Raw genomic sequence first — 63,101 nt, forward strand, 5'->3', positions numbered from 1 at the left:
TTGTTGTCCAGCTTTCTTACTGAGACTCAAGGTGGATTACAGAGCTATAACAGACAATGTAATAAAGACAATATAATCCATGCCATGAACAATGCCATAAAATTACACAAATCAAAGAACCATTTAAAAAGTATGATACATCACATGAACTAGATTTCACAGTTAGAGAACCAAACTCCAATAACCTTGGATTTCACAATTGCAGGATGCTGAACTATATACAGTGTAGTACATTGAGTAAGCAATGCAGTAAAGACTTCTGATAACTGGAGCACACTTTGGTTTTGTTTTTTCCTTAAGTATCAGAAATACTGTTCTAGAAGCTGCGCTGCATAGATGGGAGGACAGGGGCAGAAGTTCTATGAGAGGAATGTGTGAGATCCCGACTCCTATAACGCTGGAGAACAAGCCTCTAGCACCTGCCACTGTTCATGCAGTTATTGTTGTTGTTGCACATGATGTAATAGGATACAGGTTGCCTTTATGGCAGAACTTCTGAACATGACTGGGGGCGGGCATACACTACAGATACCAAAGGCAAAAAAACCTGCAGAAACCCCAGCCGAAGACTGGTATCAGAGTCTAAAAATTGCAAAATCTATTTACATTGAAACCAGATAGCATTCTAAAAAATTTTTTTAAAATTCCTTCAATACAATGGTGTATCAGACTAGCAGCTTGATAAAGAAGAAAATCCCTTCAAGGTAGAAGCAGATACACTTTGATGTGTGTAATGTGCCAATTAAGAAGGACCATGTTGTCAGTTGCGATCTGCTGCATGATACTCCATTGTGTATTAGCAATTTAGTTCTGGTATTGAAAAAAGATGGATCTATGGAAAATAGCATATCTCTGCAATAAAAATATTAATAATAATAACAGGGTGCTTCTATGTCACCCTTTTGGACAGATTAATACCACTCGCAGAGCAGTGAATAAAGTCAGTATTGTTATTATCTGCACAATACAGCTAGGGAGCTGGGACTGAGAGGTGCGGCTTACCCAAAAAAGAAAGCTGAGAATCAAGAGAGCCTAATGTATATTTTAGTATAGCAGTATATCGATTTAATGCTATTACTATGCTGATTTTTAAAAAAAGGTCTACCATGGAAACCTTCAGTATGGAAACCCACAGCAGCCACAGGGAAAACTACACAAGCCTGTCTTGTATAAAAACACTAGTAACTCAATCCATACCCCTAGAATACTGCAAAGATTTTTTTCTCCCCTTGTCTGAACATGGAAATGAGCGCATGAAGATATCCAGCCACAGGACTAAGCAAACACTCTCCTGCTTTTTTTTAAAAAAGCATTGTCCTCAAATGTCAGCCTACTTTTTGGCAGGTTGTTCAACCAGTACTTTGCCCTGGCAAACGTTCCTTGAGCTAAACCGTAGCTTGCGATACTTCTAACATGGTAACTGTTACTTGATCAAAATTCGAGGCACAGTCGCACCTGGGGTTTATCTTTCATATGTTCTGCCAATTTTCATTTCATTTATTGGATTTCTAACCCGCTCCCCCCATAACCAGTCTCAGGGCGGAGTACAACATATTAATACAATTCAGTCATCATAATCAAATTTACATAATCAAGCGTAAAAATAGGTATAAATTAGATCAAATAATCAGGATTAAAACCATAAAAAACAGTCCACTGGTGATGTTAAGCAGTACATATTCTACACCCTATGGGTGCCAAATACAGTGGTAGGCAGCCCTGTCTTCAGCTGTAAGCCTGGCAGAACATCTGTTTTACATGCCCTGTGGAACTGTTAGGTCCCACAGGATGTAGATGTCACCAGGCAGGGAGTTCCACCTGCCAGACGCCAGGGCCAGGAATATTACTAAGTATATGACACTGTGTGTGTGTGTGTGTTGGCAATATTTCTAAGCATTGAAATTTGCATCTAAGTAAATGAGGTTGCAAGTCCCATTTATTTCAATGGAATTTACTTATTCATAAGTGTTCTTGGAGAAATTATCTTTGATTACAATTGTTAACTAGTGTTCAGAAAGAGTGCTATAAAAGCTGCATTCTATGTCAGTGCAAGGTACTTCACTGAAAAAACACCTGTGATTGAATGTTCAGCTTTTGTAAATAAAATTCTAGCTAATGTGAACTGTTAGTGAAATAGTGTGTGGTTTCCCATGAGAATTTTTTTGTACAATATTGGGATATGGTTTTTCTTGAAGATCTTTCCTGTAAAAATTGGAGTGCACATGTTGCTAGACCCACAAGTGCTGCCGAGGGGAGGTTGGGAAAATCAAAATGGCAGACTGCCTTTTCCCCAGTAAATTACAGAATGGTTGTACAGCAACCATTCACAGCTCAAAGTAAAAGGAATTTTGTGCTTTTCACACCTCAAAGTAAAGCTAATTTTATGCTCTTCAATGTTTATATATGGTAGGAAATGATTGTATAATTAGTTAATAGCCCATTAAAATATTTTAATGCACATGGTTACAGTTTAATATTTTAGATGAAGGGACAAGGGTTTTTATAAATTAAAGGACTGTTTTGAGTATACATTTATTGAATCTTTCTGAAATATTGCTGACATGAATTGTTTTCACTTTATTTCAGATACTGACCTATGAGTCACTCTGGAAGTGTGAACCCCCCAAGAATGGATATCAGCTACTTACTATGTATAATATGGCAAAGGGGAAATTTTGTAGAGTGCAACCGCATTGTGAGACCTGGTACAAGAGCATCGGCTGCTCTGGTAACAGTTGTACAGCAATTACAGTACAAGAAGACCGCCATGATCCCAATATGTTCCATATAGTAATAATGGTTTATTTTGCAACCGTTTTCACACACAACCAAAAACTTTAAGTCAGGATCACAGAGAAATATCTCAGTGAAGCTGTAAAGAAGAATTTTTAAAATGTGTAGTTTAGATTCAACACAGCAGTTTGGAAGATGGACATGTCATCAATAGTGTGTACCTCCTGTTATGCTCGGAAAGAACGTCACACATGGGCTTACAAAATCTACAGCCTCTGAAGCATCGGCAGAGGCTGTAGTTATCAATTTAATGAGTGACCAGACTCTTTAGGTATGGATATCATGCAAACGATTTATGAAAACATCTATGCCATGAATAATATGAATAGCTGTAAGCAAACTGCTGAAAAATGATACCCTTGGATGTTGATTTCCACCGACCTCCATGAAGACATGATCAAGAAGCTGGCAGTATAAAAGAAAGCATGAGTTCACATCATAGAGGTGTGACAGTTGAAAATGATGAACACAGTATTAAATGTACATGTAGACTTTGCGCAGGGTACCAATGGGCTTTGGAAGTCTCTTACTGCTTAGCAATAGGAAATCACCGAATGTAACAGAGGGTCATGTTCCACTAGTATATTCATTCTTCAGGTGGTTTGTTTTTGGTAGGGTAGAATATATCTTAAGAAAGAAAGTCTGAACAAGGCAGTTGTGAATATCTCACAATCTGTTATAGTCGTGCTCTACAATGAGGAGGATAGGTCAAGGGTGTTGCATCAGGCAGGATGTGAGGTCTACACATGCGCTTGCCTCAGCAGGTTGCTGTGGGGCTGCCAATTCAACAAGCAGCAGAAGCCAGTTACACCAATACTAATCTGGAGAGTTGGGAGATAAACAACAGTCATGTACCCCAGATCTGGTTTGGCCAGCATCCCAGGCTATTCCACAGTTAGAGAAATGGCAAGAGAGAGATTTTTTTTTTTAAAAGGTGTCACAACTGTTGCTACAATCCGTAGATTTCAATGCTCTGACATGTAGCTGATGGGAAGTGAAGGGTAGTGATTCCCAGAATTGCATGAATAAGGTGTTTGGAGACTCGTATACTTCAGATGATAAGGCAAGCAACTAACCGTGCGTCAAACCAGGAACAATGTAAAAATTGTTCTTGAAACTCTTTTTTTCTTGAACATTACTTAGATTCAGCTGGATTGTATTTACCTCTGTATTTTAGCTACTTTTCATTCCCAATTTTTTGATCTTGCTTCTCCCTGCTCATGTAAAATGACATGCTACAGGCCAAGAGAAGTGGCAGAACCCGGCTGATGTTCACAGTGGGAAGAAACATTTTATCTTGCAGAAGCTGAGAGAACTATATCTCCTAATGGCGCATCAGAGCTGCTGCTTCACGGCACTGGTTGTAATTTTAGATCAGTCACATCCAGTGCAGTGATCCAGATGTATGTAACAGCTGTGCTGTGAGTGGGTACTTGTGAATTCCTAACTAAACAATTAGTTTCCTACTAATACCTTTACTTCCCTCTATTTGGGAAACCTCAACTTAGAACTTCAAAAATCAACACCTTAACAGCTATTTAGACCAGTATAGGTGTACGCATTTGAAAGCAATTTGGCATTTCCCCCCAGTTCCACGTCATATCTATAGCATTAACTGGTGAACATACTGTCAAAGTTTTAACATTAGCACCAAAACAACTACCCAAATTAGTGTCACACTCAACTTTCACCTATTAACAAGATCATACATGTCGATCAGAAGTACATCAGGATTAGAGTCCAAAGGCACCTTAGAGACCAACAAGATTTTTCAAGGTACAAACTTTCACAAGCCAAAGCCCTCTTCTTCAGAACCTTGACTCTTGAAAGCTTGTACTCAGAAAAATCTTGTTAATCACTGGACCCAAATCCTGCTGTGCTACTGCTGTCCAACATGGCTACTTAAAAGTGGATCAAATGTGTAACAGTTTAAAAAGTCAACTAAGCTTTAGCAACTCCTAAATTCCAGAAGGCTGCATACAAAGTCACAGATTTTTCTTAAAACTTCCAAATATTATTGTCTTTCCCTTACACCAAAAATAAGACTTCATAGGTATAACCAACGAAAGGACACACTTAATCACGCATGAAAAATTTCGACAGGATGTCATGTTTCAGTGTAAACAGAGGGGTTTTCTAATCCTCTGAGACCACATATGTACCATGAAGCTTCGCATAACAGCTGTGGTGCAGCATGTCCTTCCTATACGGAGGAGTTTGTTTTTGCTGTCAAGTCTCAGCCAACACAGCGACCCCCCCCCCCATAGGGTTTTCAAGGCAAGAGATGAACACAGGTGGTTTGTCATTGTCTGCCTCTGTGTAGCCACCATAGACTTCCTTGGGGGGGTCTCCCTCCCAAGAACTAACCAGGACTAACCCAGTTTAGTTTACAAGATCTGGCTAGCTTAGGATATCCAGGCCAGAATACTGAAGATTATTCTCCGTTCTTCTAGAATAGTTGCTTTCAAACCTTATCAGGCCTAGGACCCCACTATTTACTCCCAACTTTGCAGCTTGGGTCCCCAAATGAAAGTAATTTCTGCTCATGTCAATTTATTTCTATCTCCTTGTGGGATGGCGGTGTAACTTTAACCCTTCCTGTGCTGCTGCATTACGCAACTAGTGTTTAATAGAGCTCAGTTGACCTGCAAACACAAAAGGGAACACTGGCGTCTGCTGCCCTGTTTTATGTGGAAACCTGTTGCATTACTAGTTTTATTACTGGGGGGGTGTATCATTTTTATAACAATTTGGAAGTTTGCGAAAGTCAACGTAAGTATTTCCTAATATTTCTCACTTTGGAATATTTTTTTGCCTGCCTTTTTATAACAGTCTTCAAAATGGGTACTGCCACATTTTAAAAATGCAGCTAATCAAAAACAACGTTGGTTTTATCTTCAGGCTATTAAGAGGAATATATTTCTGTTAATATATGTTGGTATTTAATATAAGCTAATATTTAATAACCTATATATTGTTTCTAAAATATTAATATCTGCTACTTGGTTCCTATTGCTGTTTCAAAACTACGTCTTCAGATGCTGGTTTTCAACCAGGTTCAGTTTATAACATGCTAAATCAATGCTTTAGCCTGTTTTCAGCTGAGCAGAGTGCTACTTGCCTTCTAATCTGTATTTATCCCCAAATGTTGGGGGTTCCAGGTTTGAATTTCTTTGTGGAGAAGCCGTAGTCCATCAGTTACTGACTGTGTTTTCTTCTGCATGGGACCATATCTGTTCACTGAGTAAATTGCAGGGCAAAAATTGTATGAGATTGCATACAGTTTGAAAAACTGCAATTAAAGCTGCTACTGAAAGGCCCTTCTGGACAAGAGTAAGTTTTTACTTTGAGGCCCTGGGAGTTTGTGATGCATAGGCTGTTCCTGTCTCTATTTTCTTGGAGGTTCATCCTACTAACTTTAGTAGGGCATTGCAGCCTTGAAAGTATGGGTCAGTAAATTGATTTATCTGTCTCATTACTGGGACAGATAGATTAATCTGTTACTGAGTTACTGAGAGCCAGATTGGTGTAGTGGTTAAGAGTGCGGGGCTCTCTTGGGGGAGCGCGGGGGTTTGATTCCCCACTCCTCCACTTGAAGCCCGCTGGGTGACCTTGGGTCAGTCACAGCTCTCTCAGAGCTCTCTCAGCCCCACCCACCTCACAGGGTGTTTGTTGTGGGGATAATAATAGCATACTTTGTAAACCACTCTGAGTGAGCATTAAGTTGTCCTGAAGGTATATAAATCGAAGGTATATAAATCGAATGTTATTTTTGTTTTGAGCTTTTATTTGCGTATTAGATAACATTTATGAGGCTCACCACTTTTGATGGGGTACAGTTGTCTCTTGCTTATTACATTAAGAGCCTAGGAATGATTCTGGGTGCCTGTAATCCACAGTGAGAAAGGGAACCTATACATTAAACTGAATTTTCTGAGGCAAACCCCAGCTACCTGCTGGCTCCTTGATGTGTCAAGTCTGATTAGGGTAGAAATTATCTTTCTGTTGCAGGCTGTTTCATGGTGGGATTGGTCCTAATCTACTGCATGCAAGTAGAAACTTATGGTTGCAGCCAGCTTGTCGGGCCTCTGAATATAAGAGGAAATGTCAGTATGCCCAGATCACTGTCCTGTTTTACTGCAATCCAGCATTTTCCCCCTCTGTAAACCAGCATATGTATTACGCGCATTTCCCATATAGTACATGGTCCCTGTTCCTTTCAAAGGTTTTCTTCATCTGTAGCTCCTTTCTTCTGTCAATTTATTAACCAGTTTTTAACTTAATACTTAATAGGAAGCAGTTAATATTTTCCCCCTTCCTTCAGCCTGCCTACCTTTGACACAACAACTCATCCCGAAAGCTATAATTACTACAAACCAGGAAGCAAAAGGATTCTGTGAAGAAGCAGAAAGGGGAGTGATCAGCTACAGAGTGTTCCCAACTACAGCTTGGCCATTTGAACGAAGCCTTTTCATAGGGTTTGATTACTGTTTTATATCCAGGTCTTGTAGTATTAAACCTGGACCATCTATTTCAAGGATCTAAAGGATGGAACATAACACCATAAAGTGCTGTTGGCGGGAATATACTCTAAAGCTGTTCATCACGTTCTGTCCATTCTGCCCTAAAAAAGAACATAGCTTAGATCAGTACGTTAAAACTAATCAAATAAGGCGCAGTTGAGTCTGCTCTGCTCTGCTTGTAATCCTCCTCCCCTGAAGTTTGTAGATACCTTGCGCTAACGTAGCAGCACATTATGGTTTGTGGATTTTGAAAGGTACGGGCCATATTGTGCTGCCTCAAAAATTCAAGGATTTCTTCCTCCTGAACAGAAGCGTCACCCATTGGACAGTTTTGTGTAGGTTGCTGGTGTCAGCTGTGCTGTAGCAGCACAAAAATATTGGAGTTATGATTAGTCAAGTACCTCCAATATTGACTGTGCTGCTGAAGTAAAGCTGATGATTCTTCCACAAGTTTCTTGGAGTACGTGGATATCTAGTGCCAGTGGCATTTTGATTCTGTAGCTTCCATCCATCAACGATGCTGATGTAATTCTGTTGACTGCAATAAACGTTCCAGTATTGTGTTGTCTGATAGTAAACCTCTACTATCCTTTGAGTTCTTAAATCTGCATGAATGTGTTCTCAGGTCACTGTGTAGCAGCTCCGCTGACTCACTGCAGCATACAGCGCGCTGTCGTGTGACCATTTTTCTCACTTTTAATGGATTATTAAGTCCATCTTTTTTTCCCGCCCTTCCTGTAAGGAGCTCAGGGCAACACACATCATTCTTCCCCTTCCTATTTTATCGTCATAAAAACCAGGGCTTTTTTCTGGGGAAAGAGGTGGTGGAACTCAGTGGGTTGCCCTCAGAGAAAATGGTCACATGGCTGGTGGCCCCGCCCCCTGATCTCTAGACAGAGGAGTTTAGATTGCCCTCCACACCGCAGCACGGAGGGCAATCTAAACTCCCCTCTGTCTGGAGATCAGGGGGCGGGACCACCAGCCATGTGACCATTTTCAAGAGGTTCCGGAACTCCGTTCCACCACGTTCCAGCTGAAAAAAAAGCCCTGATAAAAAACCCTCTGAGGTAGGGCAATTGCTGTATTATAATGATTAAGGGGTTGGGTTGCAATTCAGCACTTTGTTGGTTCCACTCCCACTACTGACTGCTATAAGCTCAGCAGGTGGCCTTGGGTAAGCCACTTCTCTCAGCCCCAGCTGTATTGTGGGGATAATAATAACACTTGACTTTTTTCACCACTCTGAGTGGGGCACTGTATTGCTCCTGTAGCAGTAAAATCTCTGATACTGGCCCTTGATGGGCCTGAAATGTGAATGGTTCTAAGTACCAAGGACTAAAATTTGCGTAATATGATGGCTGCTTATACTGTCATCTTCTTCCTTGTAGAAGCAGAGGTGGCTGGAGCCCAGAGGGGATCAGAGGGCAGAAAATGGCAAGAACCAGAGCGATTATCTCTGATTTTTGTCTCCATCCTTGCCTTTTGCAACACTAAGAACGCTCAAGCACAGTAATACGTTTCTTAACAGATAACATAGTTTCAGGTAGGTAGCCATGTTGGTCTTCAGTTGAACAGCAGGATCTGAGTCCAGTGGCACCTTAGAGACCGGCAGGATTTTCAGGATATAAGCTTTTGAGAGTCAAAGCTCTCTTTCTCAGATGCCTTGTTGGTCTCTAAGGTGCCACGGGATTCAAATCCTGCTGTTTAACGGATAACGTGTAAATGAACTTAAAGAGGTTTTTTTCACCTTGATTCACTAGTCTCGTGTGTTGTCATAGTTGATTCTCTTAAGAGGAAAGTGGTGTGGCCTCCACTTCCCCTTCCAGTCGCCTGATCCTCAATTAAGATTCATTCCAGATAAAAAACAGACCTGTGGATAGACTAGTACCGTGGACACGTATCTTGATCTCACATTCTCCACCCTCTCCCATATGTTAGCACAGAAAGGTGGATGCCTCCAAAATAGTTTTCTGAAAATGAGTATGTTTTTATTTTTGTAATGTATTAAAATACTTCACATTAAAATTATGCAACTTAGGTGGGTTACAAACAACTATACAAACATTTAAACATCAGTATAAGAAACATCAAACAAAAGGACCAAGTGGATGAATAATGTTGATGGACTGCTCTCTCTCCATTGTTTTGGGATGTGGACTGACGGCTTCTCCTGTCTTCTTTTTTCCTCCTTGACTCCCTTATGTAGTGAAGTTAGCCCAGTGTTCTTTCTGGTTTGCAAACAATCTGATTGTCTTATGATTAAAATCTGAATTGCTTTAATCAGCCATTTTTCTATGGACGGCACTGCTGACACAGTGAACATATCTTTGGACATAGTATTTCTCAGGATGGTCTTTATTGTTTTCAGAGCAGAGAATACAAACTGCTTCTGCAGTAGTCATTGGAGTGGTGACTCTCAATAACTTCAGTTTCTGCAGAGCGTGTCTCCAGGTTCTTGTCCAGAAGTGCATTCAGTAGTGTTGAAGCATCCTTGAGTTGGTGGGGCTCTTGCATCTTGTACAAGATGGAAAGGTATGTCTTCAACTTGTCTTTCTGTAGCATTGTATCAGCCTCTACTGCTTCTTGCACGGCTTGTGCTGGGAACTTCCAATTAACGTGCTTCGAACCAATTACTCTGTACCAGTGTTGCACTTAGTAGATGTTTAATGAATTCAAATTGGCCTGTGAAATTATGATACCGCGATCTGCTTCAAGTTGATCTAGGGTTTCCTCATTTTTGCTTCTAGGCAGCTGCGATTGCTCAGGTGGTTCAGCGAACAAGCCTTGAATAGAATCTCTGACTGCACTGATACTCCTAATTGCTACAGAATTCATGGCTCTTCCCTGGAGTTCACAGTAGACAATATTCACATTAGGCATTATTTTGTGGATCAAGGACAATTGATTGAATCCTCGGGCCTCACAGGCTCTTATTTCCTTAAAGCATTCCATGAGTTCTTGTCTCCTCAATGACCACGTTCACTGGGTCGGATATTAAAGTTCCAGCATGTCTGAGATGACCTCGGGAGTTGTCTTTTTGCAACTGTTTCCAGAACTTTGGTTCTTGTTGCTGAACATGCTGGAAAACCCGAAATGTCTGCAAAGAACACCCTCACCTCCTTTATTTGGGATGCTGCTTGTTGCATTATCAAGTTCAACTGGCAGAACAATAGATATAGTGGGCAATTTGGGTATACATTCTGGATCTTCTTTTGGACTCCTTCCTGCTGTTGACGCATCACACTTGCCCCGTCATAACTATGAGCAATAAGTTTTTGCTTGTCAGCCTCTGCAGAGGACATTTCTTTCAGATGCTGACATAAAAGGGCAATTGATTCAGCACAAGAATCCGTCAGCTGTGTGAACACACAGAACTATCCCCCTGATGAGACTTCACCACTGATGTAGCAGAAAATCAGTACAGATTGACAGTGCAGTGACGCACCTGTGGTGTCATCAGCCTCACTGGCCACAAATTGAGTGTTTTTCTCAACTGCCTAATGCAATCCCTGGCCACTCTGAGCAAGCAGTCAAGCAGCTCAATTCTGAATTGTCTTTGAAAGACCTCTAAATACAGCGGCACAGTGCAGGCGAAGCTCCATGGCAGAGCTGATGGAAGCAATCAGGTTCATGGCCTTTGAACACTCCTGGGTTTACTGAATTCTCAGTCTTATGGCCACGAAGCTCCAGTTCAAATGCAACACCAAATCTTACGCAATATTTTTATTTTTGAAAGTATGTTTTTGTTATTCTCCACTTCCAAGTAATGATTTCTGACATGTATGCAGTAGCCTGTGTCGCATTTGTTCAGCAATGTTGGCGCTGCCTAACACTGGCAGATAACTGTCCATATGTCTGTCTGTCTTTTTTCAGTGAGGTGGTTTGTGTCATTCATTCCAGTCTTGCTCCATGTCTTCTTCCCCCACCCCCAAGAGAAAACAGGGAAAGTGGAACAGATTTTTGGGGTGCACCCACACAGACACTTCTTTTTCCTCGTTCCAAGCTCTATTGAATCTCCCCATCAAATTCTTTCTTTTCACTCTCACAGTTTGTTCAATGTGTAGATCTGGACAGTCACGCCCAAGTTCTTTAACACAGCATTTCTCAGTTGCACTATCTTGAAAAAGGATTCCAGAGCAATGCATCTATAGTATTTGTCTTCCCAATTCACTCAGAATAAGCATCCAAAAACAAGATAGAAGGGAAGTAAAAAAACCAGTTCCAAACAACAAGCCCCACTGTGTTCAATAGGATCTAATAATAGAAAGCACTGCTACGCACAGTGAGATTTCTATGGAAACCTGTATAGAATTGTGTTGTAAGGGCCGTTCAGTGTGACTTTAATTCTATGTTTCTTAATTTTAATAAAAAAATATTTGCATACCCACAGCTGGTCAAGTTTGCAAAGGAATCTTAACAACCCCCTGCCTCTTTTTGCTAATGACAGTGGCGTACAGTTTGAGCAGTGTGCACTTTTGTTGAAAAGAAGCATGTTTTAAAAGAACACTTGTTTTCAGCAAAAAGGGATAATTATATTCCTTTGTCATCCTTGCATTGGCCTGTGGTATTTTGATCAGGTGTAAGTGCACAAATAGCATTTTATTGCTATTGAGAGACATGGAATTAAACGTCACATCTAGAAAGGCACTCAGAAAACATTCATGTATTAGGATTCTGTAATTATTCCAACAGTATGAGATGAAATGAGGTTCAAAATACATAAAAGAAGTTTCAGAAGAGACGTTTAAAGAACAGACATTTCCAATAACAATAATAAATAATGGCATTGCAATCTGCACAGTAAGGATCTTCTGGCCAAGTCCCAGCCAAAGAAATACATTTTGTAAAAAATAAAAATCCAGGTTGTATATTTTTGTGTACACTTTGCCTGCTTTTATAATTTTTTTAAATGAAGCCTACTATCTCATGGGTGGATGATAAATATTACTACTGCACCATAACTGCACGTGGTGCTTAGCAGTGTATACAATTCAGCAACATTACTTAAAAATTCAGGCTTCTGCCCCACAAAACAAAAAGAGTACATGAGAGAGTTCAGAATTGTGTGTGCACAAGAGAAATTTTAAAAACTAGTTTTTAAAATGAGATTTTTGTATTTTAAAAATGATTCAAAATGAGATGGCTTGACTCAAAGAAGCCATGGCCTTCAGTTTGCAAGATCTGAGCAAGGCTAAAAGACAGGACATTGTGGAGGTTGTTAATTCATAGGGTTGCCAAAGGTCAGAAGCAACTTGATGACACACAACACACTTTTTAAAAAATTTAAAACCAAAGCCATGCAATATTTTGTATTGCTACCAACAAAAATAATCCAGTACAGTATGCAAGCTTTCAACAGTTTCAGACTTTAACAGGCTGGATGATAAAAAGCAAATAGTTGGGTGGGAGGAGAGGCAGTGGACAGTCTTTTAGTTCTGCGACTTCTGCAGCTATCCAGGCCCAGCTTTCAATTCCTCATTCCATTTCTTCTCGCACAATACGGTGCCATTCCAGTAAGAGACTTTTCCAATTCAGTGTCGTTTAAACATCACAGGAGCTAGACCCACATCAGCTGGTCAAAGGGCAGTGGGCTGGAGACAAGTAGGTTTTGAGGTGGTCCAAAATCTCTTCCTGTCTGTGGGGTGTATCAGAGGACTCATCCTCTTCCAGATCACCCAGTGTGTCGGGGGGGGGGGGCGGTATCTGTTTCACTCTTTCACAAGCACGTATACAAGAGGGTAGTTCTGTACAGCAAATATGACAGATCACATAAAAAAAATACAGCAAGTATGAGGCCAAGGAGTACTTTGGTGCAATCATGTGTTAGAGCATCACATCTATCTTGGAGGAGGAGCTTTCTCTAGCTAAGCATGGATGTAGTCCAAGAATTAGTAATGTGACCCCCTCCCTGAAGGGAGAGTTTTGCCTTTCTGTACAAATGGTTCTCCTTAGAAGGGGCAAAGTCCTTGTTTCAGTGCAATGATCACAAGAACTGACTGATGTCTGCCTTGCTTGATGTTTATCAACTCTGTAGGCATCACACTTCATCTGAAAGGGTTGTGGGGAAGAGTGTCGCCCCATGTGCTGTGGATCAATCTTCCCCTTTGGTCTCTGCTACTGAGGTACTGCAACCTTGGATATGTAAATGTCTAAGCTGACCTTTTAGTCATACAACAAAGTTGAACCATTTGGAGGCTGAGGTTCTGTTATCAATAAGCCCCTCCTCTCAGAGCTAAACTGCAAGAGATGAATTACACGTGAATTACATGTGATGCTCACTTGAAGGGAATTGCAATGTTAGCTGGGAAGCTGAATTTTAAGGCAGTATGAAAGCTGAATTTTAAGGCTCTGTCAATTTCCCCTCTCTACAGAGCAAGCAAAGATAGCTCCTCAGAGAGTTTGTTTATTTCCCCTTTCCCTCATAAAGGCTCTGTCAGTTTCACTTCCCCTTCTGGGAGGCGAAGAGGAAATAAACCCTCTGGGGAACAATCTTGGCTGCCCTGAAGAGAGGGGAAATTGACAAAGCCTTCCCATCAGTCTTTTAAAACTTTGCTTCTCAGCTAACATTGCAACTCCCTTCTCGTGAGCGCCCTTATATAATTCATCTCTTGTAGTTTAGCTCTCAGAGGCAGGGCCCCTGCTGGTGACTCTGATCAATGATGCTCCATTGTTTACTTCAGTTGCCCAGATTTCTAAAGAGCCAGAACTGTAGAGGTTTCAATCCCTTTTTATATACACACACCGTTATGTTATAATCTGGCCCTCTCATCTTTGTACGCCTCTACATTTCCTAGCCCCCTCCCCTACAATCACTGAGAGAACTCACTCCAGCACAGGATAAAGGGCATAAAAGATACTGGTGTTATCCAACCACCCACAAACTTTGTGGAGTGATATTTTCCCACTTCTGTTCTGCTGTCGCTGAATCCCCTGAAATATTCCCAGGACAACAACCTCTCAGGAACAGCAAACGGAGGATAGGCAGTAGGAGAAAGAATTGGTGAAAATGTTCCCCTCACACACACACCGCAAGTGGAAAAATTCCATTCCATTGGAGTAAATCCATGCTAATGTAGGCATGAGAGCCAAGGCCTATCAGACTATGTAGTATATGGTACTGAAAGAAGGGAATTCTACTACTAGGTATATATTCTGCCCTGTGGTTTGGTTTGATGGTGGCCATTGGATCTGATACTCCTAGGGCTGGGAGAATTATTTTTCAAAGTCATGTGGCCTACCAGACAAGATATGAACTGATTTGTCTAAAGACCCATGGTGAAGTTACCACTCGTTTCAACATATCTCAACCAGCTGCACCTATAAGACAAACAATTTGTGGTAGGGTATGAGCTTTCATGAGCTGTGACAAAAGCTTATACCCTACCAGAGCCAGTTTGGTGTAGTGGTTAAGAGTGGCAGGATTCTAATCAAGAGAACTGGGTTTGATTCCCCACTCCTCCGCTTGAAGCTAGCTGGGTGACCTGGGGTCAGTTACAGCTCTTCCAGAGCTCCCAGCCACCTCACAGGGTGATTGTTCTTGTGGGGATAATAATGTACTTTGTAAACCACTCGAAGTGGGTGTTAAGTAGTCCTTAAGGGCGGTATGTAAATCGAATGTTATTATAAAATTTTATATTAGGCTTATTGGTCCTACTGGATTCTTGCTCTTTTCCACTGCTGCAGACAAACATGGCTACCCATCTTGATCTATCAACCAGCTGATATAAGTACTGGCTAGGACAATTTCTATATATAAAGACTTTGGCAATTTTCTAGGCCAATTTAATCTCCTGTGTCTCTTCGCTGTGCTGCACTAAGGAGTATTCCTGCATCTCTTGTAGCTCTAGATGCTTGCCTTCCCCTTTCAGCATGTTCATTCTTGACACTAGTATGGGCACCAGCCTTGGTACTAGCTGGCTCGAAGTATTCCCAAACATACAAAGCGCTATCCGTTGCTGGAAGACCAAGGAGACAACTTGTGAGGTATAAATAAATTAGTGTAAATAGAACTGAAAGGAGCCCAAGGGAATAACAGTAAACAACTGGATGTCCCAGGGTGGTGTATGTCATTGTTGCCAACCCCAGGGGAGAGTGCAGAGAGCAGAACATTCTAACAGAATAGAAGGCAGCCCCTGTCATAATGGGAACAGGGTGCTAGACATGTGTAGGGAGAGAATGAGTCCTACGCTCAATCCACAAGGATGCTGTTTAATTGAGCGCCTCCAGCAAAAAAATTACCCTGCAATGTAAATTAAGCAAATCAGAAAAGGAAATTTCTATACTCAGGACTTAGGTTCATTTCTGCATATTTCATGTAAGAAAACTGCTTTCCAACTATCCTCTTGGGTCAAATGGGCAGACTGCAACTCCCATACATGAATTTGTATATCAGTTTGTTTGCTCACAGAATCTTTCACTGGTCTCCCACATCAGTTGAGTGTGAGAGGGAGAACTGTGTATCACAACATTCCTGACACTGCCTTCCAAATCTCCCAATGATTTTGTCTCATGTAGATGTTAAATAGCATAAGTGACAAAATGGAACCCTGTGGCTGGTTAGGCCCACCACGCGCTCCCTGGACCCCTGCCCATCGTGGCTGGTGAAAACCAGCGTCGATAGGTTGGGGGCCCAACTGGAGGATATTATTAATACATCATTAAGCTCTGGGGTTTTTCCTGGGGCATTGAAGGAAGCCATGGTGAGGCCTCTTTTTAAAAAGCCATCTTTGGACCCTGCCGACCCATCCAGTTACCGTCCAGTATTTAACCTCCCGTTCCTGGGAAAGGTGATTGAGCGGGTGGTGGTCGAGCAGCTGCAGGTTTTCCTGGAAGAGACTTCTGTCCTGGACCCATACCAGTCCAGCTTCCGTCCAGGCCACAAGAAGGAGACAGTGTTGGTCACCCTCATGGATGATCTCTGCAAACACTTGGATCAAGGCAGGTCTGCACTGCTGATATTGCTAGATCTCTCAGCAGCATTCAACACAGTCGACCATGAGATGTTGGCCCACCGCCTTGCCGAAGTGGGGATTCAAGGGACGGCCTTGCAGTGGCTTGTCTCCTTTCTCCACAGTTGGGGACAGAGGGTAGCGCTGGGGGAGAGAGTGTCCATGCGCCAGCCATTGATGTGCGGCATCCCGCAGGGGACAATACTCTCTCCCCTGTTGTTCAACCTTTATATGTGCCCCCTTGCCCAGTTGGTGCAGAGTTTTGGACTGGGTTGTCACCAGTATGCGGATGACACCCAGTTAGATCTGTTGATGGGCGGCCAACCTGAATCAGCCCTGGACGTCCTGTTGAGAGCCTTGGAGGCGGTATCTGGTTGGGTGAAGCAGAGCAGACTGAAGCTGAAACCTGCGGAGACAGAGGTCCTGTATTTGGGCCGTGGGCTGCAGGATATGGGGATTTGTCTTCTGGCCTTTGAGGGGGCCCTGTTGGTACCTGTCTCATCAGTCAGGAGTCTTGGCCTGGTCCTGGATTCCTCCTTATCTATGGAGGTTCAGGTCACGTTTGCGGCCCGGACTGCTTTTTTCCAACTCCGGCAGGCTAGGCAACTTGCCCCCTATCTTTCAGTCCAGGACCTAACCACAGTGATCCACGCAATGGTCACCTCTGGGCTAGATTACTGTAACTCCCTCTACGCAGGGCTACCCTTGGGTCTGACCCAGAAACTACAGCGGGTCCAGAATGTTGCTGCTCAGGTCACGGTGGACGTTCTATTCAGGTCAGATATTACACCAGTTTTGCAGCAGCTTCACTGGCTTCCTGTGGAGTTCTGGGTCCGTTTCAAGGTGTTGGTGTTGACCTTTAAAGCCCTAAACAGACTGGGACCAGCATACCTGAGGGATTGTCTCTCCCCGTATGTACCCCGGAGAGTGCTTTGTTCAGCAGATAAGAACTTGCTGGTGATTCTTGGCCCCAGCGAGGCTCGTTTGGCCTCAACCAGGGCTTTTTTGGTCCTGGCCCCAACCTGGTAGAACTTTCTAAGTGAAAACACTCAGGCTCACCAAGATCTGGTATCATTTTGGTAGGCGTGCAAGACGGAGATGTTCCACCGGGCATATGGTTGAGGTCAGTATTAGGATCATCACTGAGCCTCCCGTCGCCTTCTCCTATCCAATGACATCCCGTCCGTCCGGGTGTCGTCCTCTTTGTATTTGAGGGCAGGAATGTACAATAGGTCATCTGAGTTATGATTTTATGATATGATTTTAATTGTTTATATAATTATGTATTTTATTAATGTTGTACCCCGTCCTGAGCCCGCTTGCGGGGAGGGCAGGCTAAATACCAAATAAAGTAAGTAAAGTATAGGCCATGGACTATGAATAGCAGTCTCAAGTACCATTTCCCAAACCTCACCCTTTAGGCCTCAGTAGAGCCACTAAAGAACAGTAACCCCCTCCCTAATCATACCTTGATGATATAGAAAGCTAATAAGTGTTCCAGGGTGACCAACAGAGGTGTATTTCCCTTAATCCAGCAGCAGTCCAAAGCAGAATCCAACCTAAAATCAGAATGGAATCCTAAGGCACAGAAGAGATAAAAATGAGGAAATAAGCAAAATTACCTGTCCTTTCCTCCTTGCCCAGAGGTAGGGAAACAAGTCTCTGAAGCACATCTGCAATCATAAAAAGCAGCAGAAGCTGCCATACCTTGAAACACTTGGAGCTTCAATGAAGCAATATGTTTCTTCTTGGTTAGCATTGTGTCTCCCCAACTTCTGTTCTCCATTTCATTGGCTAAGGATATTGAATCTTCCCAGTGGTTAGAAGAGATGGAAGGGAACATCTGGCACAAGAACAGGCACTGTTCCTATTTGGGCACTTGTAGGAACTGCCCTTGAATGTGATTGATGGTTGAGTGCACTTTTTGTGGCATGTGTACTGGGGGTTGTGCTCACACTTTGCAGGGATGGGGGAGTGTTTGGCCTGCCTTTTTGTTTTTGTTTTTTGCTTTAAGACATTTTAAACAGTAAGAAGATGAGCACCAAAAATACTTTTATCATCTGCACAATAGAAAAAATAATGTATAATAATAACATTCAATTTATATACTACCCAGGACAACTTAATGCCCACTCAGAGCAGTTTACAAAGTGTGTTGTTATTATGACAATCACCCTGTGAGGTGGGTGGGCTGAGAGAGCTGTGACTGACCCAAGGTCACCCGGCTGGCTTCAAGCAGAGGTGTAGGAAATCAAACCCGGTTCTCCAGATTAAGAGTTCTGCTGCTTAACTACTACATCAACTGCCCTTATATACCATTCTTCTAGACAGATTAGTGTTCCACTCAGTGGTGAACAAAGTCAGTGTCATTATTATCCCCACAATACAGCTGGGGAGCTGGGTTGACAGGAGTGGCTTAACTCAAGGCCACCTGCTGAACTCATGGTAGTAGCAGGATTTGAACCAACAGAGTGCTGATTTGCCACCCAACCACTTAACCACTATAAGAGTATTATACAACAGAAAGATTATGTCAGAAAGCAGTGAGAGGACCTTATCCAGGCCATGAGACAAAATAAGTACCCAGTTCTGGAGACTCATTAATGTGGGGAAGGGTAAAACCTCTTCCCCCCTAGATACACATATTGCTCCTGATAGATGGGCTTCTTTCTTTCAGAGTTTATATGACGATCATGTATAGATTAATTACCCTAAAATAACAGAGGATCTCCCATTATGGCCACCAGTTAGTTCCCAGGAAATAAAAGCTCATATAGCTCGCTTAAAAAACAGGAAGGCTCCGGGATCAGACGGTATCCCCCCTGAAGCCATAAAAGAAAACTCAGTATGGTGGGCACAATTTCTTGCAGCCCTGTTCACATGTATTGACCAATCTGACCATATTCCCAAGCAATGGGGGACAGCCATTGTAGTTCCAGTCTTTACAAAGGGCAACAAAAACGATCTAGCAAATTATAGACCTATTAGCCTTTTAAACATTAGCAAATTATATATGAGGCATCTACTCGATAAATTAGAAATCTGGATAGAAGGATGAGAGATTATTTCAATAGAGCAGGCAGGTTTTAGGGCAGAAAGATCTGCAATAGAGCACTGTTTAGTACTGCAACAACTAATAGAAAAATATTCGGCCAAAGGACCAACTTCTCTATATGCTGCCTTCATTGACTTGAAGGCAGCTTTTGATTCACTATCACAACAGGGACTATGGCAAAAATTGGAGTGGTCCACTATAGATAAACGATTATTGGCTCTTATTTGTGCCCTTCATGACGAATCTTTTCTTAGAGTGAGATATAACAGATGATGTAATGATTTCAAGTAAATGTGTTCACGTATCTTTAAATGCTTGGTGTGAGATAGGTGAAGAGTGGGGGTGAAGGAGAGGGATGAGTGAGTGATATGACTGGTTGATGACTGAGAGTGTGGGAGGAGTGAAGGCAGTTTAGACTGAGGGTGGAGAAAAAAAATAGTCAGAAGAAAGCAGGCTAGCTGTGTGCTGCCTGAGGAGTTTTAAGCATTTCTGTGAGAGAAATATTGAGTCAAGAAAAAGCAGGCAAGCTGTGTGCTGCCTGAGGAGTTTTAAGCATTTCTGTGAGAAAAATATCGAGTTAGAGAAGAAAGCAGGCTAGCTGTGTGCTGCCTGAGTACGTTGAAGTATTTATGAGAGAAATATAACCTGTGTGGAACCTGAACTGAGCATGTTTGTGAAAGGACACTTGGACAGGGCAAGAGAGGCCAGCTGTGTGCTGCCTGAGCAGGTTTCATATTTCTGTGAATAGGAGTCAGGGATAGGGAGGCTAGCTGCGTGCTGCCTGAGTAACTTTAAGCACGTCTGAGAGAAATATATTCAGTCAGAGAAAGAAGCTAACTGTGTGTGAAGCCTTAGAAGAGTTCTGTATGAATTAGTTTAAATGAAGTAACTTTAAGAACCGAGACCTACTTTTATGAAACCGATACGCTTCTTGAAAAAAATAAAAGTTTATTTTGTTTTTTTATATCCCAGAGTAGCTGTCATTGCTATATCCCATTCCTATCCTCAGGGCCACATAGAACCATGAAGGAGCCTGACACTTAGGCACGTTACCAAAGGGAAAATTTAAATAAAATATCTTGGAATATAATATTCCTGGTGGCAGCAATCTACCCAGAAGGTGTAAGGAAGAGATTAAAGGCAAAATCTACCCAAGAGAAGAAAGGGGTCATAACACAAGGGCATCTCAGTGACCCGATAAGAACCTATAAGGGAGTCAGACAAGGCTGTCTTTTGGCTCCCACTTTATTTAACTACTATATTAGTGACGTAGTTAAACATACATGAGATCTTAAATTTCATCCACCAAAACTCACCTCATGCCATCTACCAATTTTGTTGTATGCAGCTGATATAGTACTCTTATCAAGGACCCCTTTGGGGCTTCAGAGAGCATTGGACAGTTTTACCATCTACTGCCATAAAGAACACCTGACAATTAACTTCAAAAAGACCAAAGTGATGGCATTTGGCAGGCGCCCGAAAAAGAAGACTTGGTCAATGAGAGGGAATAATATTGAACAGGTTAACAGCTTTGTATATTTTGGGGTAGTCTTCCAGGAGAATGGATCCAAGACAGCCCATTGTAATTTGAGGGCAGAGTGGGCCAAGAAAGCTTTACTTGCAGTTTTGAGATTCTCCCGAACTAAAAGGTAGTTCTTATGTATCAGCAGCACTGAAACTTTTCCAAGCTAAAGTCATTAACCAACTCCTTTATAGCACCTTTTTGGGCATCTCAGATTGTGGTTTACATTCTCTGAAAAAATTCAATCTAAATTTCTCCGATCCATCTTACAAGTTCCATCTGGGGTGCCCAATTCCCTACTCCGATGAGAAACGGGACAAATGAGGTTCGCCTATGGCTTAGGACACATAAGAATCCAAAAGACCTTTTCCATTTAATAATCCAGGATGGCTATCAGCCAAAGTGGCTACATCTGAGAGTAAGTTAAAAAAGATGGGTTTCTCTCTTGAAGTTCTGTTGTCCCAAAGTTTTGATGCTGCAAAATCGCAAATAAAACAAAGGGTATGTGACACTGAGCATCAGCAAGACATAATTTAAAAAAAACTAAATTTAGGGCATCAGAGAAATTCAGATACCATATGAAGATGGCCCAATATCTAAAAAATTTAGAATTCCCTCCCTATAGGAGGGCTTTCACTCTAGCGAGATGTGATACCATGCCATCCAAGGTAATGGAAGGGAGATATAAGAAGATACCTTGTGCTCAAAGGATTTGCGGGTGTCCCCTTGGAGAGGTGGAAACACTGGAACATATGTTTTTTCACTGCCCCCTCCATAAAAGGATTAGAGACTTGACAATTCTTCCCTTGTTATCTGGATCGGAGGGGATAGCAGATAACATATCCTTGGCAAAGCTATTGGCTGACAAAAAGTCCAGCTGTCACTAGGATGTCAGCTAAGTTTTGCGCCCAGGTGATTGCGCAACGAAACAGACCATCAAATACTGGAATGGCCACGAGGGATTCCTCTCACCCTGATTAAGTTTTAAAGACTTCTGCCTAATACCGTTTTTATATCAGAGGAATACAGTGAAATAAAATTCAGTCAGGATTTCATTAAGCTTACCTCTATATTGGTGTATTAGGATATGTGTTTGGATATTTTATCTGAAATAGATGAATTCTAAACCATGTGTTTTATCTTGCTCTATGTTCTGATTGTATTATGTATAGCTGGTCTAATGACCGTTACAATAAATACTACTACTACTATGCTACATAGTGGTTAAGTGGTTGGGTGGCAAATAGTGGTACAAGTTCATAGTACCACGGGTCCTTTAGAGGTTGTCTGATGCTTACAACGCTACCTCTCCTTTTCTCTCCCACCCAGCTCCTACATGCACAGGCATTGTCATTTTTTGTATCTTCTAATGATTCGTTTCCACATTTCCAATCTTTCTTGGAGGCTCACGTGCTACAAACTCAGGCCCTGTGGAAAGGCTCCAAGTAGAAAGAGCGGATATTAAAAGAACTGGATCAAATAATTGAGGGACGGGTGTCACAGCGATCATCTACAGCTATCTCAGAAGGTTAGGGGGACATTGAAAAGAGGCAGAACAATGGCAAAACACCAAAACAAATACCTTAGTAAGATTCACATGAAAGGATTATTAGAGACTTAAGAATAAGAACAGAATTGGCAGTTAACATCAGTGGAGGAAAAAATAACACCAGGGCCCTTGATTCAATTCAGCAGAGGCTAAGTTGATAGCCAACCCAAGACAAATAAAGACAGAGTATTTCCAATTTATTTTACAGTTTTCCTTCTAAAACACTGGGATAAATCCCACCATCCTTTGTCCAGCCTAAAGAGCCTTCCTCCAATTAAAGCCGCTGTTCTGTTGGAAGAAGAGGCATATAAGTTGGAGAAAGGCTTCAAACTTGGCTCAGTGGAGTGGTAGGATAGGGGTAGGATCCACCCCAGTTGCACCACAACAAGTTACTTTTAATTTCCTCATAGTAGTAGAATAATTTAAGTTTTGGACCAGAGTTACTCAATTGGAGCAAAGTGGCTACCATACATGTCAATTGTCGGAGCAATTTCCTCAGTCACTCATATCATAAACTTGCTGATGTTTTCAGAAGACTACACAAGCACAATAAATGCCTTCCAAAGAGGTCAAAATTCAGTCCCGTTGCTAGCCATAAAGTTCATAGTACCACGGGTCCTTTAGAGATACCACAATTGCAGAGGTTGCCGGATGCTCTCCTCTCCTCTTTATAAGGGCGAGCATCACTGGACTGATTTCGTCCTAGGAGGTATAGCATCTCATAAGAACAATTTGATACAGTTGGTAGAAAACTAGATTTCCTGTGGATGCAGTATCAAATCGTATATTTGACATTTTAAATAATCGCAGATAAGCTTTAAATTGCAGCAACTGAGCCTAAATTTATTTCACTAAAAGGAACTTAACAAAAACATGGTAGCAAACAACTTGCCATTGCACCATATGAGCTACTTTTATACACCCATTACAATTTTGAGTACTGTGATTTCTACCATTTCTACAGTCTCACTGAAGACTTATGTTTTGTGTATCTGGACTGGTTTTCTTTGGGGCACAGCAGCATCCTGCGTGGCTTGGTTGATGGGGAGGGCATCCGGCTGCCTTGTTCTTTCAAAACAATAGCATTCAATTTTCTCTTCTGCGGAGATTGTCCTTGTGCTCACTAAACGGAATCCTTCTTTCAGTAGGACGTCAACCAGCAGGCCAAGAACATTAGTCCCATTGATCAGTTTCCTGTGATCAGGTTTAATAGAAACATACCTGGAAAATATGAGGAAATGTTTTTAATTAGTACTGATAAAGTTTATTTTACTGTATTTGCTTTGGGGTTGGGTTTTTAACTGTCCTGTTTCTGGAGCCTGAAAACAGCATTTAATGGCAAATAAAGACAAGGAAATATTTAAAAGTCAGCAACTAATTGTTTGATCCAGGGCTCATTTTGAGGGGTGATGCAGTTCCGGCAGTTCCCCAAAGAGATCACATGACAGGTGGCCCTGCCCACCTGACTCTCAGCCATTTGGGGCCCGTTTCAGCCTGGATTGGGGCCAAAACGGCCCAGATAGTGCCTCTGATGGGTGGTGGATCACTCTCCCGCTCAGCAACGGCCCAATCCTGACCATTTTGGGGCCCTTTTTGGCCATTTTCAGTCCCTTTTTTGCCATTTTGGGCCCAATTTTGGCCCTGAATGGCCAGGATTGGGTCCAAAACAGCCAGGATAGGTGATGTCAGGGGTGTGTGGCAAATGCAAATCACTTATGCTAATGACACACTTCTGGTGATGTCAAGGAGCATGGCATATGCTAATGAGTTGTGCTAATGAGGTATGCTAACGAGTTCCTCCGGCTCTTTTTCTACAAAATGACCCCTGGCTTGATCTAACAAAAAAGGTAGATGGATGCTCAGATATTCTGTTTCTGAAGGAAGCAGATTCCAATTCTGAGAAATGGCCGGTGAGAACAACTCTCTATGCCTTAGACACTTAAGCGAAGTTAGAGGAGATGCTGATGCGCTACTATTACACAAAGCCAGTAACTCATCTTTTGAATACTTCATAATATCAAAACTATTGTGATTGTATTTAGTGACTTATTCATAAGAGCCATTAAAGAGAGCAACTCCAGAAGAGCTAAGAGTCCAGAAGCACCTTTAAGACTAACCAACTTTATTATAGCATAAGCTTTCAAGAACCACAGTTCTCTTCGTCAGATGCAACTGTGGTTCTCAAAAGCTTATGCTACAATAAAGTTGGTTAGTCTTAAAGGTGCTACTGGACTGTTTACTGTTTTGCGACTACAAACTAACACAGCTAACTCCTCTGGATCCAGAAGAGCAAGAGAGTCATGTTAAAGCTAACTCTTCAGTCAGAATTATTCCTCACCGGCCGTTTTGTTAAATCATACAAGTCCATCATTAGCAGCCAGATTGCATTGTATATGTCCACTACAAATGCATCGTGTTAAACATACGTCATTATCACCTGAAGTAGAAATGCTGTCCCCAATGATGTGAGAACATATGTGGTTCCCAACCATAATTACACATGACTTCAGTAGGTATGTACTTGCACTGAGAAAGCAGGCCTGGAATTATTCTTTATTTATACCAAGTGCCACATGACAAAGGGTGGCTCCCAAGCCGAAAGCTTTGTTATACAAAAAAGTGCAGCCTGTGACGAATGATGCTGTGTAGGCATGACAATTTCTGTACCAAGATAACCTTTCCTCTTTACAGCTGTAGTGATACTCTGCCTCATCCAGCAGTAGTTTGTTTACACACTGCATTAGATGTGGAATGTTGCTATACGAGAGAGCGAGAGAAATTTTTTTTAACATTGAATAGCAGCTGCTGCTTCATGTCCCCTATACAAATTAGAATTGCTAAAATTGACTAGACTGGATTTTGTAAGCTCCCTGTAAGCTTTCCAATTTTATTCCTAAAGGAAACTTCAAACCATAAAAGATGTTCTTGAAAGTGCTGGTGATTGGAAAGCCTTCAAAGAAAAGTGGATTCAAAACTTTGTATATAACTCATGTTCTTTGTTATGAATATGACATGTAATATATTTAAGTTTTGTGCCTTTTTTAAATCCAAAACATTCTCCAATGAGGATAGATCAAGATGAGTAGCTGTGTTTGTCAGAAGAAGTGAGCCGTGGCTCACGAAAGCTCATACCCTACCACTAATTTTGTTAGTCTTATAGGTGCTACTGGACTCTTGCGCTTTTCCAATGAGAATGTTGTCCACTGTTTGTAAAGAGTACATGTTACTATAGAAACCTTCAGAAACGGATTCATATATAGGAGGGGAAGGGAGAGGCATTAGGTATCACTGTTGATGCCCCATGCTGCTCCCCATAGGTTCCTGTGACAGTTACATACAAGTTTATCGCAGTAGGGTGAAGAACACAGTTGGGAGCTTGTTTCTGAAATGCTCCAGAACTCTTTAAAATGAGTTTGCCCAGATCCCCTGGCTGAATAAAGAGAATGTGTATGGACGATGTGGGCAAGCATTGATAACTCTTTGATTCTACCCCCAAATCTCTGAAGTTAGCATCTGCACACAGTATTACAACCTGCTTCCAGGGAGAAAAACTGAGGACAGTTCATTCAGAAATTGGAAGGTGCAGGGATACTCTGAACTCCCAGCGGGGGGTGGGGTGGGGAGGGAATTATTTACAGTTCCATTTGTGCTTGGTGGTGGTGGTGAGTGCCCTCAAGTCATAGTTGACTTACAGCGGCCCCTGGTGGGGTTTTCATGGCAAGAGACTAACAGAGGAGGTTTGCCATTGCCTGCCTCTGCAACCCTGGTCTTCACTGGAGGTCTCCCATCCAATTACTAAGCAAGGCTGACCCTGCTTAGTTTCTGAGATCTGATGAGATCAGGCTCATCTGGGCTATCCAGGATCTCAGACGCTAAGCAGGGTCATCCTTGGTTCATAGCTATTTTGCCAACTCTGGTATGGGAATTTCGGGGAAATTTGGGGGCAGTGCCTATGGAGGGGGAAATTTGAGGAGGCATTTCACCTAGAATCTATTGTATACCATAGAGTGTGTGCTCTGGAGGTACCATTTTCTCCAGGGAAGCTGATCTTTGTAGGCGGGAGATCAGTTGTAATTCCAGGACAACTCCAGGTCCCACCTGGATGGTGGTCACAGCTGAACTGACTGAATTTGCCCAACCTTGTTCCTGCTTCAAACGAGCCTGCGACAGGTCACTTTTGATTTAATTGGTACCTGGTAAAACTACCGGTAAATATGAATATTATGCAAAGCTCATGAATATGTGCAGAGTCCAAGATGACTGTACTGGAATTATGGGGACAGGGCCAAGGGGAGAGCAGCATGTGATAGAAAGTTATCAGAGTCTGAAATCATTGTTAGGGTTACAGGTAACTACAACAGTCAGGTCACAGATACCTCGTTGCTGAAGAGTTTCTCTACTTGTTTGCAGTAACCTCTGTCCTTTCAGAAATAAGACTTTATGTGCAATTTGTATCGTCTAATCCAGAAATGGTTTGTTAAAAAAAATACCTTGCCCCAAGCCGATCACTATAGTCAGTGCCACACTGGAAAATAAAGTCATGATAGGAAGGCCTCTCCAAAGGAAGGGGGACCAGTGGCTTCTGTAATGGGATGTTGTTATTCCAAGTTGCCCCCCCAAGCTGTTCTGCAAAGACGGTGATTCGCCCAGCTAGCACATCAATCGTGGCGCTGCAAGAGCCAAATACCCGGAAAAAAGCCTGAGTCTCTTGGAGCAAGAATCGTATTTCCAGTATCTCCATCTTTGGCTTCAACAAACTTTCCTGACTCAGAAGGTCAGCCAGAGAATGGAGTTCATAGAAGTTAGCCTCTCTCTGCAGCCTCTGATAGTCGGTGAAATCACTGGGCAGAGAAAGCTGAAGCGTTCTTAAGAAGTCCAGAATATGGCCAAACAGAACTCCATCACGATCAACAAAGAACTGGCCATTCACCAGTCGAAATTCCCGGTCGCTGCCATTGAGCATCCTTGCCAACCTGGACTCAGGGAATTGCTGTAATGTCGAAGGCCAGGTTGTGAATTTCAATCCTCCCACATTCAACGTTACCACATTTTGATTGCTCATCTTCTCCTTAGGAAAACTGAGTGTCCAACTGATGTATAGCAAAATTGCACCCCTATAAGCCAAAAGGAAAACCTGCCGGTATGTTTTGTGTTGGTTTGTTGTCGAGGAGAAGGGCTGAGCAGCATAGAATACCCAAGCAACAAGAATTGTGAACACACATTAACCAGTTCTGTTGACAGAGCTTGTTGCTTGGGAACCAGATATTGCCAATGAAATAAAGGCCAACTTTTAAAGATGTTGAAAGACCAATGGATCAAATCCTGAAAGCTTACCAAAGAACCAGACTATTTCACACATGGTTTCTGGCAATTCACCAGCCTAAATTAATGGTCTACCAAAATAAACAGGGTAAAGTTCAGGTCTGAATTTCACATATTTGTGAACAAGAGAAATGTTTGATTGCTTTGGAAATGGAGGAGGTAGCATAGAAGACTTTTGAAACACTCACTCACCTGGAAAATGAAAAGTTGCTGAAAATATTCCTCAATTTTTCATACTTCTGCTTAAAATTTGCTAAACAACAGATTTCTACCCTTTGAAGTTGTGGAGGGGATTATAAATTGTGCTGTTAATATATGCAGAACTTCTGGACCCCAACAAGATGAACAGGGTAATCCTAAACAATGCCCAGGGCTTAGAACAGTGTAACGTTCCTTACTATTTCACAATAATTTCTCTACCTGTATATCACTTGGCTTGGAATGAAAATAAATGTGCATAATTTAGTACAGTGTGAGTTTTCTAGACTATGTGCATATATTCTCTAGAACTGTTGCAGCAATTTTTGTTTCCATCCGTTGCTAAACTGCAATGTATGTTAGGGTCCAGCCTTTTCACCCCATGTTACACAGAGTCAGCGTAGAAACCTGCCTGCACTTGATGGAGCTGTTTATCTGGGCATTAGGACGGACTCCAAACCCTCTTGAAGAGAAACGAACACTTGGAATTCTGAGGGCTTTTACACAAATGATTGTTGTCCTTGATTCTTTGGGTTCCTTTCTATACTGTTGACTGGTAACATAATGGAGCTCAAACAACAGATTTCATGGGTGCAGAAGGTTTTTAGAGTGTCCAGTCCTCTGGTTCTAAGGCAAGAGATATCATGTACCAGGAATAGGCAACCTCTTTGGCCAAAGTGCTAAAAAAAATGCCAAAGTGCTAAAAAAAAATGTGAAGGTCATAGTGTGGCAAGCAAACAAAAAGACAAGGGAGAGATGAGAGTTATATTTGGCCATAGTTCATATGTTGTAGAGCTTGGAAGGAAGGGCTAAAATAGAGCTGCTTTAGAAATGTCATTATGCAAGATTGGGGGGGGGGGAGGAGAGAGGTTTACTTTTCATGTACACACACTGCAATGTATGAAAATACCAGCTGGGTAATGTCCAGTCCTAAAAATGCAGCAAGCAGTCCTCGTGAGACTTACCGGCATCAAACTTTCTCTCCAAACTACCACATTCCAAATTCTAATTGTAAACCATTGCTGCTCTACGAGAAAGGGCTCCTTCCTCAAAGTCCTGCTAGCTTCCAGCCCACCCTTTTGTCTCAGCTGGGATCTGAGCCCACCCCAGCTTGACTACAGCAAAGGAGCTACTACTGCACTGAGCAAGATGGTCCTCGCATATCACTATATCCAAGACGTTCCCATTCCACATTTGCTCAAAAGCCTTCCGGCAAGAAGGTTCACGACTTGTCTCCCTGTTTCCTATTTTTAGCACTGTGTCCCTTGACAAAATGCTCACCATCCTCCGAAAACCAGTTAAACAAGCATGTCAACATGTTGAATTTGGTAGTTGGATGCTCTTGGTGCATAGTACAAATCCTGCACATAGTGCTGTGGGAAAGGTATTTGAGAGAAACAGTCCAGTTGGAAAAATGCCAATTTTAGTCTAGATCAGGGGTGGCCAAACTCGAGAGCCACATGTGGCTCTTCTAGACATATTGTGCAGCTCCCAGAGGTCTCTGAGTATTGCCGTGGCCATACATTTTCTTTTTAGTTTATTTCCCTCCCTTCCCTTCTTTCTTTGCATGCCTTTCTCTCCCACTCTTTCCTTCTTTCTTTCCCTCCCTTTTCCTTTTTCCTTCTTTCCATGACTTTCATATTTTCAATAAAAACATTGGGTTGCCAGGTCTGACTCAGAAAATACCTGGGGACTTTGGGGGTGAAGCCTCGCAAGGATGTGACATCATTCTTGTGATGTCACTTCCAGTATACTGCACCCAAACCCCACCCCTTCTTGTGATGTCACTTTCAGGACACTCCCCCAAATCTACCTCTTCATCTGAAGTCACTTCAATGCATCATGTCTTGCAGCTCTTAAACATCTGACGTTTATTCTATGTGGCTCTGACATTAAGCATGTTTGGCCACCCCTGGTCTTGATACTGGATGGACTAGTCTAACTTCTCTCTCCACCAGCACCAATATCCATTTATTTCAGCTTCCCTCAGTCATGCAAACACAACAGGCTCCGCTACAAATATAAATGTAGTTCTGAATGCCACAAATGTATAGCCTACTCTTCCCCATAAATAGATTATAATCATGAGGTGGTGGAGGTAACTTTTGTCTGCCAGTACACGCTATTTCCTTGCCTCAACATCTGTATTTTTAGTAAGCTGTAAATTGTTATGCAGGGACCATGAGTGTTGAGTATTTTTGCACAGAGGTTGCTCAGATTCAGCTGTCCACCAATGTCAGTTGTGACACCGAGCTATAATTTAAAAAGTCCTCAAAAACCAAGTTTCAAGTGTTACCTGAATCAGTCTCCTTGCAAGTAATAGAGAGTGAGGGAATTAGCAGCAAGGAAGATGGCTATGCGAGAGGCGGTAACTATGGGATCTTTTCCACCGATTTTTACGGGGCCCCTTCCAAGACAGCCAATGAGGCTGGTGCTTTAGGTTCCAAGAGCAGTATTTTATTCAAAGAGGAAAATGCACACACACATACAAGAGTAATTAATAAAATGGTTACACACACGCGCGGAGTCCTAGGAAGCTAATCAAAAGTTGGAATAGAGTGGGGACGGGAGCAAAGTATATCTACCTATCCTGAAGCGTAGTCCAGTCCACAGGGTTAGAGCAGCTTCTAATGCCAGCATTCTTGGCCAGAAGAGCAAGAGGCTTAGGGCAACTTCAAGGGAGCAGCACTTCAGATCCACTAAGTGTGCATGATTTGAATGGGGTAAAGGCACTACTCTTATAGGGAGAGCCCACCTAGCTATTGGAACAAAGACTCCAACAGTCAGTTCCTGGGAGTAACAAAAAGTTTGATTACCTTGATTGCTAGCTGCCAGGGTGTGTAAAAGAGAATGCAAAGTCTCTTCTGGAACTGCGCAAAAACAGGGCTTAATGGAGTCCACCAGAGCTAAGATCCAGAGGAGTTAGCCGTGTTAGTCTGTAGTAGCAAAATCAAAAAGAGTCCAGTAGCACCTTTAAGACTAACTTGATTCTCGAAAGCTTATGCTATAATAAAATTGGTTAGTCTTAAAGGTGCTACTGGACTCTTTTTGATTTCACCAGAGCTAAGTTGATGAATTAAGTTGTGTAATGTGCCTTCCCAGGAATGAATTATAAATACTTATGAACGCTAGTTGATTTTCTCCTCAATCATGAGCAGATCTCATCACGGAAGGAGGGAATGTGTTAAGTGGGATGACTCTGCAAGACCTTTGTTGCTCTGGATTCCTTTTGGGGCTGGAGAGCATGTAAACTAATCACCGCTGGTCTCTCCGCATTTACATGCAGCATTCCATTCATGCCTAGGTCTCCCAGGCAGGACTCAGAGCCAAGCTACAAGTGACGCCTTACACAGGTTGGACACTTGTCATCTTACTTCAAGTTTTGATGGGAAATGTAGGCATCCTGGTTTTACAGCTTGGCTCTCCATTACAGCTGCAAGACCAGGATGCCTACATTTCCCATCAAAACTTGAGGGAAGCTGACAAGTGTCCAACCTGTGTCAGGCGTCACTTGTAGCTTGGCTCTCAGCAACTGCTAGCTAGAATTCCCCTGGCTGCAATCCAAACTGCCATTTTAATCCAGGGGTCTTGTGATTTTCACAAGTAGGCATGTTGAATGGCTATTAAAAGATGGTGGAGGCCAGGCCGACTGCTTACACAAGGGGAAAGGACAAAGAACCACTGCATCATTCAAAGTTTCATTTCCCAGTGTTATAGCAACTATCCAGGGATAGCACTCACTCATGTTTGCCATACTGGGTCATTTCTACAATCAGGCTGTATAATAAGCTAAGAAATCTCTGCCTGCCTGTCATTGGGCATTGTGAGCTACCTCCTGTCTTTTGCAGAAGGATTCCAATCACAGAACAGGGGTTACCAATTACTATGTCTTAGATGCAAGACTGCACAGATGCAACTGCTGATAGACTTTTTCAATGGTTTATTCTCTTGACTGTGATTGCATCCTCCACCAGTTAAGCCCGTTTGCTGGTTTTCCACTTATGGGTCTGCACAGACAATATGAAAAGACCGCCCCCAAAAAGAACCACCTAGGTTACTTACTTGTAACAGATGCCCTTTAGCGGCCACCTATGTACACAAACCAGCCACTTTCCTGCTGCATCTACTCCACTGGTTACTTGTCTCTGCAGTGGCCCAGAAGAACAGAACAGGAAGGGACATGTACAGGTAGCAGGGCTATTGCAACAACTTCTAGCTCTGGGAAGCTCCAAATGTTGCCTTACACAGGAGTAGAAACCAAGTACTTAAAGGACCTCAGTTAAAGGTAAGAAACCTGTAGTTTTTTATATTTTGTCCCACACCAAGTGTGACCTCTAAAACCAGCTACAAAGTTTGATGCAAAATGAATATTCCTCCATTCTCCAAGCCCCCCAAACAACCAAATTAGGGATACATTATTTATCAAGGTGCTGCAAAGATTTCTTCCACCTTGTGACGGAGTACATGCTTATCTTCAGTACTTTCTTGTAAGTAAAATTCCTTTAAAGTTAATGAGACATACATTGTTTAGAATGAAAGTCTAATTAGAAACTGATTTTCAAAAGCAAATACTACACATTTTGTTCTTTGCTTTGGGCATACACACCCTACCAGGAGATTGTGACTTATTTTATGATAGGTACTTTATTTAATGATAGGTACTTTATTTTCAAAGCATGACCGGTGGTATACATGATTATAATTTATACAGTAGGCACTCCAATCTATTTCTTAAGATCATTATCAGTCATTACCAAAGGATCTCCTTGACTTTGAGATTAACTGAAGTTTATTGTATTTTATAAAAAGTTTTAGATATTCTGCTGTGTGAATTTCATTCACATTATACATACATCTACTGAGTCTTTCACATACAAAAGTCCCCCAAAGAATAGACGTATACTTGTTTCCATTAAAAGTCACCCCCCTTAGAATTAGAAGATATTAAATATTTCAACTTATGAACCTCGGAAAACCACATCTGTTCCTGAAAAACCAAGAGAGTTTCAAAAACCCACTCCAGCTTATCAATGCCCAGTGTACTTAGTTAAAAAAAGACAACAAACAATCACTTTTTCCAGGTCAGGTTTCTTGTGCACTAACGGCAGCTATAAAAGTTTGTATTTGCAGACAAATTGAGCAACGTTTTCCAACATCACAAGGGCGCAGTTTACACATTTTTCACTCATCACAGAAGCACCATCAGTCACTTTCTCCCAGTAGAACACAGCATGATCCACTACCTCTGTTAGGTAAACCAGATACCCCGAGCCAAATGCCGAGAAAAGAGCTTTCCAGTGCAGGAGAGCGTCGCGTACAGCTTCCATGAACGGCATTCTGATGGTAGCAAGGATAAGCACGGAAAGAAAAGCGGTCACAACAAACTTGCGTGAAAAGAGTGGCGGGATGAAAGCAGTTTTCTCCTGAGGTAAAGAAAGTTTGTCCACATCTGCTAGTTTAAACTGCTCCCAGTGGCTAGTATCAAAATCTTTCATCGTGGCGTCGATGTCTACGGTCGGACAAGGCAATCTGGTTTCTTTGATCACTTTGATTTTCTCTCGAAACTCCTGCATCTGCTGCAAAAACACAATGGGTTCAGACACATCCTTAAAGGCTTCCGCAATGTTAAAAGCCATTCGTTGCTCTCGTATGATAGTGTTCAGCTTGTTGATTTCTGGGTCGTAAGCCTGCATAACAGCTAGCTTCATCGTCTCAAAGTCTGAAAGTATCTCGTTCTTCTTCTGCTCCAGGGTATATTGTAATTTCTCAAAAAAATCTTTCACCCTGTCATAGTCTTTGGTCAGCATCTGGAGAGCTTTCCTCTTACTAGCTTCCAGGGTGTCCAGTCGAGAAAGCGCATCCCCGCAATGCCATATTTCAAACCCCTGGAACAGGGTCTCGAAAGCAAGTTTCTCCTGAAAGTAGGCATCTTCAATGGAGCAAAACATATGCTTGATATGATCTCCTCGAGTGGCACAGATACCACATATCAACTGTGTGTCTGTCTGGCAGAAAATGTTGAGAGGCTGGCCGCTGTGCACCTTACACACTGGCATTTTTGTTGTTCCCTTAATTTTGTTATATTTCTCCACAATGCCTTTTAGGGAATAGTTAACCTGCAGGCTGTTGACTCCTGTAACTGTAGTTTCCTTCCTGCAGGTGGGACATTTGAAGAGAGACTGCCTCCAAATCACATTTCGGGCATTTCCTTCTAGGATCCCTTCCAAACATTTCTTACAGAAGTTGTGTGAACATGGTAGTGCGCGTGGATCATCGAACAAGCTACAACAAATGGGACATGTCAGGTCTTCCTCAAGAAGCTCCATTGCAATCTATAACAACAAAGACAACGTTTCAGAGAATAATATGGGTATAGTTCAAGAAGTTCAACTTTCTTTTCATGCAGTCCTAGCAAGAAATTGAAAAAAATCTTTCAACTAAAACAGGATTTTTAGAATCTGTATTTCAGAAGAGTGCTGATAGGCATTTCTTAAGTTATCAGAATTCAAGTAATACTACTAATTCTTCCCTTGCCCAGACTCAGCAGTTGCAAAAACAATCACTATTTACTAAAAAAAACGATCAATGCTGTAATACTATTAAGATGTTATGTAACTACGATTTCAGATATTTTAGGAGAATATAGTCAGGGCCCTACTCAAAATGGGTATGTAAATTTTTTGCCTCAAGTTTCACCTTCTTGCCCAATATTAGTCATGCTTCTGTCCATAATATTGGGGGTGGGAGCTCATATTCAAACACATCCTACAAAGACGGACTACAAACCTTATTATCCTACAGCATATTTGGTCACCTTATTGTCCCTTATTATCCTACAGCATATTTGGTCACCTAGTTCCACCACTTTGTGGGTAAAATCATTACTTCAGATTTGGAAACCATTTGGCTCTTCATGACAACGGCACCGCCTTGAGTACGCACATGGCTTCAGAGTATACCAACACGTTCTTGGTTGACTAAGCATACTTCCTTAGTTTCTGCCTTCAGACACCTATCCTCTACCTGAGATAGATCAATGACAACTTCACCGGCTACAGCCACAGTAAGGAAACTCTTGAGCAATTCTACCATGAAATTAAAAACTTCCCCCCACCACCAACCTAACTCTGAACTAGTCCATACACAGCAAGTTCATGATCTCCACCTAGGGCAGTCTACTGGGAAGAAGGTTAGTGTTCATCAAAGGAACTCTGATGTGAAAGTACTAAATGAGAACTTATTTAGAAGTTTTATTGTTTGTTCAAACCTCCACTGTCAAGTTTCCTCTCACTTTAGGGGGCAAATGTAGCTTAGCAAAAACTAGGAAAGATGGTGTTATTGACCGTAACTGTTGCTGCGAGTGATCATTTATGTTTATACTATGTTCATCTAAGAACCCTCACAGACCTTTTACAGTTGCATTGAGTCACACTGCGTACCCCACTGCTTGTAGATAATCCTGGTCTTCATGGACTGATTCAACAGAATGCAGTACCATTATGCGTTCTCTTACACACACACACATATGTATATACATATACATTACACACACACACAGCAGCTCGCATATACAACATATCCCCAATATGGTCTTCTGCCAGCGGGTGAAGACTTTTCTGTTTCATTTGGTGTACCCCCAGTAAACTCTGGCTTATTTGGGTAGAAAGGTAGCATATAAATATTTTAAATTTTTAAAAAGTATCTACCATTTAAAGAGAGCACTTTGCACCACTGACCAAGTGAACTGTGGTCCACAAAAGCTTACACCAAGGCCGGACAAATCCCAAGTACCAGCTGGCCTAGAAATTTCATCGCAGCACCTAGTACTTTCAGCAGTTATTTTATTATGGTGACAAGCCAGGGTTACCCCCATAGCTATTTAAATACCTCAACACTTTTGTTATCTTATGTGTGTGTGTTATGTGCTGCCAAGTCGCTTCCAACTTATAATAAAAGTTATGCCGTCCCTATGAATGAAAGATCTTCAAAAAAAACATCCTGTTATTAACAGAGTTGCTCAGATTTTTCAAACTAGAGACAGTAGCTTCCTTTATCAAGTCCATCTCATTTTGGGTCTTCCTTTTCCCCACTTTCTCTAGCATTATTGTCCTTTCCACTCAATCTTGCCTCCTCCTGATGTAACCAAAATCCGAAGATCTCCCTTTATTCACTTTCGCTTCTAAGGAGAATCCACGCTCGATTTGATCTCGATGACTCATACAGCAGTAAGTTTGAATCCAATTACGAAAAACTGTGAAGCGTTTAGTGGTCGGTTTTGCGGTAGCCCTAATTAGAAAATAGGGGCAATCAAATACAATACCTTGAAGGCTGAAAAATTAGTCTGGCGCCTACATTGGGGGAGTAACTCCTAGAAAATTGATCAAGGCCTGGGTTGGGGAAAGAAAATACCACAAGGAAAGGGAAAAAAGACACACACTCTATTTTTGCTGTAATTCTGGGATATATCCAGGCTCCAACTGGAGGATGGCAACCCTAGGCCCTAAACTGGACTGCCTTCTATTGGTGCTTCTATGGATCTATCCCTGAATTAAAGCAAAAACAGAGCCCAGAAAGCAGCCCGGTTTCCCTCTCTTTCGCAGCCCACGCCCGCCTCCTTTGGCTCCCCGCGGCTGGTTCGCCGGCGCCAGGCCCCTCGGCACCCACCCTCTCCCCGCCAACCGGGGCCCGGAGCCGGTCGGAAGGCCGCGGCCCCCGTTCCTTCCTCTTCCCAGCCGACTGGCCTCCGCTCACCTGCCCGCCCGGCCGTTGCCCCGCAGTGGTTCAGTTTCGCCTCAGCGGCAGGCCTCGGCCGCCGCCGCCTCCGTTGCCATCCCTCGTGCGGCCGAGGCGAGCCAGGCTCCGCCCGCGGCTGAGAAAGCCGAGGGAGGAGCCGCGGCCGCCCAGGCCCCCTTTCCCGGCCGCGGCGGGGTCTTGAGGAGAAAAGAGGCCGGAGGGGTTCCACGGAGGGGCGGCTGAGGCGGCGTTTCCCCTCAAAGAGGCCCGGCCTTGTGGGGACTGGAGAGGCCTCTTCCTTGGCGGCGTCCTTTAGCCCCTTCCACAGCGACCCCAAGGGGTTCCCCTTCTCGGCTCAGGCGGCATGAGGGGCCGCGGCATCTACACAAACCTGAATGTGGCGTGGCTTGGAGCGGGGCCTCAGCAGGGCTGGATTATTCCTAAGGCTGACTAGGCCGAAGCCTAGGGGCCCCGCAGTTACTAGGGGGGGCCCTCAGTTTTTGGGGCTGAGGCACAACTCCACCTAAATTACGCTTAATTGATTCTCTTATATAACCTCTGTTAATAAGATAATTAACTGCTTCCTTATTGAAGTGGAACAAATTGCCTCTTATAGTAAAACTGTTATCAGTAAATTTATATATATATAATTTTATTCACTTCAAAGTATTACAGGACTGAACAATTATACCCCCATATGTGCTTTCCGGAAAAGTTCTACTCCCGCAATGAAAATATTTTTTAAATTGTGAATAGAATTCTTCAAAAGACCCTCAAAAGGGATACAGGGCTATGTACTGCGGTCTAGTACCTACTGTACCAGGGTCAGGCTGCCAGCTGTAGTGGGGTGAAAGATTGAAGTGCTGGAGGGGGCCTGAAATACCTGAAAGTCTCGGGCACGGCCATGGGTTAATACAGCCCTGGCCCTCGACTGCCTCTGAGTAGTTTGTGTGAAGCAGGCTTAGACCAAAAATTGGGACGAAGTCTTAAAATTTGGTCATAATAATTAACGTTTTTGAAAAAATGTTTTTAAAAAACCTGCCCTGGAGCTTGTGTGAAAGAGTTCCACAAAATCCATCTATATGTGCTTTCCTGAGTCACCGCTCACTTCCTCAGATATGGTATCACTGAAATAAATGTATTTATTAACTTACTTTATACCCCACTGGGGACCCAGGGAAGCTTACATAATTCTGCTTTCCTCTGTTCATCCTCACAACAACCCTGTACGGTAGCTTAGGTTGAGAGTGTAATTTATTATCCTTTCGCCAAGCCTGTAAGAGATGTTCCGCCAGGCATATGGCTGATGCTGGAACAGGGACAAGCCTCCTGGCCAGTCTCCTATGGGGGGGAGGGGGAGGCAACACAACCCCCTGTTCTGGTTCTCACTGGTTAATCTATCAGCTCACCCAGTTATTGCCACCCAGTGGAGTCTGTCGACTGGGGTCAAGAATGTATAGCTGCCATTTTGGGGTGCTGTTTTACTGAATTAAACTGGTTGTATTTATACTTTAATTGTGGTTTTAACTCTGTTGTATCCTCCCTGAGCCCACTTGTGGGGAGGGTGGAATATAAATCAAATCAGTCAGAGTACGGGACTGACCCACAGTCACCCAACAAGCTTTAATGGCAGAGCATGTATTTGAACCTGGTTTTCCCACTCTAACCAGTACCCACCCTGGCTCTTTAAGGTGCCACTGAACTTTTACAAAACAGTATTCTAGCTTTCAAGCTTATCAGGCTAGATGTTAGCTTGCACAATGTTTTGTGTCATGTTTGTTGGTTCTAAAAAAAGATTACATCGATTTTTTTTCTGTGTAGAGCTCTTTCAAACAGCTCCAATAGAAGTCAGTCCGGTGTAGGACCTAGGGTTGCCATCCCCCAGGTGGGGCCTGGATATAGCCCAGAATTACAACAGATCTCCTGGCTACAGAGATCAGTTGCCCAGAATAAAATTTCTGCTTTGGAGGGTGAGCTCTGTAGCATTATATTATACCCCTCTGAGGTACCCCCATTCCCCAAACCCTGCCCTCCCTAGGTTCTCTCCCCACAGCTCCAAGAAATTTGCAGCCCAGCATTGGCAGCTCTAGTAGGCCCTCCTCTTCCTGTTTCAGATCGCTTTCTAGAAATTTAATTATTACAATGAGATTTTGTGACTTCATCACTATTTTTGGTCTAAGCCCCCCGCCCCCGCTGCAGTCCCAATCCAAATTGGGTTCCTTTCTACCTTCTCTACTTACTCTACATATGGTGCTTTGGATCAGGGTGGAAGTTGGCAACTGTTGAACAAGAAGTGGTCCAATTACTGAAGCTTGTATATAACATGTAGAGGGGCTAAAGTGAATCCTTGCTGTGCTATATAAAGTCCATTGACATCACAGAGCTCAAATTTTCACCCACAAGGTTCTTATTTCTTCACTTGGTGGAAATACCAAAGTTAGCCGTACCAGAGTGTAGAAAATGGAATCTGCTTTCTTCACTTGGCAGCATTTGAGCACAACCTCTGCTGCTCTGCAATTCTTTGGCACTTCCTTCATTCTCTCTACCTCAAAACAATGAAGTAGATTGTATTGTTGAAGGCTTTCACTGCCGGAGAACGATGGTTGTTGTGCGTTTTCCAGGCTGTATTGCTGTGGTCTTGGCATTGTAGTTCCTGACGTTTCGCCAGCAGCTGTGGCTGGCATCTTCAGAGGTGTAGCACCAAAAGACAGAGATCTCTCAGTCTCACTGTGAGACTGAGAGATCTCTGTCTTTTGGTGCTACACCTCTGAAGATGCCAGCCACAGCTGCTGGCGAAACGTCAGGAACTACAATGCCAAGACCACGGCAATACAGCCTGGAAAACCCACAACAACCAATGAAGTAGATTAATAAAATAAGCAAGATGGGAAGTCCATTCACGTCAGCAGTTTTCACGCTGTATTCTGAGGAAATCCACATTTTCTCAAGGCATAACTAGACAGTCTAGCAGAGACCTCTGATCAGATCTCCACATGTCTTTTCTTTCAGACCAGCCGTAAGCCCTACAGCACCCATTGGGCCATGGTGCTAGGACAGTGAGTGGTTCAGACCTTTCCACATAATTTCCCAGAGAGAATTCACATACACACCAGCTGCTCTTAGCTCACGTGGTCAAAAAGACAGGTAACCTCTCTTTTTTCTCTGCCAAGCTGATTATGAGTGCAGTTCATTCACAGGGAGAAAGGGGTCAACACAGATTCAGTCCATCTTTACTAACGGCCTGAAAAAAATACACCTGAAGTTCCATTCATAGATATCCGGCATCCTCAGAATATTCTGTTGGGTTCCACATTAAGGATATTGGCAAATGGTAGAAGATGCCAAGAAAGGGGGGCTGTCATTACTGAGCTTTCAATCCGCAGATGCAGGGGATGTAGGCCACTGTGAAGCAGTGTCAAATTCAGACTGCAGCCTAGAACACATCTCAAAATACTGTGCCGTTTTCAGGGATTCTGTGACACATTCCCAGGAGTTTCTATGCAGACAAAATGGGTGTGAAGAGAGGTGGCTAACACTACGGTTCTAAGCAGAGTTACACCCTTCGAACCCTATTGTCTGGCCTTCCCCTGTTCAGGGTTTACCCACTTACAAAACATGCACAGTGCAAAAAGCCACTGCCCTTCTAGACTCCATCAGCCTACCTGGGTACGCTCTGTTGCAGGAGCATTTTGTTGTACTCCAGTTGCTTCGGGTTGGTTCTTTGTGCTGCAGATTATCCGGCATTCTTCAATAAGCATCACCTTGTTGTGTTAATGAATGCTCCTCTTTAAAAACAAAAAAAGGAAAAAAGGTCAGATCTGCAGCAGCAAGATTATAATATGAACAATCTGTCTTTCGCTTTTCTAGGCTGAAATGGTAGTTACGGTGCTTCAGCAGGAGACCCCAAAGGGCCTAATGTGATTTTTTGAAAAATGACTTGTAGATTTTAGGCTCTGTTAAATATTGAAATTTGCTTTGCAGTTGCCAGTAATTCGTTAAATATTGAAATTTGCTTTGCGGTTGCCAGTAATTCTTCTACCACCCTTTAAAAATATGCCTTCCGTCGTTTTTATCTATTTCCCTTACCATCTCCTGATGTTAAACCAGAATCTTATGTTGCTGGCAACTGGAGGATTCAAGGGCCATTTATATCTTGCCTACCATTGTGACAACAAGAGTGATCCAACTATCAACATGTACCACGATAAGAGAAAATGTGTATAAAATGATTTATAGATGGTATCTCACGCCAAAAAAGCTAGCCAATGGAAATAGTCAGATGTCAGATAAATGTTGGAAATGTGGAAAGCATGAGGGTTCCTTTTATCATATGTGGTGGACGTGTGAAAAAGCTAAGCATTTCTGGGGGGAAATAGTAGACGCTATGTCAGATATATTGAAGAAAAAGGTTGTTAGAAACCCAGAATTGTTATTGTTATGTATAAACCTAGAAGACTTTGACAAAATGGTCAGGATAATGGTATTTTATGATTACGGCGGCTAGGATAATTTATGCACAGCTGTGGAAGACAAAAGAGATACCATCGGTGGAAGATTGGATTTTAAAAACATTGAGCTTGGCTGAAATGGATAAACTTACGAGGAAACTTCGAGAGGAAGATATGGAAGAGTATATAATAAGTTGGGAGAAATTTAAGAACTATATAGAAAAAAAGTGGAACGTTAAAGGGAAGGTGTGGTCGTTGGATACTTTCTGAGGGGAGGACGGTGTTCTGTTACTTTGAATTAATATAGAGGTAGTAATTATAATATTTTATTAGAGGTAAAAAATCTAGTTTGAGATAATATACCATTTTATTGATATATGTAGGCAGGGCCGGCGCGCCCATGGAGGCCAGGTAGGCGGTGGCCTCGGGCGCGCGGGCACTGGAGGGGCGCTGGAAGGGGTGTTGGGGGGTGGAGACGCGCGCAGCGAAGCTGGCATGACTTGGTTGCAGCTACTGCTGCAGCCAGTCAGCCAGCCCCTTGCTGCCACGACCGCTGCCACACACCCCAGCCGGGCGCAGCCTCTGTGCGCTGCTTGAGCCCCGCTGCCGCCGCCACACTTCCCAGCCGGGCGCAGCCTCCACGCACCGCCCCAGCAGCGGCTCGCAGCTTCTGCTCCCGGCTGGGGTGTGTGGGGGCGGCGGCGGCGGCAGCACGGGGCTGGCTGGCTCCGTTGCGTGCTCCTCCGCCCCAGCCGGGCGCAGAAGCCGTGAGCTGCTGCTGGGGTGGCGCACGGAGCAGCCTCCGTGCGCCGCCCCAGCCCCGGCTCGCAGCTTCTGCGCTCGGCTGGGGCATGTGGCGGCGGCAGCACGGGGCTGGCTGGCTCCGTTGCGTGCTCCTCCGCCCCAGCCGGGCGCAGAAGCCGTGAGCTGCTGCTGGGGTGGCGCACGGAGCAGCCTCCGTGCGCCGCCCCAGCCCCGGCTCACAGCTTCTGCGCTCGGCTGGGGCATGTGGCGGCGGCAGCACGGGGCTGGCTGGCTCCGTTGCGTGCTCCTCCGCCCCAGCCGGGCGCAGAAGCCGTGAGCTGCTGCTGGGGTGGCGCACGGAGCAGCCTCCGTGCGCCGCCCCAGCCCCGGCTCACAGCTTCTGCGCTCGGCTGGGGCATGTGGCGGCGGCAGCACGGGGCTGGCTGGCTCCGTTGCGTGCTCCTCCGCCCCAGCCGGGCGCAGAAGCCGTGAGCTGCTGCTGGGGTGGCGCACGGAGCAGCCTCCGTGCGCCGCCCCAGCCCCGGCTCACAGCTTCTGCGCTCGGCTGGGGCATGTGGCGGCGGCAGCACGGGGCTGGCTGGCTCCGTTGCGTGCTCCTCCGCCCCAGCCGGGCGCAGAAGCCGTGAGCTGCTGCTGGGGCGGCGTACGGAGCAGCCTCCGCGCGCCGCCCCAGCCCCGGCTCACAGCTTCTGCGCTCGGCGGTCCTCCACACGCCGCCCAGCCCCCCTGCGGCGCGTAATGACGTCTGCAATGACGTCATCACGCAGTCCGTGGCGCGCCCGCGCGCACACGCCGCCGCGGGCGCCAAAACCTCTGGCACCGGCCCTGTATGTAGGTACAATATGTTATAATTTACTAGGTTATAATGTCATGAATTGGATAACAATATAAAGGATATTAATAATTTTGAACATTATAGATATGATAGATATGTGTAATAGTGCTATCTAAAGATATGCAATGGTTTAAAATATATTACTATGACCCATTCTTAGAATGTAGTATATAGCTATTAATATAAGGGGCATATTATATTGTAGGTTATTGGATACTATTGATAGATAGTACTAAAAGATATGGAATGTTAGATAATGGTATTTATCATTAGATAGGTATTATTATTTTATATAGAGTTTAGTTTGGTTAAGATTTTATCTAAGAGGTAATAAAGGGAATGGAAAAGTGTCGGAAGTCAACGGAAAGGGGGGGGGGAAAGGGTGGGGGTATTATAATATGATGGAAAGTTAACTGTGTATGTTTTTATATTTGTATAATGACCCATCCAATAAAATTTTAAAAAAAACAAACAAGAGTGATCCAACTAACAAGGAGGCAAATGAGGAAAATCCTGCTGGGTTACTGCAGCGGGCTAATGGCCACTGAGGTCCATCTAGGGTGACTCCCCCCCCCACTTCTTCTTTTTGCAGGTATTTAGCCTTTAGGGCAAGTGCCCAAGCTTGGCAGAGGAAGACTAGCCCAGTTAAGGTTGTGTATTATTTGCTTGTCTGTTATTTAAATGATTTTGTAGTTTGCACCTTTTTATTTTTTTGGTAAGCTGTTTCAGGTCCCTCGGAGAAGAAAAGTGGCCTCAAAATGCTTAAGAGCAAAATACTTGTGCCTAAGTCAATAAGGACTGTGTGAACCAAGAGGTAGCACCGAACTTGATCCCTGTTCCACCTTGAACTTCCTAGGGGATCCTGGGCACGGAAAAAAGAAACATCAGAAACATGGGCCAAATCCACACGCACTCACCATCCGCTTATCTTGCGCAGTCATGGCAGTTGGGTTCATTCCACTACCATGCTGGGCATCATCACATTCACCCTCCCAGTGCGTCTTCATGGCGCGATCAGTTCTCCACACGCCACTGAGTAAACCGTTATAGTGGGTGGTTCCCTCCTCTGTCATCAGCATTGACGGCGCACGTCACTTCCCTTTTTTTAAAAAAAGTTAATTTTGCACTATACCGATATTCTGACTCTTATGTAGGCAGAGCCAGGGAAAAGCCAGAGTATTTCTAGGGGGGAACCAGGTTCCATTCAAAGCCGAGAGCGGAAAGTAACTGATGGTAAGATAAAGGACCATCATCTGTTTCTTTTCTTGCGCAAACCGCTGCTCACTAAAGTAGGTTTTGCGGTATACTGATCTTTCTTTATTCTGGGCAAAAACAGATTTCCACCATTATCACGTGGTACGGAAAGGAGACGCAATTGTGGCGCAGTGATGGTGGGGAACACACGGAATGGGGAAGCGAGGGAGTATCTGCTTGAACAGCACCGCGGTTGTGAAAAAGGCACGGAAACAAAAAGGAAGTGTGGATTCGGCCATGATGTGGCACTTTGCTCTCTCTAGGAGATCTGTATTATACTGCCTTCCTGCCTTAGATTTTTGCTGCCATCAAAGGCTCTGGTCGTAGATTTCTCTCAGTTTGACCCTCAGGCTTAGTTATATTTGGTAGAATAACAGAATAGTCATCTGTGCAGTAAAAAGGCATCCTTTATACTTGATAAAATAGACATTTTACTTAAACAGAAATAAGAGTTTATTTAGAAGTAGATAAGCATGAAGGTTTCAAGGTTGTTCCAAAAAAGTAATGGTTTCATTAAGACTTCTAGCTTTATGATTGCAAGAGAAGTGCATGTTATTTTTGTATTTTTCTAAGGCCTTGCCACCAAGGCTTAATTCCCTCATGTGCCACTCAGGCTAATATTGTCCACAAGAAAGAACGCACAGATTTCTCTCAGACTACACCACCACACTGTGTCTGTCTCTCCGCCCCTGTCTGTCTGTCTGTCCAACTTTCTCTCCAAACCACTCTGTAAAACTACAGTTCACTGTGCTGCCTAGGGTACAGCTACCATCCAATCAGGATACACTTCACTCACCTATCTGGCATCCCTCTTTCTTCTCTCAGAGACCTGAATTTTAAACCTTAGTAAACATACATTCAAAACCCCACTTTAATTAGCAGAAATAGATAGAGTTGCCAAGTTCTCCCTGGGATGGCAGGGAGGGGGGGCACTTGCCAGTCCTCTTCTTGCATGTACACGCTCCTGCAATGCGCCCCAATGACATTACTTTCAGTGTGCTGTAACATCTTTGCTATGTTTTGGGCCCATTCTGGCTCTGGTGCAATGCCGTGTTGCTTCTGGTCACGCTAGAAGTGATGTCATCGGCCACTGCACAAGCCAGCACATGGAACTGTATGCATGGCCATTTCCCCGGCCTGTCTGCTAATGGCAGGCAACCTCCAGAGGCCTGCCTTCTCCAGCCAATTGCCAGCAATTGGCGGGCAGAGGCAAGTAATCCTTGGGAGATTGCCCGCCACTGGCGGGCACCTGGGAATCTTAGAAACGAAGCACACAAAAATATTTACACGGTAAAAACATTACAGAGCGCCTTTCAGTGTCCTTTGAAACTTTATAAAATGGCTGGGAAGTCTACAGCATTTTTTCTTTCGGAAAAGGCAAAGTAGGGTTTGTTCTCATCAAGTATGTTCCATGGATCCGTCTTACCCCTGGCTCTCTTGCTGCTGCTGTGCTGGGTGCATGGACAGAAAATAGGGCATGCATGTCAGATTAAGACCTTCCCATCAGGTCCAGTACAAGGGATTTAGGCAGGCACCTGTCGCTTCCTGGGCCTGTGCCACTGCCAGCAAGTTCTGAGCCAAGCCCCTGTATTATTGGCTTGAACCTGGATTAAGGGAGCCATTCTCCCACCTGGGGCGGAAGATCCCCTGCTCCCACCCTTCCCCCCCCCACTGCCCCCACTTACTTGGCTGGTGGGAGGGCACGCTCCCCAGAATGCCCCCCTAGGCAGCACAACGAGCTCCCATGCCCACAGTGGCCCAATTTGGCCTGAAATACTCCCCACAGCAGGCCCGTTTCAGGCCGAATTGTACCCCTCATCAGGCCTTGGTAAGCGCAGAAGTGCTCCCAGCCACCTTTTGATCTGCGTGATGACATCACTTCCCAGAAGAACCAAGACCCCGGGCATCAGCGAAGTAGGTGCCAGGCTCCCAATCTCCCACCGGGGGAGCCAAGGGATCTAGCAACCCTAATCTGGATGGTGGTAGCTCAGGCTAGGGTTACCAGCTCCAGTTTGGAAAATTCCTGGAGATTTGGGCATGGAGTCAGGGGAGGGTAGAACTTGAGGAGAGGAGGGACCATAGATTCATAGAGTCCACCTTCCATTATCTCCAGGGGAACTTATCTCTGTCATCTGAAGATCAGTTGTAATTCGGGGAGAACTTCAGGCCCCGCTAGGAAGTTGTCAAGCCTAGCTCATGCCGGTAAGCTCCGTTCCACCGCGTTCTGGCTGAAAAAAAGCCCTGGTGCTATCTTAAATGGACCTGGAAGTGACCTCCTTTCCCCTAAGACCCGTACCACTCTTCTTTTACAAGTGAAACTGTGCATGATACAATTAAGTATTAGCCTAAAAGAAAGTTTGGTTATCAGAACCAAAGTCGAAAACAAATGATTCCCTCCTAAACTATTACGACGGATTGAGGAGGAGGCTTTTAAAATCAGCTTCCAGACAGCTCTGTGACTTCACCTGAGGGCAGGAATTCTGTGGCTGTGAGGTAATGCTGAGGGCCTAACTTCTGAGATTATAGATAGGCAAGGGATCTGTGACTGGTTTTCTAACATCAGTTGCCTGAGATCTGTGGCACTCCAGGTCATGAACTGTTCTGCCAAGGCAACTATCAACCAAAGTGGGACCACAGTTCAGATGAGGACAAAGTGAACAGGAAGAAAGGTTTAATTCTTCTCCCCTGCACCCTTTTGCACATGGCAATGGATACTGGGCGGTTATTAGCCCAAGTGTCATGGGCCAGTCGGGCACAGCAGTGTCGAGGGCTCCTCGAGAGAAGAGGACTCTACAGAAGAAGAGGAGCTCTGGGTAGCCAGCCCTGAACCAGGAACCAGCAAGCAAGCTGATGAGCTGCAGGCTCATCTGGACCAACAACCAGCAGCTGAGGCAGAGCCACCAACTCCCTCCAGCCCTGAGGCAACAGGTGAATCTCAGGTGGTTGTTGCTAGACCTCCAGTATCACCCACACCCTTGGAGCGCTGGAAACGAAGGCGCAGAGCCAGCCTGCAGGAGAGACGGCAAAGCGCATGCCTCCTGGCCAGACGCCAGCTGCTGGCTGATAGCGATGAGGAGTAGCCCCAGGATCACTCCCGAACAGCTGACTGCCCTCTGGTACGGGCTATAAAAGCAAGGCCATCGGGTGTGAAAGCAACAAATGGCCACCCTTTGATTCTGGCTGTAGAGCTGCGACCTGCCAAGCCATGCCCTGATTTTGCTTTTGTCTAGTTCTTGAACTTGCTGGTAACTGGCCTTTGGACCCCCTGACTCTGCATTTTGGACTAGGCTACAACTGGCTTTTGGTACTTGGTGCTTTTGACCTAGGCCTGGGCCTGGCTATGCTAACTAGCCCCTTGCCTGAGCCCTTCACGCTCTGGGGATGTGGCCTGCGCCGGCCTGGCACAGATAAGATGCTTGTTTCTTTCCCTTTAGGGCTAATAGCTGGAGGGGTGTGTGTGTGTGTGTGTCAGTCAGCAAAACAGCTGACTACAGGGTGAAAAGTTTAACCTGCTCTTCCCTCTGCTCTGGGGTCCCAATCCAAACTGGGTATTTTCTTTTATATAAATGTAAAAAAGATGGGTTCACCATGTCTAATTTGGCCAAAATGATGCATTCCAATGTTTATCTTTAGTGCAGCTGTGGAGGGTTCTGAATTTGATCAGGTGGTTGGCACTGGGGGAGGAATTTTTATGCCTCCACCCACATTATTTCTCACTCTAAACAACTCTCTCTCCAAATCAGCTGTTAACTTGGAGGAGGGCAGGGTTGTGTGTCTGCCATATTCTAGATGTTCACTGTGATGGTGGTCTATGAGAAGCAAACCCATGGGTTCCTAAGGCACACAGCGGCTGCCTTGCAAGGGGGTAGCAATAGAGTGTGCAGGTGGACTCATGGCTAGCAGTACTAGGTTTAAATCTCCATGCAGTCATGAAGCCTGTTGGTTCAATCACTCATTCAGACTGACCTTCCTCACAGGATTGTTGTGGATCAAGGGAGAACCGTGTCTATCAGTCACCCTGAGCTCCTTAGAGAAAAGGTGGGAAATGAAAAACATAAGACAACATGTAGCAAAAGCTGGTGAAATTGTGGATTTTTGCCAATAGGTCTAGTTTCCCCCTCATTTTGCTTCCCTGCGGAAGAACAAAAAAATGTAAAGGCTGCCAGGAAATGTTTTTTTTTTTTAAATGTCAACTCCATTGCAGCATCCCTGGAGGTTATTAGAGGGTTGGTTGCCAGCGAGGGTGGAACAAAACCCAGAAAGAACACTTCACAACTAGCAATGCCGACCACTTTTATTAGAGAAATAAAGCTGTCTTGGAGTTAATCATGCACATAACAAGCACGTTTTGGAACACAAACAAAACATGGCATTTCTCTGGTCATTTTGCCTACTCGCTGAAGGAGAATACAATTTCTGGGACTTGTTTTTGGTCCGTTTCAGTGCCCAGACTCAAAGAGTGATTCCGCACGTTGGATAATGCACTTCCAATCCTCTTTATAGATCATTTGGAATGGATTTTTTTGTGTGCAGAACAAAAAATCCACCTCAAACGATTGATAAAGTGCATTGAAAGTGCATTATCCAACATGTGCAGAATCAGCCTTTTTGCGCCGAAAGACTTTGGCACTCTCCTCCAGAGACACCAGGGGGCGCTCCCGCCAGACAAGAAAGTGGGGAGAAAACCTACAAAGAGTTAGTGGAGCAACACCCCTCACTTCCGGGATCCCCCACCTGCGAGCCAGAGTGGGAAAAATACGGGAGAGTTAATTGCAAAAGCGCCCTCGCGTCCCAGGAAGCGTCTGCCGCAATAAAGTCCTTGAAGGTGCCCAAGGAGTCCTTTCCCGATGTGCAACCAGATGCAAAAAGCGCAGTTCCAAAAGAACATTTGTATAGTGTTTAAACCGACCGCTCGGCTGCATTAGTGCTACAAAACCCACAATCCCGAGACTTTTCTCCCATTCTCTGTGTGAGGTTTTTACCGCTTGCGATCCTGCGCAGAGTCACTCCATCTTTAAATCCAATGGAATTAATTGCCAGAGACCGGAGCAACTCCGCAGAGGAACTCGCCGCGACCTGGTCGGGTGGGTGGATGGACTAATAGTGTAATCCTATACAGAGTTGCTCCAGTCTGAGCCCATTGAAATCAGTGGGCTTTGGCATCACTGCATAGGATTGCATTGTGAGGCTGCAATCCCATTTTCTGGCTTTCGGCAAACGTTGCAAAACGGAACCCTTCAATAAAGGGACAGGGAAACTATAGGCTTTGCTACGATTGCTGTGTGATGCTGGGGACTTTACTGCTATGGCTATGAGTATGATCCTACTGGTAGATCCCACGTTGTTTAATATGTCCGTCTAAAAATTAATTCTGCTCTAGCGTTTCTTCAGCTCTGTGTTGGATTCTTGTTAGTTTTAAATCTCTGCAATTTTGCCTTTATACCCCCAATTGCATTGCTTACGGCAACGCCTTTGAAACTGACCGTATGAGAGACCAGTAGCACCTAGAAGACTAACACATTTGATTGCAGGGTAGGAGCTTTAGCGAGACACAGCTCACTTCTTCAGCAGGATTTCACTGTCACCCTCTGAAATCCGCCTCGAGTCTCGGCGAGAAAGGAAGACTATAAATAATGTAAAGAAAATCTTTTTCCCCCGGGAGTAAGCCCCCTCAAGGCGGCGTTGCTTCTGGGTAGACCCGACTGAGACTTGCTCCCCACGAGAGTGCCATTTGCAAGCGGCGGAGCGGATCCTGGCGGCGGGAGGCTGAAAGACTCCCGAGGGTTTTTTTTTGTAAATGGAGGCGAACGAGCGGCCGGGACAAAGCTGGCCACTCTTTCCCCCGCACATGGCGGCGCGCGCACGGGCGTCCCGACGGGGAACCGGCGCTGTGGGGGCGGGAACGGGGCGGCCGCGGCCCTTGGAGGCGGCGAGGGCGCCTCCCGCGGAAGGGAGCGCGGCGAGGCGGAGGCGGCCATGGCGGCGGCCTCGGGCTCGGTGTGGTGCTGCCTGCGCTGGGCCTGCTGCGGGGAAGGCGGCGGGGGGCACATCCCGCTGAAGGAGATGCTGGCCGTGCAGCTGGACACGCAGAAAATGGGTAAGCGACACCCCTGCCAGGTAGGGCGAGCAGGGTAGGAGGGGGAGGGGCCGGCTGCCCTCCCCTTTCGAGGAGCCTTGTGGGGCGCGGTTGCCAACCCCACCAGGTGGGAACTGGAGATCTCCCGGAGTTACAACTGATCTCCAGGCGGCACGGGGCTGCCCCCTGTTTTCTCCGTGCTCCACCCCCACCCCAAAGTCTCTAGGTATTTCCCAACCTGGACCTGGCAGCCCTATCCCAGCATCTCCTGAGATAGAGCCTCCTTTGTCCGGTGCAGTGGATCTTCACTTTAGGGTTGCCAATTTTTGGAGACTTTGGAGGTAGAGCCTGGAGAGGGCAGGAGCAATGTGATGCTACTCTATCTATCCATGCGAACTAGCCGCCAAAGCGGTAGGTGGGTGGCTGTGTGGGTCTGTCAGCAGGATTGGAGTCCAGTGGCACCTTCGAGACCAACCAAGTTCTCAGGGTATAAGATTTTGAGAGTCGGAGCTCCCTTCTTCAGACACCACCGGCCCCTAATCCTGCTTCCACTTTCCCCCGAGGAACTGATCTCCGTCGTCTGTCAGTCACTTGTAGTTCTGGAAGAACATCTGGCCCTCTGCCTGGAGGCTGGCAAGCATCTTTTTGTGTTTGTTTTATGTAGGAGAACAAAATTTTGACTCCAGCAGCCCCTTAGAGAGCGACAAAACTTTCCAGGGTGTAAGCTTTGGTTAGTCAAAGCTTGCTTTGTCAGTTGCCAGTAAGCAGTTGACTCATGAAACTGTTATGTTTTACTCAATAAAGCCTCCACTCAGCATCTAAGGATCCTTTTTATTAAAACAACAGCTTAAGAAAAAAACACTCCTACATCTGTGCTCACTCCCATTTTCTGCATCCATATCCTCCCATAACAATTCTTTTAAGCAACATTATCTTAAAGCAACAGACCTACCTTGCAGAAACTTGACATCTGGGCAAGCCTGTTTGGCCTTTAAGTCCTGGTGGTGGAGAGTGCCCTGAAGTCATAGGTGACTTGTGGCAACCCCTGGTGGAGTTTTCATGGCAAGAGATTAACAGAGGTGGCTTGCCTCTGCAGAGGTGGGCTGCCTCTGCAACCCTGGTATTTGTTGGAGGCCTCCCATCCCAGTTACTAACCAAGACTGACCCTGCTTAGCTTCTGAGATCCAATGAGATCAGGCTCACCTGAGGTATTCAGGTCTGGACTCAGATTTGTTGTACTGCTACTGACTAACGTGGCTGCCCCCCCCCCCCCCCCCGCGAAGCTTTTTATATAGGAGGTATGAAATTCAAGAAACATAAAACGAGTGCAGGGTGAAGGGGCTGTGGAATGCAGGAGTAGGAGATGTAGGAAATCTAATCAAATAAAACACAGACTGTCCACTAGTTAAGCTAGTTAATATCTATGACCAGTTTAACCATAAGCATATTCCCTTAAAATGCTGGTGTTCACACATCTCAAAGTTATACATGCATGGAAAATACGTGTGTTGCCCCTTTTCACACAACATGGCAACTACGCATATTGGGAGGATCACAGATACAGCTGACTGTCAAAATCTGAAGTCTGAACAGGGCTGATAATGAGCGTTTTAAACTGTCTACAGGCAATTTCCTATAAGTTACAACTTTGCAGGAAAACTGTTATGTCCAGAACAGCCTTATGAACCACCTCTCAAGAAAAATAACTTTTCTGATTGTTATAAAACCAGCTCTTTTTCTGCTTTTCATTACATCGTACCAGGAATTGGGATTAATTCGGTATTGATGTGTAAACATTTTAATCTTAAAGCCTTATAAAATAACTATGCATATTATATGAATGGTTTGCGTTATATAGCATTAGTGCAGTTTAAGTCTTCAATGGGAGCTGGACGCAGTTGCAAATGTTTTCAGCCTGTTGTCACTTTTAATTTTGCAGGCACTGATGTTGTCATTGTCAAAAACGGACGAAGGGTTTGTGGAACGGGAGGCTGCTTAGCCAATGCGCCTCTGCATCAAAACAAGAGCTATTTTGAGTTTAAAATCCAGTCTACAGGTCAGTGGGGAAAGCTTCACACATTTCTAAACTGTTTGCATCTTTCATCAATGACTCCTATATCAGTCCTTCCCCAGCAGCATTTATTGTTTTTTTAAAAAATTAACAATCAGAAAATTCAGGTTACATCTCTTACTGTAACCAGACTTTTTGCTACTTCTGAAACCTTTGCAAGTACAGAGTACTACAGAAATTTAGACAAAGCCAAAATTTATTTTAAAGATCCTCCTGAGAAAGGGAGACAAAATAACTTCTAAATAGAAAGCAAGCAATAATGATGACGTGAATTATTATAGTAAAATAAAGGACAAATACTTATATTTGTCAAAATTGTGTAACACCCTAAATATCACTTTGAGGGACGTGTGATAACAAAACGATCCAATATAATTGAACAAAATAAATAATAGAATCAACATCATAGAAACAGTGAATGGCCAAAACCCGTAAACATCAATATTTATGCTTGGAAAATAGCAATGGGAAGTAATAAAAGCAGCATGTTTGGTTGTAAAAATCCTCCTGGACTCTTAGCTTTAAGTGTTTTAGATTCACTATAGTTCAAAATGAGAATTCAACTAAAAAAAAAATCTCTTTGATTTTGAGGGTTCTGTTCCAGTTGAGAAATAAATAAAGCATCCGTGTTTTGCTGATATCCCCCATCTGGTATAGTCTTAATGTGGCTAAGTTTCTTGGTACTTTGCTGTGACTTTATGCACCCCTTTGGAATATTACTTTCTCCTCTGGTCGGGATTTAATTTGCGCCCTCCGTTTTGTGCCGTTCAGTTTTTTATTTTCCTCACTCTGCTTTCAGGAATCTGGGGTGTTGGAGTTGCGACTCAGAAAGTTCACTTGAATCAAATTCCTCTTGGGCGTGATACGAATAGTCTGGTATTGAGGAATGATGGAGCTCTTTACTACAACAACGACGAAAAGAACCGGTTGCCTGCCAACAGCCTTCCGCAGGAAGGTGATGTAGTGGTGAGTTTCTTTCAGTGTCATTTACGAGAATCTTACCAAAACGGTGTTTTACATTCTCTTTTTTATTAAAAGTATTTAAAGCTTCTTTAAGAGCAGACCTGGTCCTGAGTATAATATTCCTCTTATATTTGTGCCAGCCGAATCTTTTAAGCTGCATTAAAAAGGACAGCTTTCCACAGTCCTTTTAATGCAGAGTGTCAAGAAAGCCCTTCTGAAGTGGAACCGAAATGAAATCTGGGCTGTGCTATGCCTTGAGACTGTTGGATTATGGGATTTATTCATTTACATCACTTACAGTGAAATCCTAAGCAGAGTTACTCCAGTCTATTGGAGTTACTCCAGTCCATTGATTTCAGCGGGCTTAATCTAGAGTAACTCTGCTTAGGATTTCACTGTAAGAGTTAAATGTGTTAAGAGTTTGCCTTTTGCACTGAAACACAAGACAGATTACACAACTGAAACACTCCAGTCCATGCCAACAATTCTGCTTGCCGGTCTCTTCCCCCAGAAACCGTTTGCTTCACTTTTTCGTGTATGCAGAGCTTTGGTTCTAGACAGCCTCTCTCATTATATTCTGTCTTTCCCTCTCCATATAGCGCCTAGAACCAAATCTCTTGCAGCTTTGAAGGGCTTAATCTTTTCTTCAGAAGCAGAGAAGCTGTTTTTTCTTCCCTCGGACACAGACTTGCTCCTCTCAGACGAGTGTAGCTGTTTGCCCGAGCAGCCAAAAAAAACACGGGCCAAGGTTGTATCTGAGGGGTGAAAAGTTTTGTATCTGATAAGCTCCTTCCAGCTTGGCTATTTTAACGATGTTATTTATGATTTAAGTTTTATACTCAGTGTGATGGATTGTAACACCCTTTGGTTATGTAGAATAAGTGCCACCTTCAGAATTAAAACAAAGCAGACAGAGCAGTATAATACATATAGTCCACAATGCAGTAAAACAAAGTAACAAAATTGAAGAAACAGTGCAATGGTATAATGCGTACAAAGGAACAAAGCAAGAAAAGCTGCATTTCTAAAAAGCCCTTCCTGCTTGAAATTTTTTAATATTTCCAAAATATAAAGGGTACAGAAAAAAACAGGGGAGTTACAGGGTCGAAGGAGGGGTAGGATTTTGCACTATAAGAGTTATTAAAATACAGAGTATGCAAAAAGCCCTTCCTGAATGGTTCTGTTTTATACGTTCTGTGGAATTATAGAAGTGTTGGAGCTTTCCTGACCTTAACAGGCAGGCTGTTCCCCCAGGTGGGAGCCACAACTGAGAAGTTGACTGGCACGGTGGTATCTTCAGAACACTTCGATGTCCAAAGCTGTTGCAGTAGAGAATGGGGCCCGGAGGGGTAGAATTCAGATTCTCAGCATCTCCCCATAGCTTTGGGTTTTAAAAAGTAAGTTTTAAGCTCTTAGGGCAGTGAAAACATTCTTGAAAGTATGTGGGCAAAGTTGTGGAAATCCCAGAAGTAAGACATGCCGCTGAATGAGAGTGTTAAGAAGCTAGGAACTGGGCTTTTCTTGCCACAAAACTTGGTCCTGGAGTTGTGATGTTGTTAGTGATGGAGTACAGAAAGAAAACAGAAGTCCAGTGACACCTTAATGACTAACAGCATTTATTCCAGTATGAGCTTTCCCAAGTCAGAGCTCACTTCTTTCTTATATGTATATATATGTGTGTGTGTGAGTATGTGTGTATATGTATTTTTTATTTATTTGAGCAATAAACAATACATAGAAAATAAAAACAAAATCATCTAGCAAGCAAACCAAACTAATTATACATATAAACCTAAAAAAGGAAACGAGAAAAATGAGAAGAAAAAGAAGACATGGAGAAAGAAATAAAATAAAATCTAAATAAACTACAAGCGGGGCTCCGATTTTCTCTGTGACAAATAGGTATCATTTTCAAATTTTCACTTGCTCTATGTTAAGAATAAAAGCCCTCTTTTTTTCTGAAGTTCATATTCCCTAATCCATAAATCCACATACCATCAAATCATTATTTATTTCATGTAAAAAGTCCAAATCATTATTTCATGTAAAAAGTCTATAAAAGGTTTCCATTCAACTAAAAATGTAGATATTGTCTTCTCTCTAATCAACAAAATAAGTTTTGTCATTGATGCAAATTCTAAGACCTTTATCAACTATTCCTTCATTGTAGGCAATATTGGAGTTTTCCAGTTTTGAGCGTACAATAGTCTTGTGCGTACAATCATATATAAAAATAGAGTTCCAAAATTTCTTTCCAACTGAAAGAAAGAAGAGCTCACTTCTTTCAATACAGTGGGAAGAAAGAAACTCCTTTACTTCATTTTTATGGAAAATTATAGACAGGAAGGGGAAAGAAGATGAAGTTGAGTAGATAGAGACCTGGTATAATAAATCAGGTAAGATTCTCTGTGTGGGATTTGAACCACTTGAGTTGTTTAATGGGTCATAGGAGATACCAGATGTTTGGGCCTCTCTCCTATGTGGTGAAGATAAACCAAAGTGCAATAAAATAGAGTAAATAAACTAATTAAGGAGGAAGTTTGAAGCATGATACAATAGACCAACACCAGTAAAGGGTTATGTTATGATAGAACATGTTAGGAACAGTTTATTGAAGTTATTAAAAAGAGGATCCTCTGTTATTAGAAATTATAATGAATCAAGAAACTCCAGGCTCAGTTTAAGCTAGGACGGCAGATGTTTAGTTTCTAGGTGAGTTCTAATTTAGCCTTTTTGAGTCATACATTTGTTACGAAGTTTTTCTGTAGAACAATAATCAGTATATCCAAGAAGATTAAAATATTCACTCACTGTTTTCCAAGCGTTGTGATTTCTTTTGTTAGGTTTGTGTTCATTGATTCTTTCATGTAGGAAGTGACACATTTGTCCAGTGTGGCAGTAGAAGGGCACTGTTGGCATATGATGACATATATGAAATTGGATGATGTGCAAGTGGATGAGCCGGAGATGGCGTAGCTGATGCCATTATATTAAAATAAAATTATAATGAATTGTAATTTAAATTATCCTGGCTTAAACCAAGACTCGGGTTTTCTCACGCATTATAATTTCTAATTATCGCTTGCTACGGTCTTAGCTGCACAGAATGTCAGGCCTTCTCCAACCTGGAAAACCATTCTATCAAAGAGGCTGACAACAGCAAGGTGCTGTTGTTGTAATTCACAAATCGGATGACAAGTAGGAGGCTGCAGGCCCACCTTCCAGTGCGAAACAGACACATTCAACCTGCTGGAGAAACTTCCAATAGGATGGCAAGAGCGAAGGTTCATGGGAGTCACTCAGGAGCCATGACAAGAACCACATGGATTGCCTCGAGCATCAGGGGGCATGGCTCAGTGGCCAGGCCATCTGCTGTACCGCAGAGTTATTTCTAGCATAAAGTCAGAATTGCCACTCCCCAAACTAACCAAGGGCTAAAAAAACAGCCCTCAGTGATTCCTTCGTGAGCATAGTTGTTTCTTGAGCGACTAGAGGGTGCTCTGTCCTTTCCCTTATAAAAAGGGCAGAAGAAGAATGTACCCTTGAGTCACAACCAACTCACAATGACGCCTTCCATGGGGTGTTGCAAACGAGAGACAAGCAGGGATGCTTTGCCATTGCCTTCCTCTGCGTAGCAACCCTGGGCTTTCTTGGCGGTCTCCCATCCAAGCACTGACCGCAGCCATCCCTGCACAGCTCTCAAGCTCTGATGAGTCCAGTTAAGCTGGGCTATTTTGACTGCTGAAAGGACAAAAGAATCCCAGCGAAGGCCACAATCCTGTGCAGACTTAGCTGGGAGCAAGCCCCATCAACTGTGGCGTGGCTTACTTCTGAGTAAACAAACTTGATTGCATTGCATACATAGCACTGGCCGAGTGAGAATTCTCCTGCAGCTTAATGGCGCCAATTAAACGATTTTGTCGTCCTTGGAAGAATTTGCATCAAAATGCAGAGACCGTATTGAACTTTGTTTCCCATCAGTGGTGCCTGGCAAAAGTGAGGCTGTCATTTATAAACAGCATTTGACATCTCTGTCTTACAGGGCATTACGTATGACCACGTAGAACTGAATGTTTACCTAAACGGGAAAAATATGCACTGTCCAGCCTCAGGAATCAGAGGAACCGTATTCCCTGTGGTATATGGTAAGTTGGGCTTCTTAAACTTGGAAAGCATTCGGTCTTTTGATGAACATCTGTTAGCAATACAACTCTATTACCTGGCGTATAGGTTTCCTGTGCTCTAAGAGGCATTTTATTATAGATCAGAATTTGTAGCAAATTTGCAGCCCCGTGGTGCAGAGTGGTAAGTTGCAGTACTGCAGCCCAAGCTCTGCTCACAACCTGAGTTCGATCCTGGCGGAAACTGGGTTCAGGTAGCCAGGTCAAGGTTGACTCAGCCTTCCATCCTTCCGAGGTCGGTAAAATGAGTACCCAGTTTCCTGGGGGTAAAGCATAGAGGACTGGGGAAGGCAATGGCAAACCACCCCGTAAAAAGTCTGGCAAGAAAACGTCGTGGTGCAACGTCCCCCCATGGGTCAGCAATGACTCGGTGCTCGCACCTTTACCTTTACCTTACTTACATTAAATGGAAGTATATTAGGAATTTATTAATTTTAACATCTAAGCAGTTTAGGACCTATCGGAGTTGAAAATGTCATAGATTCTGGCCTGTTTGATGCCCAAAGGCCTCTTTTGGTTTTGAGATTAGCATTTGTCCTCCTATTACTTAATGCATTATGTGTGTAAGCGATCATTAAAATGGGAATGACGGTTAGTATCATGTTACAGTTTTCATGCAAATGTTCTTTGTTCAGAGTAATGTTAAAATCCTTTCTTCGGAATAACTCAGATGAGTAAGCGAAGATAAAACATATCGAATATGCCAGGGATGCCAAGATAGGGATGCGCCGAAACCCCAGAGCCTGCCACCTTTTGCCCACTTTCCAGAACCAAAAAGCATGAATAATAAAGCCCACATTGTGGCTTGATTGTTAAGCTTTGACCATTTTTCAGAGTTCTACACTTTCAAAGCACAATCTAATTCTTGAAAAAGCAATACGACCTGTCCCATTCATAATAAATTTAGCATAGAGAATCTTCTTGGTGGGTTGTACGTGTTGGTCTTTTAAGGTGCTACGGGACTTGCTCTTCTATTATAGACTAACTCACGAGTATCAAAGTGTACACGTGCAAGTTCTTCACTATTTTCTTCTCTGTTTTCTTCTCTCTGTTACAGTGGATGACAGCGCCATTTTGGATTGTCAGTTCAGTGACTTTTACCATTCGCCTCCAACAGGGTTTGAAAAGATACTCTTTGAACAACAGATTTTCTGAAGGTTCCCATTCAGTTTCCCGCACTTGTTATGAAACCTGTTCTCTGTTTCCAGAACATACCTGCATTGAGTAATTCTAATTGTTTGAAAAAATACCCGAGAATTGTGTTGCAAATGCTAGACCTGATATTGTTTTTGTGATGTTGACTATATTTGTATTTCATGTTACGGATACGGCTGACAGTATTCACTGACCCTGAAGCTCTAATGTCGCTGTACAGTAAACAGTTCTTCATATCATTTTGTTTCCACAAAACTATAGGGACGTATGTTTGTCCCATCATGTTTCTAGTATCTTTCTTATTCTCCATTCGTACATAGTTCAAGAAGCTACTCCAAGGCTTTATGGGTTACCGGTGTCTTGTACAGAGCTGCTCATAGTTGCAATGTAGGCAGCTGTGATTCGAGTTATTTTTTTAACTGTTGAGATTCCTATTTAATTTAATTCTGAGAGTTCTTTCGTTAAAATTAGGGCAACTTTCTCAATGTAAAAAAAAGCCAGCCCACGCCCTAGCTGAAGGTTATCTTGCTACGTTCTGCTGGCAAAAATAAAAATTGGTGGATAAGCTGGTGGTGATAATAAAGCTTTATTTCTGAACTGCATCGGATTGGGGGGGGGGATAATGTGTGTTTCCCAGAAAAGAAGTAATAAAAGTAAGTCGATTATTTCTGTGATTGCTGCAGAAGGCCCAGTTTTGATGAAGACGGCGTTGCAGCTATTTCAGAAACTATGATATGATGTTTCTGTGAGTATAAAGCAGATAGCATCTTCTGTAGTCAGTGTCTGTGAATAATTAACATAACGTGCACTTGTCTTCAGCCTTTTCTTCAGGCCATCAAAGCAAGTTCTTTTCCCCAACCCTTCTTCCCTCGTGTGCAGCCAACGAGTGAAACCTTTCCTGTCTCGTTGCACATCAGACTTTGCCATTCGTCCAAACCGCAAATTACGGCTTGCACTCTTCTTGGCAAATCAGGATCCAAACCCATATTGTAATCCTGGCTTTGCAGGAAGACCCTTAGCTTGTACTTTGGACGTAATCAGCCAGTATGGTTCGCAGCCAAGTGGAAGTCTTTCATTACATCCCCACACACAAAGGGAGGGGAGAAGAATCCACCATCATTCACCCAGCAAAAAAACCGTGGTTTGTCATCACATCGGAATTACTGCTTTTTAAATTTACATCTCACTTTTCTCCTCGATGAGGACCCAAAGTGGCTTTTCATATCATGCTCTCCTCTTTCATCCTATCTCCACAGTAATTACTTTGTCAGGAAGATTGGGGCTGAGAGATTGGGACAGGCCCAGGGTTATCCAGTGAGCTTCCAGGTCACAGCTTCTCTAACTGCAATGTGATGCGAGCCGTAAATGATGCCAAAGTTTCCAGTATTTCATTACATGTTTGTAAAATAAGATCTAAAGACTGAACAAAGTTTATGCAATCTTTAGTGATCGTTGTTGCTTTCACTGGAGGTGTGCTTTCTGAGGAAATGTACCCGTTTGGGAAAACAGGAATTCCAAATTTGAATTCTATAAGCGTTTTGGTTTTTTTTAACATGAAAAAAATCAAGAAACCTTTTGGCTGCAGATAACTGTATTTATTTATTTAAGAATGAATGCTTGCCCTGCCTTTTTGTTAAAGGCATAATCCAAAGCTATTTACAGATTTAAAAGCCAGTGTGAAATAATAAAATATCCAGTACTTTAAAAACAAACATAAAACACCCTTTCTCTGGTAACTATCCACCTCTAAAGACAGGAGTACTCGGAAGAAGAGTGGAATAAAAATACAACATATTTTTCTTTTTAAATTTTTATTGACTTGAAATTTACAGTATCAACAATGATAAGTTTAAGAAAACATTTACATTAACATTTACATTAAACTATAAACAGGATTTGTGTCTCTCCGTTTAATTAGAGGAAACCAGATTCATTCAAGATCTTTAACATTTCTCCCTTTTTGTTACGAGGTTAATTTTAATATCAAAAATAGATCTTTAATTTTCTGTACCCATAAGTGTAGACTTTGATATAATTCTCGTCTCCAAAATCTGGCAAAACCCAGATGTGCTGCACTTACTAAATTTAAGAGAATCGCCTGAAAAAGGGAGGGGGGGGAGAGAAGAAAATAATTGTGTTTGAAAGGAGATAGGTGGTAAGCCACGAATACCACTTGAGCATCCAATTTAAATGAATCCTCCGGCTATGTATCTTGTCTTTAAGAAGAAGTGCAGTACCATCTAAACAGGAAAGACTGTCAGCTTGCAAGTCGGTTCTGATCCAACATACAGGTAAAGCACTGATTGGGTCGAGCTGAGGCTCAGAATATTTAGGTGCTGACGGAGAAACCTGACAGCTAAAGAAAGTCAGAAGTGGATGGGTTTCTATGGAAGGAGGCGTTCTAGGGAAGGCAACCTGTGGAGCAGCAAGAAAGGCTGTGAAAGAATGGCCATCTTACAAAATTTATACCCTACCTTCCTGCCCTCATCAGGGCCACTCGGGTGGCTTTTGTTGTGTTTTTTATGTGGACCGCTGCTGTTGTTAAAGAAAAATGGCTTCTCAGAGCTGGTAAAGAGCAGCAACTGCCAAGGCACCAGCCCTCCCTGGAGAGTTTCATTCCCGAGACTTCTCCTTTCGCCCTGTATTTGGAACTCCTCAACGCATCTTATTCTCAGTATTTTGTTCAAAACTTCCACTTCTATATATCCCTGGTTCTTCCCACATTTCAGTAGGAGCTGAATTTGTTTAAGCCAACGGTTCAGGTTTTGAAAGGGGGCATATGTCATTCTGTTACCACTAACTCAGCCCTTGTAAGGCTGAATATGTGTGACGCACATCGTATTTCATCGCTTGGGACAATGTGCATAGAAAGCTGAAATTATGTTAATGTGGCCAGTGGATAGTGGGTGGACCTTCAAAGTGGACAATTCAGGCAAATGTGTTTTACAATTCAAGTTGTACCAGAATTGCAGCCAAGGAAAAAATACAGACGTGGATGGTGAAGACGAAGACTATGATGTGGAAATTCAAGAAAGAAATTGTCATGACTGCCACTGACAACTCAGAAGTGTCAGAGGAGGAGCCAGAAACTTGCTCTGGGGGAGAGCTGGAAACTCCAGGAGACATCCCCATGGTAGATGATTCTGGCCTATCTGTTCCAGAAGTTGCCCCTGAGGTTCCTCCACCAGAACTTCCCTCTGTCAGCTCAGATCCTGGGGCAACTAAGTGCCAGCCCAGAACCTGGCCCACAGACCCACCAGGATCTGCCTTCACCTGGCAGGAGCAAAGGGAGCAGTGAGGTGCTGAGAGGAGACACAGTAGCAGGTTAGCAGCCTGTGTGCTAGCTGCGGATGCAGACTCGACCTAGTTCTCTGTGGGATTCTGGCCCAATTAAAACCTCACTAGGAATGTTCTAGAAACTGCCTCTAGAACAGCTGGGAATGCATTTCCTCAGTCTCCTTGAGCTGAGGGTAAGGAAGGGAGGGCTGTTGGATCAACCAGTTCACAAGGCAACAAACCTTGGGGGAGAGATTCAGCTCTAGGTCCTACGAGATCATCTGCAGCGTAAGACCGGGCTCTCCAGCAGACCAGAGCACCAGAGGCCAGAACAGATTGTTTTAATGTGATGGTGATCAAGACTACTATTAAAACTGAGTCTGTAGCGTATTACTAGAGGTGTTATAAGTCTTTTGAGATTTGTTATAACAGTTCTAATATTTCATTGTGTCTCCGTAAAAGCTTTATAGATGGAACTAAGTATACTCGGTGACATGTTGCTACGTTGAATCTCCTTTTGTGGTAAGGAAGGCAGGCTAAAGAGAGCCAGTGCGGGATAGTGGTTAGAGGGTTAGACTAGGAGTTGGGTGACCCAGGTTCAAATCCTTACTATTTTTGGGCTGAGTTCTAGTGTGAAAGAAAATTTGTTAAGGCCTGATGTACGATCCAGTTACACAGGAAAGCCAGTTTTGTGAATGACATGTTCAGTGTGCTGTGATAGTTAAGTGTTGGAGTAGAATCTGGGAGACCCAGGTCCAAAATCCCCCTTTGCTACAGAACTGTGCTGGGTATCCTTGCGTAAGTCAGCAACTACCTTACAGGGATGTTGTGAAGGTAAAACAGAAGCGAGGAGAACAATGTAAACTGCTTCGGGAGCCCACTTCGGAGGAAAGTTGGATATAAATGAAGTAAAAAATTTTAAAAGTTGAATAAATCTTTAGTAATAACTTTTTCTTTCACAGCAAGAATACATTTTCCAAGTAAGCATACAAGTTTGCATACGTAAAAGTTGCAGTGTTTTGTTTCAAATTTAATATTTAAACTTTTAAGCAGGTGTCAATACCGTTCAGGCTCAGATGCCCAGAGAAATGGCCCTGGCTCCCGGTCAGTCGCAGAATAAATGAAGGCTGGAGGGTGGCAGCCCCACCTCTGAGTTAGGAAAGCGCATTCTGCTGCTGCTGGAATAAATGCAGCCATTCGTTTACTATGGTCAAAGACCAGCAAGAGGACTGGAATAAACGTTGCTGCGGGACTCCAAGCTGACTAGGACGGATACAATACTAGAATAAAAATGATTTATGCTTCTATGGGCGGGGGGAGCCCTTCTTAAAGCAAGATTCGGGTCCAGTAGCACCTTAAAGCCCAATTAGATTTCTACAGTAGGAAACTTCGAGAATCAGAGCTCCTTTGAAGTACGAACATCCCCCCCCC

General features: G+C 43.5%; 3 protein-coding genes and 1 long non-coding RNA gene across 5 annotated transcripts; 2 read left to right on the forward strand and 2 right to left on the reverse strand.

The window, feature by feature from the left end:
- The first annotated feature begins 8,292 nt into the window (after positions 1–8,292).
- On the forward strand, positions 8,293–12,169 carry LOC129323683 (uncharacterized). The gene is made up of 3 exons (XR_008596466.1): positions 8,293–8,859; positions 9,685–9,848; positions 10,064–12,169. It is a non-coding gene; the product is annotated as an uncharacterized LOC129323683 (long non-coding RNA).
- A 10,098-nt stretch (positions 12,170–22,267) lies between these two features.
- Positions 22,268–28,081, reverse strand: KCNRG (potassium channel regulator). Its single transcript, XM_054985908.1, has 2 exons — positions 26,884–28,081; positions 22,268–23,614 (listed from the first exon to the last, which is right to left on the reverse strand). Exons 1-2 carry the CDS (start codon positions 27,453–27,455, stop codon positions 23,371–23,373), a joined length of 816 nt encoding a protein of 271 aa, XP_054841883.1. The 5' UTR covers positions 27,456–28,081; the 3' UTR covers positions 22,268–23,370.
- A 4,485-nt stretch (positions 28,082–32,566) lies between these two features.
- TRIM13 (tripartite motif containing 13) lies at positions 32,567–36,752 on the reverse strand. Of its 2 annotated transcripts, none has more exons than XM_054982364.1 (2): positions 36,665–36,752; positions 32,567–34,245 (listed from the first exon to the last, which is right to left on the reverse strand). In XM_054982364.1, the coding sequence occupies exon 2, from the start codon at positions 34,237–34,239 to the stop codon at positions 33,022–33,024; it is 1,218 nt and encodes a 405-aa protein (XP_054838339.1). In that variant the 5' UTR covers positions 34,240–34,245; positions 36,665–36,752; the 3' UTR covers positions 32,567–33,021. The 2 variants fall into 2 exon arrangements, with proteins under 2 accessions (XP_054838339.1, XP_054838346.1); XM_054982371.1 differs by lacking the exon at positions 36,665–36,752 and adding an exon at positions 36,578–36,637.
- A 13,112-nt stretch (positions 36,753–49,864) lies between these two features.
- On the forward strand, positions 49,865–58,961 carry SPRYD7 (SPRY domain containing 7). The gene is made up of 5 exons (XM_054970807.1): positions 49,865–50,045; positions 51,964–52,080; positions 52,895–53,061; positions 57,101–57,203; positions 58,297–58,961. Exons 1-5 carry the CDS (start codon positions 49,925–49,927, stop codon positions 58,392–58,394), a joined length of 606 nt encoding a protein of 201 aa, XP_054826782.1. The 5' UTR covers positions 49,865–49,924; the 3' UTR covers positions 58,395–58,961.
- Positions 58,962–63,101: the final 4,140 nt, after the last annotated feature.

Source organism: Eublepharis macularius, chromosome 1 (assembly GCF_028583425.1).
Source record: "Eublepharis macularius isolate TG4126 chromosome 1, MPM_Emac_v1.0, whole genome shotgun sequence".
Classification (NCBI taxonomy): domain Eukaryota; kingdom Metazoa; phylum Chordata; class Lepidosauria; order Squamata; family Eublepharidae; genus Eublepharis; species Eublepharis macularius.

Coding starts and splice junctions, on each gene's coding strand:
- TRIM13 (XM_054982364.1), bottom strand. CDS start 34,239: ATGGAGCTTCTTGAGGAAGACCTGACATGTCCCATTTGTTGTAGCTTG.
- SPRYD7 (XM_054970807.1), top strand. CDS start 49,925: ATGGCGGCGGCCTCGGGCTCGGTGTGGTGCTGCCTGCGCTGGGCCTGC. Junction 53,062..57,100: donor CGCAGGAAGGTGATGTAGTG/GTGAGTTTCTTT, acceptor TCTGTCTTACAG/GGCATTACGTATGACCACGT. Junction 57,204..58,296: donor CGTATTCCCTGTGGTATATG/GTAAGTTGGGCT, acceptor TCTCTGTTACAG/TGGATGACAGCGCCATTTTG.
- KCNRG (XM_054985908.1), bottom strand. CDS start 27,455: ATGAGCAATCAAAATGTGGTAACGTTGAATGTGGGAGGATTGAAATTC. Junction 23,615..26,883: donor AGTGATCGGCTTGGGGCAAG/GTATTTTTTTTA, acceptor CATATTTTCCAG/GTATGTTTCTATTAAACCTG.